The following is a 72089-nucleotide window of genomic DNA, read 5'->3' as shown; positions in this document are numbered from 1 at the left end:
AGAGTTTTAGTTTACTGTATCTTGACAGATTTTGAAAATATTTTAAGATACTATGAGTACCAATCTATCAAGATTCAAAAATGTTTGACTTTTTTTTCTATTTTCTTGGAAATAATTGAAAAATTACAACTTCAGCATGGAAATGTACAGCTGCATAGTCATTCCAGTCTTTTAATCTCTATGTCATATAAATCTTTACTGTATTAAATTACATTTTTTGCTGAAATTTATTATAAGGGGAAAATGACTCCTTGAGTCACTTAACTAACTTGATGTTTTAAAGAAAGTGATTAGACTTTCATCCTCGATTATTGTAGTACAGTAAATGCAGGAGAGCAGGCAGAAAACATTGATGATGTCCCAGAAAGAAAAAATGTTAGTTTGGAAACCTTTCAAGTTACAAATGAAGGGGAAAATAGTTACATGAATACATTGAAAAAAATGAAGTAGCGTGTTGCAACAGGGCATCTTCCATGCTCCATGCAAAGGAAGTGTATGGGATTCCTTCAAAACATTCACAACATAGGGTAAGCAATACCTTGTTATCTTTATAGCTTGATACCATGTAAATGTGAATGTAATGTTCATGATTTTAGTTGGTTTTTTTCTCTGATTTAATGCTGTTGTTTATTCCATACATGGTATGAGGTTTTACAGAAATAACCTTTTAATGCCAAATTATATGTGAAAACATTAGATACATTTAAAATCGGATTCATCCTTTAGAAAATTGTCAATTTTCTGAGGCCTCAGACACTGCTGACAGCCTGCAGCCATTATTGTCTGCATTTTGCTTCACTAACGTGGATGCATAAATTACAAGGTGGCCTCAAAATCAGTCTGCCCAGCATTGTAAATTTGTATTTTTTGTGTCTACCAGATATACTGTTGCTTCAAAGCATTTACTGTTCGTACGTAACATGTGAAGGCTTTTAGAAATGTCTGTACCTGGGATTATCTAATTTACTATTCATTTGCAACATGTAAGAGGTTAAGAGATATAATAAAATAAAAGTTGGACAGCCATTGACTTATTTGTCAATGAGTTCAATATAAGAATCATATGCCAAAATTTTCTAGTTAAAATCCACTTCTGAAATTAGATTGAAATTAATGTTCACACTCATTAAGTATTTTAAAATGCATATTTATCCTTATGATGGGTTTTCAAAGGGATGTCGAAGTGGTTCACTAAATATTCTTTTCTAAAGGTCTATGAGAAATCTGAATCTGATCACTGGTTTTGTGTACCTCATACTTAAATGGGGTTTTCTTTGTACATCCCAGAGTTTGCCCTACAGTGAAATCCAGGAATGATTTTAAGTCTTGCACTTGATGTTGCTGAAATAGGCTCTATCTTCCTCACCCCTGAAATTGGGTAAGATGTTAGGGTGAGGTGACAAGTTATGGATTGGTCGATGACTGAATTGCTAGAATTTGTTTAAAATTATGTTTTTAATAGTATTATAAATAAAAGTACAGATTTATAATAACTAAAATAAGTTATATCTACCCTATCCAGGCTGAAAGAACTTACTTATCAGATAAGCATGAGAAGTTTTATTATAGTATAACCATTTGAATGTGAATTTTTGTGAGACATAGTAATTTATTTTAAGTCTCCATATTGATATATAAGGTAATTCTCATGTGTGCTTCTTTTCTAGTACTAAGCAGAAACTCATAGGCAAGTCACAGCAAAGAGGTAAACCACAATCACTTCACAGACGATTTTGTTTACTGATAGAGTATAGAGTATGATCATAACAGATATGCCTCCAGTTACAACAGCAGATGGAGATTTTCAAAAGGTGATTTCCACTTACAGTGCTGTAACCACTTCCCATCTGGAACACATTTCTTAAAATGATTGAAAAAAAACACAAAGAAACTAAAAACAGTTCAAGTAAAACACAGATAAACTAGGATCATTGCATTTACCACAACTGGCATTTTCACTGAAACCTTATTGACTGTGTCAGGATAATATCTTTATTACCATGAGTAGCATATTTGTGACTCAGAGTAACCAACAACAACAACAACATTTATTTATATAGCACATTTTCATACAAAAAGCAGCTCAAAGTGCTTTACATAATGAAGAATAGAAAAATAAAAGACGCAATAAGAAAATAAAATAAGTCAACATTAATTAACATAGAATAAGAGTAAGGTCCAATGGCCAGGGTGGACAGAAAAACAAAAAACTCCAGACGGCTGGAGAAAAAAATAAAATCTGTAGGGATTCCAGACCATTAGACTGCCCAGTCCCCTCTGGGCATTCTACCTAACATAAATGAAACTGTCCTCTTTGGATTTAGGGTTCTCACGGAAGGACTTGATGATGATGGTCACGTAGACTTCTGGCTTTTGATCCATCCATAATTGTTGGAACATCATGATGCGTTGAGTAGGTGGTGGTGGCCTGCGAGAGAAACCAGAAAAAGAAACAGAAGAGAGAGTAGGGGTCAGTACAGATTTTAGAGCCACCATGAATAGTTATTATGATGAATTGAACATACAGAGTATCAGGATTAAGTTAAAGTGAAGTGAAACACCATCTTAACTTTAATCCAGAACAGTATTAAAGTTCATGTACTGATGCATGCTTTTAAATCATTTGAATTCACTGTGCTGTTCTTAAGTGGAGAGCAATGCATTACTATTTGACATTTCCTGCACTAGTCAAATGAGTTCAGAACATGGTGCAGAATGCAGAGTTCCCTTCATTCCAGGTTGCCTCAAAGAGACAGATTACAAAAAGACAGGAAGGAGTACAACTACAAAGTTGAAGCCAATAGTATTTTCATTGGTGCTGCACTGGATCTTAATCTAGAAAATTAAGTTGTTGACTGTAGCATAATGAGACAATTAAAAATGCTTTGTCTAGTAATTACCTTAAGATGAACTTGCATGTCCAGAGGAGCGTGTCCTATCCTCTTCCTACAGATTTCTTGACTGAAGTTTCAGCATGACCACCTTGTGAAGGAAAACTGTTACATTTTTAGGAATCACACCCTTCTATTATGAGGGAGATTAAATGATTGCTGCTTTTCTACACTTGCATGCTGAGTAAAGTCTTTCAACAAAATCTTCACCAATGAACCACTTTTTTTTTTTTGCTTTGGCCTTGAGCAAACTTAGGGCTTAAGTTTATTGATATGTTTATTTCATGGAGCATATGTATAGTTTTGTTTTTGCATATATGTGCTGCAAAAGACGAGATGGCAATGTGTTGTGGTTTACATTTCAATAAAGTATTTTTGAATCAGATGTTTAACTGTTTTTTTTTTTTTTTTGGTTCAATTAAATAAGTTGTCAGCATATTCAGCAGCATACTCATAAGTTGTGATAGGGAACAGTCAATGGTTTCAATCTTAAAATTGCATTATGGATAAAATGTTATCATCCATAGTGTACAAAAAGTCCTGTAAATGTGTATTGTATATTAATTAGCCTCATCAACATACTTTTCTACTTGTATAATTCCTATTTCAAGTATAGACTATGTTAACTGAGCAAGTGAAGGTGCATCTTTAATGAGTAAGTATAAAATGCAACAAACATACACTTTTTACTGATAAACTGAAATGTAATTGCTGATTTTAACTGACTTGATATCTTTTTCATTGTTACTTGTATATTTTATTTATTTAATTAGAGGTACCAGATTACTAAAATTACTTTTTAAAATGGCATAATTAAATGAATTCACCTGATATAGTATTACATTTCACATATATTACATATACTTTTTAAATTTTAATAAGGGATAAATACTGGTATGTGGTTGTATTAAATATCATAATAGTTAAAAATTTGGATAATTTCAAAAGAAAGAAAAGATGTTCTAAAAAAATTATACTTCACATTGATATACCTGTATATGGTTTTTAAGTGTTTTTGTTTATACAATGAAGTGTACAAAAACTAAGCAGACATTGTAAAGTTTAGTTCTTTTTATTTGGCTAGATGACTAGACTGGTAGATTTAATAGAGGAAGTGTTGTTTTATGCATTAACCTTTGGATCAAATTACACATTTGTTTAAGGTACAACAATAGATGAGCAATTCTAAATTAATTGATTGCAGATTAACTGCATTGGCATGTATTTTCAGCAAGTCCAGTCAACTGAGAGCTGTACGGAGCAAAAATCCATAGTTCAAATTATACAAAGTTATAGTTACACCAAATGAAATGAAAGACAAGTACTTTCTTATGGGTTTTTTTGGTAAAGTGCTGAAAATTGTAAATATTCTTGAAATACTGTAAGAAATTTTGAGAGCGCTAGATTTACTGTTTAATGTGGTGTTGGTTAGTGTTGGGGAAGCAAAATGTTCTAGAATGTCAACGTTTTATTCTAATATACTGAAATTGTTATTTACACTTTTTCTGAAAGAAATGTAATATTCAAAAGAATACACATATAGAAAAGAAATACAGCATAGAACAAAGTACAGGTGTTCTTAAAATAGTATGTAGATCAAAAGTAAGTTATTTGACTTCTGTTAATGAATAACAGCCTGATATTTATTTGCCCCAACTTATAGTTGCATGTTTTGCTTATAGACTTCTCTTTTTATTAACAGTAGAACAATCTAGATGATAACAGGCCACTCAGCCCAGCAAAGATCATTAGTTCTATCCACTTAATTCTTCTAAAAAAATCTAGTTTTGAAAATCCCTAAAGGCTTGCTGTCTACCATGCTACTTGGTAGCATATTCCAAGTGCCTATGGTTATTTCAAATGTCCATGCTGCTCTGTACTTTAATGCTATTGTACCTTCTACTGGGCTGTAAAGATAAAACAAGAACAGTTTGCAGTAGGCTTGGTTATACAGTTCAGACTTTTATTACAGCAGAAAAAATCTCTGTATTTAGTAAGTCAGAGCCTTTCTTTTTTTATTAAAGACTAGGGGGGTCCTCTCTCTGCTCAGCTTCGCTCGCCCACCCCTGGGTTTGGTTTACTGAATATACAATTTAAAGAGATTTTTATTTTCATGAGAATTGTTACATATGCATTATTTTCAGTTTTACTTTAATTTTTGTAAAAACAATATTTGGAATTAACCTTTCTTCAAGATCACATTGAATTTTGATTTCGTGTTTGGGCTTGCATCATGACAACGTAACGTATAACTGCCTGTGAGTAAATATCTTTTCTTTCTCTCTAATAATTAAAACAACTTTCTCGAATGTTTGTCCATGATCTTTCTTCTTCGCTTTGTCGTTGACGTGTCATCTAGAACGTATAAAATTATTGCCCTGATAAAATTTATAAGAGCTGAGAGCGCAGGAAGTGTGTCTGCCAAAAGCATTCACACGACTGAAGTTAGATGACCGTGGTCTTGTTTGAAAATAGTTGTAAGTAGGGCGTGACTTGAAAGAATCTCGCGGGACTTCATACCGTTTTAGTAGTAGTACTAGAACCAGTAGAGAATAAAGGATTCTTAGGAGTTGGACCACACCTAATTACACACCAGTAATTCTGTATTTGTTTGTTTCTTTCTCCAATTTCGATGTAGATACAGAAGAGCAAACTCATTTCTACCGTAAAATCCCATCTCGTGAAAAACAACATCCAAAGAAGTCAATAAAGAACATTCAGCGAGAAGACCCTGTCAGCAAAGTGAAAAACTGTGGTAAAGCCTTGCAGCAGAAGTCTGTACCTTCAGTTCCTTATGGAAATGCAGCCTTTTTATCACCTATAGGCTTGAGCAGCTTGGATACCTTTGGCAACTTGAATGGGTGGCATCAGTGTGATGACTGTGGAAAAGTGTTCACTCAGCTCGGCAACCTAAGGATCCATCGTCGTACTCATACCGGAGAAACTCCTTATCCCTGCAATGAGTGTGGTAAACGATTCAGCCAGTTAGGCAATCTGCGTCGACACCAGCGTATCCATACTGGTGAGCGGCCCTACTGCTGTACTATGTGTGGAAAAAGGTTCCGTCACTCTGGGGCCTGCAAGCGACACCAGCGAGTTCATGTGGGAGAACCCCTGCATCCATGCCAAGAGTGTGGAAAGTGTTTTAGCAAGTTGCGGCTCCAGAAGCACCAAAAAGTCCACATGAGAGAGAAACTGGTGAAGATTATGAATGGCATCTGAGAAAAATTGAATGAAATGATTAAAATAAAAAAGAACATTCTGTCAGAGGATTGTCATCTGTACCTTCAACTATGTGATGCATGACTTGAAATAGTCTCATTACATGAAAGCATTTTCAGAAAAACAACTATACTTAAGTGACAGCTACTGACTTTGTTAACAGTGTGCCATTTGTTCATTTATTAGTTTCATTCTGTCTTGTTACAGTAAAATATGGATTTTTTGACTTGGAAATAAGGTCATTCTTAAATCAAAAGTAATTAGTAATATTAGTACTTCAGACTCAACATTCAGAAATAAACATACTCTTTCATGTAATTGTCTATTCAGTATCTTTCATAGAATTGAATATTATTTCTAAATCTGAAAGTTTAAACAGTTTCCATATTATAGAAAACACAGTGCTGTACCTCACTCATAAATGTATCAAATATACTGATATCAGCAAGAAATGCCAGCAGTATGTTAAACAAATTGTGGTTCATTGACAGTAAAGATATAACTTAATGTTTGATAATTATACAGTGTAGCTAAATTCACTAAAATATGAATTTCTTTCACTTTAAAATTAGGCCTTCAAGTTAGATTAAGTAAGCTAGCACCTTGGATTATTTATTTTATTAACATCATTTATGGCATTGCAGCCTTATATGGCAATTGATTTTTGTAAGCTTTGTCATTTTCTATCCTAACCCAGCTAGCACAGGGTGCCATGCCAGTCTATCGCAGGGTGAACCCACACATTAGGGCCAATTTAGTGTTGCCAGTTCACTTAAACCTGCATGTCTTTGGACAGTGGGAGAAAATTCACACAGACACGAGGAGAACATGCATACTCCATGCAGGGAGGACCCGTGACGTGAATGCTGGTTTCATTACTGTAAGGCGCCACCCTGTATGCTTTATAGTCGTTTGAGTTTGAATTTTGCAATAACTCTAGTCAGAACCTGCCCAGATTTTTTACTTTAAATCATAACATTTAATCCAGTTCAGCACTGATTGAGACAAAGTGTCTATCCCTGGATGAGATGCAAATGTATTGCATGGCTCACTCATGTACACACCCAGACAGGGCCAGTTTTCAAACTGACAGTGAACCTAATGAGCATGTGTCTTTAGAATGTTTGAGGAAAACCCCTGAGTAAAATAGTCAAACTGCAGACAGAGAGCCATTGTAGGATGCAAACCTGCAGACATTTCATCCATAGGGTAGTAAAGCTTAGCACTGCAAAACCATTCAGTTTATACATATTGGAACCGACATAGAAAACAATACATTTTGAAGTATCGCCTTTCTCTCATAAAGTTCTGAATCTCTACTATGTACACTTCATTATAGTAACCTTTCAAAGACACACAAATATATGTCATACCCTGTTAATGGCTTTCTATGTTAAATGCAGATTCTTTCTTTTTACCTTTCATTTTCTTGTGGTTGCTTCAGTGATTACCAAGACTTTGAAAAGTGGCATAAATAGCCATCCAAAAGATAAACTTAAGTAATGGGCATTAAACGGGTAATGGTTGTGTTTATTTTTTGTAACAGCAAACCTGCTTAGTGTGTGTTTCTTACTGTTTATTATCCTTTAAATTAAACATTATGTACTTATATAGGGTTGCAAATGGTATATCACAATGTTTCATACTCACCAATTGTGTGTCTCCTCGTGTGTGAAAACACATCTTTTCAATGGTGACTACTGAAAACAAGAAATTATTTTTGTGCTGCAGCAATTGCTGTTGCCAATTTTACAATGTAGCAGAGTAAGTTAATTGATCAGCATTTCATAAATAGCCCAGTTTCCTATAAAATGTAAGAAAGGGTAATTTTCCAATCTGTACCTGTTTTTTCATTTTAGGTTCCATCTTGGCAAATATTAGAGTGTTCTTTATGCAAAGAATCATAAACACATGGAATAAATTAGAGTATTGTGGTGGAGAGTAGGACTTCAGGGGCCTTCAGATCTCGGCTTGATGTTATTTTAGACAATCTGGGTGAATCGGATGGATGAGCTTGTTGGGATAAATGACCTGTTTACAATTATTCTAATGTTCTTACTGGAGTTGTGTGCTTGCTACTATTTAGCTTACAGCTACTTTCATTTGGATGTGACTCTTCCCAATCTGTGAATTTACATAGGCAGTGTGATCAATGTAATTCACCTTAATAAAAGGGTAAGTGCCTTGGCACCCTTCTGGTTGATATGCCTCTTGTTTCAACAGATGGCAGATTACAAACTTTGTAATAATAAAATGCGTTGCAATTGTCATTCCAACTGATGGTGCATCACAAACATTAATACTGCTTTTACAAATTCCAAACCAAGTGGCATATAACAGTCACATATACACAGTGTTTTGTCACTCCAATAGATGGTGCATCACAACTTTTGTAGTAATGTATTTTATTACAAATATTTGTGATATTCCATCTGTTGGAATGACAAATGCAATGCGTTTTATTACTATGTGCATTACAAAAATACATTCCAATAGATGATGTTCTGCAAAAGTTAACAGTGAAGTCTGTGTTGATTACTTAGATTTCAGCCCATCTTAGATGGGCAGCACTGCTAGTCAGTGTTTGAAAGGTGATTACATGGATGGAAGAGGGTTCAGTTTTTCCAGTAGTCCACTTTTCTAGTGCCAGCAGTTTTTTTTCCCTTTCAAATAAAGGTGTATTTCTGTAACTTGACTGCAATGTAAAATTAAACAGGCCACATTCCTGAATGTTCATAGACTTGTATTTTCAACAACAACAACAACATTTATTTATATAGCACATTTTCATACAAAAAATGTAGCTCAAAGTGCTTTACAAAATGAAGAATAGAAAAATAAAAGATACAGTAAGAAAACAAAATAAGTCAACATTAATTAACATAGAATAAGTAAGGTCCGATGGCCAGGGTGGACAGAAAATAAATAAATAAAATCATCTTCGTTTCATTTATCTATAATTAGTTACACTGCCATAAAGGAAACACTCTAAAAATCTAATCTTAGCATGAGTTGCAATTTAACATTTGACATGTGGGTTTAAAATACAATTCAAGGAAACAATTTCATCCGTCTTTACATACTGTGTATTTTCTAACATGCTTTCCACTTTAGGGTTGCAGGAAGCTTGTGCCGTGACAGCATGTGGCTCAAGACGGGAACCCAGGACTGAAATGGGTGCCAATCTGTTGCAGGACAAGAATCCAAATCCATGCCTCTTTTTATTGTTAACTCAGCAGTGGGACGGCATCCACTATGAACCATACAGAAAACTCATAATTGGTTAGCATAAAATTATCCAAAAAGCGAATCCTACTACCGTCAGTCTAAAACGAGATGAATTTACAGTTGATTGAGAAAGGATTTCGGGCACTTCACTTTCTACATACTTTATTGTGTGTTATTTAATTTAAGTGGATACATTTGCAATTTTTGTCCATCACTCTACTCTCAAATACCCATAATGACAAACAACATGTTTTTAGAACAGTTTGGAAATGTATTAAAAATCAAATATTGAAATCTCTCATTAATGTAAGCATAAAGACCCTTTGATGAGGCATGAATTCTGCTCAGGTGCATCTTGTTTTTCTTGAACGTTCAACTGGAGTCCACCTGTGTTAGACTGAATGGACTGGACATCGTTTAAAAAGGCACATCTTGTACCCACGTACTGTATGTAAGGTCTCGAAATTCACACTACATGCCAGGACAAGTCTAAGGAACTCTATAAATTAAATTCTGCTGAGGAGCAGATCACAGCAAGAGTATAAAAATATTTCTAAAGCTTGGAGTGTACCTAGGCGCATAGTGGCTTCAATAATTGTTAAATTAAGGAGAAGTTTGGAACCACCAGGACTCTACCTAGAGTTAACTTACCCTTGTTAACTGAGTAACTGGGCAAGAAGGGCTTTGGTCAGGGAGGTGAGCAGGAACCCAATGGTCACTCTAACAGCTTCAGAAAAACTCCATTAACTAGGAATTTATAGTGGAAAATTCCTTCTTGGAGTTTATCAGATGGCATTTTAAGGACCCCGAAAGCATGAGAAAAACAATTATTTTGTCTGATGAGACAAAAATCAAACATTTTGAGCAGAAGTCCAAGGACTGGGTTTGGTCAAGACTGGGCACTACTCATTACCTGTCTAATAAATTCTTTATGGTGAAGCATGGTGGTGGCAACATCAGACCGGACAGAACTGAGAGAATGCAGTAAAATACTAAGAGATCCTTAAAGAAAACCTACTACAGAATGCACACAACCTTTGACTTTGGTGACAGTTCACCTTTCAGCATAACAAGGAACCAAAGTATACAGCCAAGACGATGCTGGAGTGGCTTTGGTAAAGTCTGTGATTGTCCTTGAAAGGCCCAGACAAACACCATAGAACATGTGTGGAGAGAGCTGAAGATGGCAGTTTACTGACACTTCCCATCCCATCTAACCAAGCTTGAGAGAATATGTCAGGAAGAATGAGATAAACTGCCCAAATCCAGGTGTGCAAAGCTTGCAGAGACTTACCTAAAATGAGTCAGAACCGTAACTTCTGCCAAAGGGCTTCTGCAAAGTACTGAATGCTTACACAATTGAGTGATTGCAGTTTAGGTTTTTTTTTTAAAATAAATTTTGCAAGCAATTTTGTAATCATTTTCACTTAGTCATTATGGGTTATTGATTGTAATTTGCTGGACAAAAATGGGAAATTTATCCATTTAAAATTAATCTACAGCTGAATGTGAAGGGATCTGAATACTTTCTGAATCCACTGTACATCAAGCACCATCATGTATTTATGGTGCAACACTCTGCACTAACATTTCACCAGTTTATATTGTTTATTTAATGTGAGAAATGTATGCAATTGTACTTCAAATGCTGTAAATTACTTTGGATAAAGTGTCAGCAAAATAAATAACTTTAAATGTAAATGAGAAGTAGCAGCACATACGTAAAGGCACTGAAAGAAAGCATGTAAGTGCTCTTTTAATACAAATAGATTTAAAATCAGAATATGTTAGTCAGTTTGTAATTTTCCATTCCCAGATCAGAGCTCAATTCAAATTATTAATCTGTTTTTTTTTTTTAAGAAGTCAAGGAATATGTTCATTTTTATGAAGATAAAAAGTCTCATCAGCCGTTCTTTTAGAATTACAGAAAACGGGAGAGAAGTTAATTGAAATATAGTGACAATCTACTGAAGGTAAGGGTCATACATACACTTTGTGATGTGGTGCAGTCTGCAGTGCTGTCCAGTAATTAAGAAACACAATTGGTAACCCAGTGTGTTAATGAGCAACATATCCCATCCTTAAACCTCTGAAACTCGCACCGAAACAGGCAATTGGGTGATTTACTGTGATTTATCCTGGTGGTACACATTTATCATAGAATATACTGTAGAATATACTGAGTTAATTTCAGGATTTACAACCAAGCAATTGGGACAGCTTTAATGGAGAGGAATGTCTTTATTTATTTTTTAACCTATCAAAATGATATTTGTTGAAGTTTTTGCTGTTTTATTTTACTTTTATCTTTCCTGAACGTAATTCAAATGTAAAGCAAAACATGTCACATACTTTATAGGTCCACCATGTAAATGACTGTGAAGATGAATAAAAGTGAAATAAATTGTTAAACTCATTTTCCACAACATTGTGTCTTCCTAACATTAAGCGCATTTGATTTTGAAAGTTATTTAAGAATGAAACAAAAAATACAGAAATAAGCATTCTATTGCTTATTTTATGCATTTCACTTTTTAAATAAATAATGCTGATTTTAAGGGTTGTGTTACAATGAGTAACTTACAGTTATCAGTTATCTGCACAGTACTACATCTTATTCAAATCAATTTCCGTTTGATTCAGTTCAGTTTATTTTTGCATAGCGGTCTTGGCTGAGTGCATGCACAGAGCTCTGTGACAATTTGACTTGTAAATAAACTTTAGAAATGACTAATCACATAATGAATGGTCAAAAAGACACAGATTTGGCTATCCAATTAGATACATATTATCATATTCATTTGTCATGTTAGGGTCAGGGGGTAACCCTGTTTCCATTTTATACTCTTTGTTATGTAGAACTTAAATAGAATGCCTCAAGTCCCATAGTCTTACCACACTGTCAGGTTCTATTGTTCAATACTCCCCTTTTTCTTCAGTCAGTCAGTCATTACCCAACCTGCTATATCCTAACACAGGGTCACAGCGGTCTGCTGGAGCCAATCCCAGTGAGCATAGGGTGCAAGGCAGGAACAAATCTTGGGCAGGGTGCCAGCCTGCCGTAGGGCACACACCCACACACCAAGCAGACAACAGGGATAATTTAGGATCGCCAATGCACCTAACCTGCATGTCTTTGTACATTGGGAGGAAACCCACGCAGACACGGGGAGAACATGCAAACTCCACGCAGGGAGGACCCGGGAATCAAACCCATGTCTCCTTACTGCGAGGCAGCAGTGCTACCACCATGCCGCCCCACCCCTTTTTCTTTTATATATTTATTTCCTTTTATATCTGTAACTACATAGAATACCAAAATAGGCAGAAGTAAAGCTACACATTCATGTATTATAGTTATTGTTTAAATCTTCAAGTATAATATCTAGTGCCATGAAAAAGAAAGTAAAATGTGTCTTTGCAAATCATATAACCTCATAGTGCTAGAACTGTAGTTTCAGGCAGCAGATAAACTTGGAGTTGCACTTGATTCTCTTCTTAGCCAGCTCATCATCTGCCTGGGGCCAGACAGACATATTTCTGCCAAGAGGGAATTAGGGCCAGGTTATACTTCATGCTCAGAATGCTTATGTGCACACATCATGGCTGGCACACATTCCCAGTGTTCTTTTGACCTGTCGTCTGAGCACGTCGTCAGAAATTCATGTGACACATGCATAAGTTGTAGTACCAGTAAATATTTGGGTGACGTGTGTGTTCAAGTTTTGGTACATGATGTCAGTATCGTTGTTTACTATCAACATGTGACGACTGGCTTGAAGTTCCAACAGGATCAATGTATGTGTTTCGATGTTTGATGAATGGTTCGATGCGGTGAAGCAAATCATCATACTTAAAGGTTGATACGTGAATGTTTTCATGGTGGTTTTCTTCATCCATTTCATGCATAGGCAATACAAGCATTACCTATTCTCCATCATAATTTATTTAATAGTCTCATGTATCATGTTCTGTGTCGCTGTTGCCCTCTTTTCATTTTTTTGTACCTTCACAACAGCATCAGAACGCAAATAATCTTTATCTTTAACATTTCTTCCCTCGACTTACAACACATTGAAACCAGGTTTTGTTTTCTCACTGTGATGATTCTCACTGCCACCTGGTGGAATCATCCAGATGTATGCATGCAAGTATAGTCAGTGCATTGCTTACATACCTGCACACGTTTCATAGTGTCAAATATACCTCTGGCCTAAGTTTCTCATCAGTGGATGGAAAATGGCAGGGAGACTGAGTTTCTTTCTTTGTCCAGCATCCTTGATGTACTTCTTGGACCAATTGGATAAATGATTCCTTATTTCATAATGCTTTCTTTTCAGCATGAGTCAACTCCATTCTGTCTCCAGCCAGAGTTCCCCTTCATCTCAGCCCACCCATATTCCCCCAGACTAGCTTACCATTCAGTTTCTTAGATTTTAGCATTACTGATTTTAACCTGTAATAAGTGCTAAAGTATTTTTCTCCGAAGTACATATTTTTATTATAATATTATAACACTGTTCTCATGACACATAAAGATAAGGATTTAATGTGAAGTAATTACTGAGAGATACTTATTTATCCAACGTCTGTCAGTAATGGTTCAGTATAAGTGGTGTTTTAGCCTTTTTCACAAAATCTGGAAGCAATGCATTGACAGATACACCTAATACCTGTTAGTTAGGCAAAAGTAGATTGTGTTTATTCCACCTCTGTCCTTTCACTTCAAAAAATATTTTTTGTATTGTTGATGAAAAGCACTACACCAGACACAAACATCACATGTGGACAAAAACTATACATTTTTCTGGAAATTTATAACTACTAGTGTACAACTTTCTTATGCCAGTGTGGTGGCACTTTCAGCTAACCAGTTTTTAATATTTACTGTTAGTCACTCTATTTCAACTGATGTTAGTAAATTATAATATGGAATAAGTTAGGTAAATTAAATTATAAATTAACACTTTACATAGTAACTATTTATCTTTGTATTGTTTAACAAATTAGTTAAATTTCTGCTAAGAAATAGACTAATATGCATCATTAAATGTAGTGTTACACTTACAATTCATATTGACAGTCAGAAACATAATGAATTTAATCTCATTGTAGTTATATTACGTTGTGTACCTGATCAATCAGTCAAATCAAATCAATCAAATCAAATTTTATTGGTCCCATACAAATTATACATCCAACGCAATATGTGGTGAAATGCTTAGTTGCTCAACTCCAATGACTGTGCCTTTAAGAAGAATATAAAAGGACAATAACAGTAATACATGACTTTATAAATATCAACAATGATTAATACAATTTTACATATATGATAAATAATACATAACAAAATAAATAATTTAACATATTCTAATAGAGTTAACAATAGGTCTTCTTGTAGGTCTAGACACTTTCCTCATTCAGCATGCAGATGGACTGTGGACAGTAGGTCCTGTTCAGTCTGTCTGAACTGGAGTTTAGGCAGCCATACAATTCACTTGACTGCAACACAGAAAATATGTCTTTGCTGGGATGACTGGTATCATTGATAATTTACTTTGTTCTGATCCAACATTGCTTGATGTAGATATCCTCAATGCTAGGAAGTGCACAGCCAATCATGTGTTCAGCTGACCACGCCACTCTCTTTGGAGACTTGCAGTCCTACTGCATACTGTTCCCAAACCAGCCATTGATAAGTCCTGTCATAATACCTTCAATGGTGAATGTGTAGCAGTTCTTTAGTAACTGGGACGACAGTCTGAAATCCCTGAGGCATCTGAGTTGTGTTGCCTTCTTCACCAAGGTGTTGGTGTGTTTGAATCAGGTTAGGTCCTCTGTGATATGGACACCAACGTTTTGAAACTGGTCACCTTCTCCACCTCAGTGCTGTTAATACTGAGGAGGTGGTAGTGCCTCTGCTGTTTTTCATCCAAAGTCCACAACCAGCTCTTTTGTTTTTGCTGACATTCAGGTGTAGACTTTTGCCTTAAACACAGTTTTACAGACTTTGCACTTCATCCAGGTTAGCCTACTCATTGTTGTTAGATGTCAGGCCTACCACAGCTGTTTCTTCAGCAAAGTTGACGATAATGTTAAGAGTCATGTGCAGCCATGTGGTCGATTATGTAGATGGAGTACAGCAGTGGACTCAGCACACAACCCTGTGGAAATTCTGTGTTGATGTTGAAGGATGATGATGTGTGGGCTGCCTGTAAGGAATTTAAAAATCTAGCTGTACAATAAAGTGCTTAGATGCAGATCCCTGAGTTTGGTAGTCACCAGGAGATTGTACCATTTAATTGTGCTTTTCCATCAGTGCAGGCTCCCATGCATTAATTCAGTTTGCCCTTTTAAAGGATGATTCCTGTCTCCGAACGAGTTGTCCCAGCTAAAATGTTTCACCACAGCATCAATCTTAAGGCAAGACATAAATGTTATACACTTATCTGATTTGAAGTGCTGACTAAAAACATACATAGTGCTATAGCGAACAACAAAATTTGACCCATAGTCTCTTTTGATGGCATCAATTCATTTCCATGGATGCGAAAAAAGGAAGAACCCACCATTGTCTCTGAAATAACATGAAACTGACAAAAGTAATTCGCACATCATTGTTTCTCCTCTGTTTCTCCTCTATTTAACAAAAACCAAACTTTGACTTGGATCTTTGATTCAATAGAATATTTGGAATACTGTAATAACAAATGAAAGTGGCATGGAGAAAAATGATGGGACCCTTAACTTAATATTTTGTTGCACAAGCTTTAGAGTTTGTAATTACTACAAATACATGATTCCTGGATCTCTCAATGAGACCTCTGGCTCCAGCTGTGTCAGGCCTGAAGGGGGTCTTCTCCAGACTGCATGTTTCAGTTCTTGCCATAGTTGCTCGATGGAACCAAATCAGGGCTTTTAGAAGGCCGCTTCAGAATAGTCCAATGTTTTGTTCTTATTTGTCAGCTGTGTGTTTTGAGTCATTATACTATTCAAGGATCCAAGAACTGTGACTGAGACAGAGCTTTCTCACAATGGGCAGTACGTTTCTCTCCAGAATGTCTTGATAGTCTTGAAATTTCATTGTACACTGTACTCAAGGCACTGTATGGCTTGACATTGTGGCCTGTAAACATGCATTTTAACAAATTCCAGTCTGGCTTTTTATGTTTGTCTTTTAAAAGTATTTCCATTGAGCCACTGTCACTGAAAGTGCGATCAGACATTGATGCACCTTGACCTTGGAGATCAGCTGGTGTCTCTTTGGAAGTTGTCTTTGGGGTTTTCTCTACCATTCTCACTGTCCTTCTGCCCATTCTGAGGTTGACTTTCCTCTTGCGGCCACATCCGGTTAGGTTGGCTACATTCCCTTCAACCTTAAACTTTTTAATAATATTTGCAACTATTGTCACAGGACTGTCAAGCTGCTTGGATATGGTCTTCTAGTCTTTGCCTTTCACATGCTTGTCTGTCATTTTCTTTCTGATCTCCCCAGACAACTCTCTCCTTTGCTTTTTCTGGTCCATGTGCAGTGTGGGACAAACAATGACACCAAACAGTAGAGTGATGACTTTTCTCCAGTTAAATAGGCTGAATGACTGATTGCACAATTGGAGACAAATGTCATATAAATAAAAAGTAGTATTTACATTTACCATATGAATGATGATTTAACAAAACTGTTAAAACTGTCACAATAACTGACATAGAGTTCAAATTCTTCAGGAATTTTAAAATGTGCAAGATTAGTTCATATCAGTCCTTGGTCAATGGTCAAGGTGAAATTACTAATTTGTAAATGTATGTGCCATGAGGCTCTACTCAGGGTGGGAGGCTTTCATGATTTTGAAACTAAATGGCCTGTATTTGATATAGCGCCTAACTAGAGTTCAAGAACCCCCCTAGGCGCTTCACAACACAACAGTCATTCACCCATTCACACACACATACATACGCTGGTGATGATAAGCTACACACAGCTGCCCTGGGGCACACTGACAGAAGTGAGGCTGCCGAACACTGGCACCACCAATCCTTCCGGCCACCACCAGCAGGCAAGGTAGGTTAAGTGTCTTGCCCAAGGACACAACAGCTGCATTCTCATGCCGGGAGCCAGGATCGAACCTGCGACCCTCCGATTGCTGGACCACCCGCTCTACCGACTGAGCTACTGCTGCCCTAAACTAAAGTAAAAACTTTACTAAACTAAAAACTAGAAACTAAAGTAATTGGAAAACATTTCTTTTTTGCAGATGGCCAAAAAACAATAGGATTTTTTCTTTTCTTTTTTTGTGAGTTCAGGCTATAATTAACCTGGGAATGGAAAATCTTCAGGTTTTGAACTGCAGGTTGATTACATCCATCCATTTTCCAACCCGCTGAATCCGAACACAGGTTCACGGGGGTCTGCTGGAGCCACTCCCAGCTAACACAGGGCACAAGGCAGGAACCAATCCCGGGCAGGGTGCCAACCCACCGCAGGTTGATTACATTAAGTTTTAATTATTTTGCTCAAATGAACCAAGATGGTCTTTAATTACAGGCACTGCAAGTGTCATTTCTTGTACATTCTTCCTGTGTTGTACTAGCCCATGTTCATTTGTTTACAACTTAATGGTGGAAAGAAAAGAAATTAAGTACATGCCACAGATTCTGTTAAATTAGTTTATAATCTGGAAATGGATGAACACTGTAGTTATAGAAATTATAGAATTAGTTTATAGCCTGAAAAAGGAAGAAGTAAGGAGGTAAACAATATTCAGAGTCTTTCGTCATAAGAACAAGATAGCCAACCAAATGTGTGCAATGTCACATATCCCAAAACCCCATGTATACATTTTAACATAAATATGGCTTCTCCGAGGGACCAAAGATGACAACGACAGAGAAAGCAACATCAGAGATCAGGACATATGTGACCATTTCATCTGGATGTTGGAAAACGTAACTCATGAAGAACATTGATTGCTAAGTCAGTAGCCGTCCTAAACATCCACCCTTAAAATTTCTGATTTTAGTAAGCCTTTCCAAGACTGTTTATATCCAAACTTTGCTATCTATTTTATTTCCTTCTATTTAGTATTGTTATATGTTAATAAATACCACGTTACTATTTATATTTTCTATACTTTGTCTTTTATTTAGAGTGATTAAAATAAGAGGACACCAAGTGTAAGTTAGATAGCTTCTATCATATATACAAGATTTATGAAGGCTATTGCGTTTGGTTCCCAATAATAAGGACAACAGTGGTAAAAGCAAGACATAGCATATATCCAAAACAGCTGCACTTTTATGTGTGCGTATCCAGCAGTGGGCTAGCTCCCTGGGAATGAGTTCTTTTGTAATTGTGGCATGTTACATAACCTGAATCTACATAGATATAACATTAAAAAGGCAATACCCTTCCCTTAGTGATACAGCGGTAAGAAATCACATAGGAGAAATAACTTATTTGTAAGCTTTGTTTAATGATGGCTTACGCTGCATAACAGACGAAGGACTCCAATGGCAAGAACCAAGTGGCCCGATGTGTAGAGTCTGCCATTTTCGCTATGCAGTGGAAGAATTTTCAGGATCGGATGACGTTATCTCCCATCCATCCTTTGGCTTCAAAGGTGCTTGGCTGCTTTCCAAGGCATTATACTGTTTCTTTCACGTGCAAGCCCCCACTTAGGCAAATAATACAATTCCAAACAAAGCAAAGAGGATACAGTTTCAAGCTGACTGTGACAGACAAAAAATAGTATACAACTGTTCTCAGTCTGACTGCCCATTTCACAGTTGTGTCTATCTGTCTTATAATGCTTGCCTAGCAATTTTATATGGTGAACCCCTGTGCTAAATCTGGCTCTGTGTCAACTGTGCATATGAGTAGGAAAAGGCAGATTTATAAAATATATTTGCACAGAGTACAGTGACATATTAAACATATGCTTATTACATTGTGTCACGAAAGACACTCACATGTTTGTTAGTGCTCGTCATAGTGAAACCCTATTTAGAGAATCCTATGTGGAATATTGTGGAGTGACTGGCAATTGGCCCCATTCTAGATGTTGTCTGGATAGGATTGCTATGTGTGTGTGTTTGTGTTAAACTTCAAGGGCAGTAGTAGATGGGCAGAGGGAGTGAAACCTGCTGAAATTAACCAATGGATGTCAGCTCAGTATGAAAGTAAAAACAGCATGACTCAATGAAAAGTTAATCAATAGGTAGAAAGGCTTAAAGTGGGAAGAACAAGTATAACTGACAAGGCTTGATCTGGTCGAGCATTAACATCGCTTACATAAGCCCCCATCGACATGAAGAATGCCTTCAACAGAGAAGGTCGACAGATTATTTTGTCCCATATTGTGCTATGCTTAGAGAGAAACTGAAACCTGCAATTCGCAGCAAAAGAAGACGAATGCTGTCAAAAACATTTATTTATTTGGCTGACTCCTTTATCCAAAGTGTCTCACAACATTTGAGATACAACTGGTTACATTTCTTGTGGTTTTCCATTTGGAGCACAGGTAGGGTGAATTGACTTATTCAGAGTCACACAGTGTCAGTGGCAGAATTTGAACCCACAAACTCAGGGTTGTGGGTCAAAATCCTTAACTACTGTGCCATGCTGCTTGCCAGTCTTGCTGCTTAACAATGCACATCCTGATTCATTGGCCTTAGCGGTGAAGGCAATGCAACAGCTGTGGTTTGAACGTATTCTACATCACCTGATCTAGTACCATGCATCTATCAAATATCTGGTCCACTTAAAGAGGCTCCATGCAATCGCAATTCACTTCTGACGATGACGTTAAGAAAGCGGCGCAGACCTGGATTGGAAAGCAGCTGAAAAGCTCCTTCTCAAAAAGAATGAAGAAGTTAGTGGAATGATATATGAAGTGCATTGACCTGCAAGGGGATTATGTGGCACAGTGATCCAACTGTTATGTTAATCTGCTCTCAGGATATTAAAAGGTACATTACCTTTACTTTTTGATTCTCCCTCATAAATAAATATTAACATTCTCATCCTGACTTAATCTACTCCAGGATTATAAGTGGGATTGTGGAGAGCTGCAGCCTATCCCAGCATCATCAGCAGGCACAGCAAGAATAAATACTGAAAAAGAATCAGTTTGTTGTCACCAAGCCCAGTCACATAAACATTCACATTGGGCTAATCTGAAATTGACATTTAAAGTATCAGAATATAAAGGAGAAACTTGCACACATGCCGGGAGAAAGTGCAAACTCTAAACGCCACACAAAACGGCAACCAATAAAAATATTCAGTTTTATTTTTAACATGAAAAATGTCATAATCGGGCATTACATCATGGCAAAATGTTGATCACAGTTAGTGAGACAAAGACATCACAGGAAACCACTTTACTGTACACATAAATAGTAACCTAACACAACATAACATTCTTAAACCTTCTTAATGCCATTCAGGGTCACATGTAGCTTATCCTGGCAGCATCAGGTGACAGGCTGCCATAGACAGATCTTTATTCAGTCACAGGTCTCACTTGCACACACACACACACACACATGACCTAATTTACAGTTGGAGTTACCTAACCTGCTTTATCTTTGGAGATGTGGAAGGAAAATCCACACAGACATGGGCATAACATAATTAGTTAACACTGACAATGACCATTTATGAGATTCAAACCCAGGCTGCTGGAATCCTGAAGTAGTAAAATGAACCTACTATACCACCTACTTAAGATTAAGTAAATCACTGGCACTAGAATAAACTCAACTTCATTAAGCGGCTTTGACAATGCAATGGATTTCAAGTTCAGGCCTTGGGGGCCATTGTGGCTACAGGTTTTTTGTTTCAACTAATTTCATGATTAGTGATTAATTTTGTAATAAAAACTAAATGTGTACAGTATGCAGTAGCCTCCTTAGCGTTACGTGTACCCCCCAGAAAAAGTAGACAAGAAGAAGTGTTATTATGTGTTAAAGAAACATGAAAAATACCAAAATGTCAACATGAATACAGTAGGGATGAGCTGCTTAGCGTCCACTGTTGTACTAATGCAGATTTATTACACGTCCTTCATGTTACATGTTTTAAAACAATCATCAACACACAGCCTAATGTTACAAGCGTGACATTAAGCACATTTTTCTTAAAATATTTATTCTGTTGTTTGTGCATTAGAGGGTAGAATGTCAATGCCTGATCCACATGCCCCTTGTGTTATTGTAGGCTGCCATAGCACAAGGCTTAGAGACTTACTGCATTGTAAACAGTGCTTAGGGGTCACTTTACCTTTTTGTTATGCATCTTCTTGCACCAAGGTAAACCTTCAGGTGACCAAATTCACCAGGCATATCACTGTGGTTCGTTTGTACAGTGCCATATGTGTCAGTTTCAAAGTCTGATGACGAATGTATATTGTCATCACCATCACTTGATTCAGCTAATGGTTCAGTTTCAGTTTGTTGTAAAACTAGCCTTACAGCTTCTCATTTACATGCCATTGTGTTTTGTTTGAAGGCTCCTCCCCACTCATGAATATTGATGAGTTACCATAGAGTGGCAAAATGCATAGAAATATTCAAGATGTTTTTTTCAGCATAATGTTATTTTAGCTACTAGGTAGAAACAGAATACTGTTCCAAAAGTCATTCAGGCTTAATGGTGTAAATTGGATCATAACAGCTTATTCCGAGAGACATTCTGGTTTAATCGTTCTTTTATAGATTTCTGAGCCTAACAGATGCTCGGGAAAAATGCCAAGGAGGTTAAACAGGGTGTGTTGCATGTGTATGTATTTGTATGTGTTTGCTTGCATCTGTGCTGTCATTTTTTTATTTTCCTCTTTCAATATAAATGAAGGGTTAATGTGATGGCAGTCCACTGAACATTTGAGGGAGCTGTACTGTAGGAATGTGATACAGGAAGAGACACTTAAAGTGGAAATGCCACTGTCTGTTTGTTTGTTTGTTTGTTTTTTTTGGTGGATAGAAGATAACACCAAAGTGCACCTGGTAGAGTGGCAGTCCATTTATTTCCATTGGATATAAGCATTAATGAGGAATTATCCACATAGACACTGAGGAAAATCACTTCATAAAGTAAATTTAGGAACATCCCAAATAGGACTTTATAAGGTAAATTTAGGAACATCACGAAGAGGACTTTATAAAATAAATTTAGGAACATCTCGAAGAGAACTTCATAAAGTAAATTTAGGAACATCACAAAGACCCACTTCCTAACAGACTGTGAACCCAAGTTAATGCTTAGTGGTGAGATTGCAGCAGTGCCTGGAATATTTTTTTTTGGTTTTGAGCTTTGGATACATTTTTGTTTCCCTCTTTACTGGATTGTTTGGAGGAGTGACTCTTTAAAATTGTGATGGCATCTTGTGTTGCTTGTGTGTAGATTGTTTGTTTTCTTGTTTTTATTTTCTATTAATTTAACACATCATATGGAATGTAAAGGACAAACCGTACCGGAGCACATTATTTCTGCAATAGAGCCAAAGTTATACAATGTAAAGTCAGCTCCTTATCTTTTCTTATTGACTATAAACTCCATTTTGGAGTTCTTTTTATGCAGCGATTGGGTGTACGGGATAGGCTCAAAAATGTAACCTCCAACAGATCTTATTGTTAAATGAGATGATCTTTATTTTTAGTATTCTGTATTAAGAAATACTACATATACAAGAAATCAATAGTTGTTTTTATTTTTGCTATAGCTTTATATACTTACATCTCATTAGTTGTTTTTCTATTAATTTACCTTTTACTGTGGACTTTGCTCCCTTAACTGTATCCAAGATAATGATAATTAATAACGAAAGCAGAGCAGACAAAAACACAACCGGCCCCAAATGCTGAAAGGCTGCAGCTACTTTAGTGTCAGACACGGCACTGAGCTCCTTAGTAAATAACAGCTCATATAGCCAAAATGATAATGAAAACCTTAAAGTCACACACAAAAAATAGGAGATTTGCCCATGTAACATGCATAAGTACTTCTTTTATTCCAATAAAAATGCATCCAGTTCCATTGTGTAATTTCTGTATTGACATCAAAACATTAAAACTGGGAAATAACAGCAAGGAATCCAAGTAAAATCAGAAATTGTGACAAACTGCAACCACAGGGAACCCTTAGGACTGAACTTGAGAAGCACAGCTTTAACAGTTACAGATCCTAAAAAAGTACTCATCCCCCTTGGATCTTTTCCCACTTTAATGTTATTAAACATTGATACTACTTGCAGAGATCTGGTTTCACTTTGATGTTAAAGAGTCTTTTTCTGTTAATCAGTGTCAAAAAAGCCAAATTAAATCCATTGTGATTCAATGTCGTATAACAATAAAATGGGAAAATTTCCAAAGGGGTAAATACTTTTTATAAGCATGGTAACATGCGATGGTTCACATGACCATGACCAGTTAGGATGAAACTTCTTGTATCAATCCTGGAAGGCAGCTATCAAACACTTTACCACAGAGTAAAAAAACAGTAATGTAATTAGTGAATCATTTTTTTAAACATGGGAGTGTTTCTTATTTAAACACAGTCTTATAATATAAAAGTGCCCGAGTCCCATTGTCAGACACCCCAAGTCACAATTTATTCTCTCCATGCATCTGGTAATGCTTTTTAAGGTGGCCAAGTTGACTGAAATTCTTTCCACAGATCATGCAGTGATAGGGTCTCTCACCAGTATGAATCCTCTGGTGCTTGTTAAGATTTCCTGAATGCCTGAAGGTCTTCCCACAGTATGTACAAGTGTACGGCTTCTCTCCCGTGTGAATCCGCTTGTGTGTCCGAAGGTCTCCAGAATAGCGGAAATTCCTGCCACATTCAGTGCAGCAATAGGGAGTTTCTCCGGTGTGAATACGCTGATGCAGTTTATGAGCTTTTGCGTGACGGAAGCTTTTACCACATTCCTTGCAGAAGTACCGCTTTTCATTTGCTAAAACTGGCACATCCCTTTGCAGAATTCCAAAGGAACTGAACCTCTGTGGATGGCCAGACAAGTGATGAGCAATTGGTATGGAATCGCCAGCATAAAATTCATGCCAACTAGGCTTTGGAAACTGGAAAAACAGACTTTCTTCTGCATCTGTAAGAATAAAAGACAGGACACCAATAAATATTTCTAATAAAGGTATTCAAGATGTTGTTCATTGAATACAATCAGTAATACACAGAGTGCCAAAGGCCAAAGGGATCTTGTTGCTTCAGTAACGATGTGGTAACAACAAGCGACATGTCTGGGGACATTGAAAAGGATTTGGTAAAGTGTAAGAAAATCCCTCAACAAAATAACAGATTTGTATGGTACCTATAAAAAGTATTCAGCCACTTGGAAGTTTTCCCATTTTATTGTTATACAATATTGAATCCCAATCAATTTAATTTGGCTTTTTAGACACCGATCAACAGAAAAAGACTTTAATGTCAAAATGAAAACAGATCTCTACTAAGTGGTCTAAATGAATTATAAAAAGACTGATTGCATAAGTATTCAGCTTCTTCAAGTCAAGTCAAGTGAAGTTGGGGAGCATGCACTGGTGCAGTGCGTTGCCGCACTCACTACACAATGAAACAGCTCGGGATCCCGGTTGGAAACCCCCCAGGCAGACACGCGGTCCAGTCCCACCCTCCAGAAATGACCCTCTATCTGCCGCAGCCAGGTGTTACGTGGGCAACCCCTTGGCCTGGTCCAACCACTCGGGTCCCCAACATTGAGGATCTTATGAGCTGGATCACCCATAGGGAAATGCGCCACATGGCCGTAGTGCCGAAACTGACGTTCCCTCACAATGCAGGTAATGTTCCTCATTCCGGACTCCATGAGCAACTGCTCATTCGACACAAAGTTAAATCAACGGTACCCAAGGATTTTCCGGAGAGACACAATACAAAAGGAGCCCAGTCTTCGTCTCAGGTCACTGGAAGGCGCCCATGTCTCGCAACTATATAGCAAGACAGGAAGCACCAGGACTCTAAACACTTGGACCTTCATCCTTTTGCATAGATATCGGGAACGCCACACACCCCTTTCCAGCGACCTCATGACCCCCCATGCTCTCCCAATCTGTCTACTGATTTCATAGAAAGAGTCAATAGAGACATGAATGTCACTGCCGAGGTAAGTAAACCTCTTGACAAGGTCGACACTCTCTCCGCAAGCAGACACACTGCTGATGGCTGTGCCGAAGAGGTCATTAAAGGCCTGGATGTTGTTTTTTATCCAGGACACTCGCAAGCACAGACACTCAGACTCCTCACTCAGTCTCTCGAGTGCCCTGATCAGAGCCTCCATTGACTCTGCAAAGATCACAGTATCGTCAGCAAAGTCAAGACCTGTGAGTCTTTCTTCAACCAACAGATGCCCCACAGCTGCTGGACCCCACGACCTTGCCCAACACTCAGTCCATACAAGCATTGAACAGAGTAGGAGCAAAAACAGACCCCTGGCAAACCCCAGAATCAACTGGGAAAAATGCAGAGGTTCTGCCTCCACTCTGTACAGCACTCACTGTACCAGTGTACAGGCCGGCCATGATATCCAGCAACCTTGAGGAGATTCCATGAACCCTCAGGATGTCCCACTGGGCAGCTTGATCAACGATCGATTTACGAAAATCGAGAAAGGCTGCAAAGAAACTCTTCTGATATTTGCGTTTGTGCTCCAGGAGAACCCTCAGTGCTAGGATGCAGTCAATGGTAGACTTCTTAGGTGTAAAACCAGACTGTTCCGGTCGCTGGTAGGTGAGCAAGTGATCACGAATTCTATTGAGGACCACACTAGCAAGGACCTTACACGGCACCGAGAGCAGTGTTATCACCCTGTAGTTGCTGCAATCCAGATAGGGATGTCAAGTCCCGTTTTCCAGTCAGTTGGGATTATGCCAGTCTCCCAAATAGAAGCAAAGATTGCTTGCAATGCCAGGAGGACAGCCTTACCACCTGCCTGGAGAAGTTCAGCCTGGATACCACAGATCCCTGCAGCCTTTCCTCCCCTCAGCTGGTTCACAGCTAATTGGAGGATCAGCCTCAAGGACTGTGGACCCAGAGATAGCCAACGTCCTAGCCGGAGGATCAGCTTTGAGCAACTGCTCAAAGTAGCCAGCCCAGCAGGTCACAACTGCAGTGTCATCTGTAAGGACAGTTCCATCAGCAGCCCTGACTGCAACTTTCCGAGGAACAGTTTCAGTTGTGCGTAATGCATTCGATTCCTCTGTAAGCAGGACATCGCTTTTTTTCAAGTCAGTATTGTTTAATAAATGTGTCCATTAGTCAGTACAGCTATACTATGTTAAATTATCTCTCTATATTTTGTCTGCAAAAGTATCGCAGCTCTTACTGCCTCAATGTTTTTGTCAGTCTGAATGCAAGAAATGTAGCACTAAAGATCTTTGGTAGCTACAACTGGGGAAAAGTAATCAACAGCAAAGGATCAATTGACTGGAATAGGTCAGGCCTATTGATTTTTGTGTTTATTGACAAGTGACAAGACCATTATGAAAAGAGGCAGTTTAAAATGAATAGTGCATTACAACGGACATACAAGAAAGTTGTATTTTTAAATACAAACGTTTAAAAATTTTTTTTAAATTAAACCTGCAATTATTAGGGTGACTACATTATTAAACCAAAATAAAATAATTTCATTCTATTCTATTCTATTGTGAAAAAGTAAGGCATATATTGCTGGAATGTACTGTATATGAGGTGAAAAGAAAATATCTTTTTGAAAAATCTAAATCTTCGGGACAGGAGGTAATTACCATACACATATATTGGGCCGAGCGGTGCGGTGACGCAGTGGGTAGCGCTGCTGCCTCGCAGTTAGGAGACCCGGGTTCGCTTCCCAGGTTCTCCCTGCGTGGAGTTTGCATGTTCTCCCCGTGTCTGTGTGGGTTTCCTTTGAGTGCTCCAGTTTCCTCCCACAGTCCAAAGACGTGCAGATTAGGTGCATTGGTGATCCTAAATTGTCCCCAATGTGTGTGCACACCCTGCGGTGGACTGGCACCCTGCCCGGAGTTTGTTTTCTGCCTTGTGCCCTATGTTGGCTGGGATTGGTTCCAGCAGACCCCTGTGACCCTGTAGTTAGGATATAGCGGGTTGGATAATGGATGGATGGATGGATATATTGGGCCAATGTTGGCAACACTGATGTATCAAAATGTTTATTTTTTTAGTCCTCCTACCCCCTGCAAGTTAGGGTATGCTTCCTGAGTTTCTGCTTCACACTCCAGTTCAGCACGTGGTGGTAATGCACCTTTAACTTGGTCTGCCAATTACCAGGAAAACTCAGAAGAAGAAGGATGGTGAAGCCGTGCTTACTCCCAGTGGGAGAATTCAGAGTATCCAGTAGCACTGCTAAATAATACAGTACACAGATAATGACCATACAACCGATAAAGTTGCTTTTGACTTCATTATACTGCCTTTTTGATTAATTGTAGCATTTGCTTTGATTTTTCCATTACTACATCTTTTCCATTTTTTATCTTTTTGATGTTGAGGGTCTGTGGTAGCACCTGACCTGTCATCATATGAATACACTATCACACATGATGGACCTGTTTTCACACATCTTGTAAGTGAAATTATCATCATTTTTTTAAGGAATAATTATAACACTAATGACCTCTGACTGTTGATGTTTGGACTAAAAACTATCCATTACATATGTGTATAGATATATACAGGTATTAAGTAAACTTCTAAAACCCCATTTTTTTAAAATATGGCTTTCCAGTATTCAAAGAATTAAACAGTGATCTGATGATAGATTTAACTCTTTGATGTATAACTAATTAACCGGAATTAATGCATTATTTATTTATTTATTTATTTTTTTTATATCTGTACTCCTGTGTGGTGGTGCTGCGTGCCACCACAACTTCTCAAAAAAATTAAATGAACACTTTTTAACCAGAGTATAGCATCAAATCAATGAAACGTCTGGGCTATTGATCTGGTCAGTTAAGTAGCAGAGGGGGTTGTTAATCAGTTTCAGCTGCTGTGGTGTTAATGAAATTAACAACAGGTGCACTAGAGGGGCAACAATGAGATGACCCCCAAAACAGGAATGGTTTAACAGGTGGAGGCCACTGACATTTTTCCCTCCTCATCTTTTCTGACTGGTTTCTTCACTAGTTTTGCATTTGGCTACAGTCAGTGTCACTACTGGTAGCATGAGGCGATACCTGGAGCCTACAGAGGTTGCACAGGTAGTCCAGCTTCTCCAGGATTGCACATCAATATGTGCCATTGCCAGAAGATTTGCTGTGTCTCCCAGCACAGTCTCAGGGGAATGAAGGAGATTCCAGGAGACAAGCAGTTACTCTAGGAGAGCTGGACAGGGTCACAGAAGGTCCTTAACCCATCAGCAGGATCGGTATCTGCTCCTTTGGGGAAGGAGGAACAGGATTAGCACTGCCAGAGCCTACAAAATGACCTCCAGCAGGCCACTGGTGTGAATGTCTCTGACAAAACAATCAGAAACAGACTTCATGAGGGTGGCCTCAGGGCCCAACGTCCTCTAGTGGGCCCTGTGCTCACTGCCCAGCACCGTGGAGCTCGATTGGCATTTGCCACAGAATACCAAGAATTTGCAGGTCCACCACTGGCACCCTGTGCTTTTCACAGATGAGAGCAGGTTCAACCAGAGCACATTTGACAGAAGTGAAAGGGTCTGGAGAAGCCATGGAGAACATTATGCTACCTGTAACATCGCTCAGCATGACCGCTTTATTGCAGGGTCAGTGATTGTCTAGGGAGGCTTATCCATGGTGGGACGCACAGACCTCTACAGGCTAGACAACAGCACCTTGACTGCCATCAGGTATCGGGATGAAATCTTTGGTCCTATTGTCAGACCCTATGCTGATGCAGTAGGTCGTGGGTTCCTCCTGGTGCACGACAATGCCTGGCATCATGTGGCGAGAGTATGCAGGCAGTTCCTGGAGGATGAAGGAATTGTTACCATTGACTGGCCCCCACCCTCACTTGACCTAAATCCAATAGAACACCTCTGGGACATTATGTTTTGGTCCATCTGACGCCACCAGGTTGCACCTCAGACTGTCCAGGAGCTCAGTAATACCCTGGTCCAGATCTGGGAGGAGATCCCCAGGACACCATCCGTCATCTCATTAGGAGTATGCACCCGTCCCACACATACATTGTCAGACATGCATACAAGCACGTGGGGGCCATACAAAATATTGAGTACAATTTCAAGTTGCTGCAATGAAATTTTGGCAAAATTGACTAGCCTGCCAGATCATTTTTTCCTTTTGATATTTGGGGTGTCTTTGAATTCAGCCGTCTCTAAGTTGATCATTTTCATTTCCCTCAAACAATGTGGCATCCTTTCGTTCCTAACACATTACCCAGTCCATATCAATATAGATATCCAGTATGATTTTTTTCCCATTGACATCTAATGTGTTTTCAAAATGTTCCTTTAATTAATCAATGCTAATTAATCCAGCAAAATATGGGGAAATCCTGGAGTAATATCTTCTGCAGTCTGTGAGAGAACTGCAACTTGAGAGATTTACCCAGAAGACAACAAACCATACTTAGAGCCAAAACCCTACAAGAAACAACAGTGTGAATGTCCTGGAGTGGCAGAGTCAAAGTCCAGGTCTCAAGTCAACTGAGAATTTGTGGCTGGACTTGAAAAAGGCTGTCCTCACACAATCCCCACGCAACCTGTCAGAACCTGAGCAGTTTTGCTAAGAAGGATGGTGAAAAATTATACAGATGTGCAAATCTGATAGGAAGAAAGAGACCTGTGCACACATGGACTCAAAGGCTGCCATGGCTGCCAACGTTGCATATAGTAAATACTGACATTAAGGGGGTTTAAACTTACACAATCAAATATTGTTTAATAATTTGAATATAAAAGGTCTGACAATTAAGTTTGCAAACTTATCACCGTGCGCTTACATTGGCAGTACTGTACAAACAGCTCATTAAGTTTTCATAACTTTGGTATATCAGTGTCTCACAGCTGTGTCCATGTCGACGTTTGGCAGTGTCTTGCGGAGTGGTGTTTATTATTGTTGTTATGTGTTCTCGTGTGCCACTGCAATAATGTCAGAGCTTGCATTAGAGCAACAAACACCTGCTCAAACAGCACTATCTCTGAGGGAGTTTTTAGCCAGTAAATAAATAACTGTATTGGAACACCCTCCCTAATCACCTTCTCTGGCCCCCAATGACTTTTTTCTTTACCCGAAGATAAAGAAAATATTGCAAGGAAGACATTTTGATGACATTCAGGACACCAAGTATAATACGACAACAGCTCTGATGGCCATTCCAGAATTGCTTTGAATGGTGGACTAGGTGCTGGCATTGATGCTTTGCTTCCCAAGGGAAGTACTTTACAGGTGACCGTAGTGATATTCAGCAATGAGGTATTTAGCAATTTTTCTAGGATGAGTTTAGGAACTTAATTGTCAGACCTCATATGCAGATTATTCTAGATCAATTTAGATTTGTTTTCATTTCAAAATTTAAAGCTTTAAGAGTCTTAATTTGATGACCCGGTGTCAACCAACTGATTTCAGTGTTATAAAACATTATAATGGATAAAGGTTCAAGGGGGAGAATACTCTCTGCAGGCCCTGTATATAAAATGAATTCCCTTTGTGAGAATAAAAGTAGATCATGTCCATTTCAATTTCACTTAACTCTAGTACTACAGTATATCCCATTCTATACTATATTCTAAGATTATATTATATCTTATATATTATATAAAAAGCTATATTCTGGAGCCTGCAAAAGACACAGTGCTTGGTGATTCAGATTACACTACACAATAATCTTTTTGCAAAAGTCTTCCTGAAAAGTTTTTGCTGATTGTGACAGGTACCTACTAGGTATGCACAAAAATAGTTTTGGTTAGCATCACGTAGGAACTCTGAGAAACAGACATTTATATGTTTACTGACAATAATGTATTTACAGTAATCCCTCGCTATATTGCGCTTCGACTTTCGCGTCTTCACTCTATCGCGGATTTTAAATGTAAGCACATCTAAATATATATCACGGATTTTTCGCTGGTTTGCGGCTTTCTGTGGACAATGGGTCTTTTAATTTATGGTACATGCTTCCTCAGTTTGTTTGCCCAGTTGATTTCATACAAGGGACGCTATTGGCGGATGGCTTAGAAGCTACCCAATCAGAGCATGTATTACATATTAACTAAAACTCCTCAATGATATAAGATATGCTTCCCACGCCGTGCTTGATTGTTTGCTTCTCTCTATCTCTCTCATTCTCTCTGCCTGACGGAGGGGGTGTGAGCAGAGGGGCTGTTTGCACAGAGGCTGTTTGCCTAGAAGATACGGACGCTCCTCTACAAAATGCCGCTTTATCTCGGTGCTTTTGTGTACTTAAAAGCACATACTGATTTTTTGATTGTTTGCTTTTCTTAGCGAGCGCTCTCTGTGACATTCTCTGCTCCTGAAGGTGCTCCTTTGAAGAGAAGATATGTTTGCATTCTTTTAATTGTGAGAAAAAACTGCCATCTCAGTCTTGTCATGGAGCACAGTTTAAAATTTTGACTAATGGGTGTTAGTTCATGTCTAGAGGGCTCTAATAATGTTAACAGTGTGGGAGAGTTTATAAGGGCTTAAAATATATAAAAATAACCATACAAACATATGGTTTCTACTTTGCGGATTTTCACCTATCGCGGGGGGGTCTGGAACGCAACCCCCGTGATCGAGAAGGGATTACCGTAGTCACGTTTATGTTTCACATAAGCTATTAAATTCAACAGAATTAAAAGTGTTTTGCTCCTGATTTTCTTTTGTATTCAATGTCTGGTGCATCACGTTGCAGTATCCAACAGTAGTCAGCAAGCACTGACGGATTCCAGTTGCCCTGTTATCATTTCTCCATGGTAGCAATATCCTGGTGAAACTTTTCACCATGTTCATCACTGACAGCACCAAGATTTGCGGGGAAGAAGTCCAAGTGTGAGTGGAGGAAATTAATCTTGATTGAAATGTTGCACTTCATTGTCTTGTATGCTTTGAGAAGTTTGTCTACCAGCTGAATGTAGTTTGGGACTGTGTAATTGCCCAGAAAATTGTCACCAACGTCTTTGAAGGCTTTCCAGGCAATTTTTTCCGGCTGAACTAAGAGATCTTCAAAACACTTGTCACTCATAACATGTCTGATCTGGGGACCAACAAAAATGTCCTCTTTGATCTTGGCGTCAGTTATTATTGGGAACATCTGTCTTAAATAATGAAAACCTTCGCCTTCCTTGTTTAGTGCTTTCACGAAATTCTTCATGATTCCCAGTTTTATGTGAAGATGAGGCAAATCTATCTTTGTTGGGTCGACAAGCGATTCATGTGCCACATTTTTCTGTCCTGGAACAGTTTACGGAGTGGCCAGTTCTGTCGAGAATAGTGTGACTCTTTGGCATGGCTGTCCCATTCACAGATGAAACAACAGAACTTTGTATAGCCGAGCTGCAGTCCTAGTAACAGAGAAACGACTTTAAGTTCTCCACAGATATTCCAGTTGTACCTGCTATACTGGACGTGCTTCAGTACCAGTTACATATTCTCATACGTTTCTTTCATGTGTGCTGCATAGCCAACAGGTACTGAAAGATAAATGTTACCATTGTGTAGCAGAACAGCTGTCAGGCTTAACATTTATGAATCAATGAAGAGACACCACTTTTCTGGGTTGTGATCACAACCCAAGGCTGAGAACAATCCTTCAATGTCACAACAGAAACAGAGACTGTTGACTTGTGCAAAAAAATTGGTTCTATCATGATGTCGGCCTCAAAACACAGAAATTTTTGTACCTGGTGACACCAAACACCATTCCTGCAGTCTCGAACCCAGCAACTCGGCTTTTGCTTTTGACAAACCCAAATTGTTCAATTCGGACTGTGTTATCAGATGTGGATCACCTGATGAGCATGGTTCAAAATCCGGGTCAATGTCACTACCCTGCATTGCAGTTTCTTCATTTGATTCGTCTATTGTCCAATCCTCTGGTGGTTTCGGAATTGGAAGACTGTCCTCATGTGGCACAGGTCTCATTGCTTAAGGCAGGTTAGGATATTCAATTGACTTCTTGTTTTTGGCAGAGAAACCAGACACATTAGTCAAACACAAGTAACAGTCCATCACATGGTCTTTCTGTTCTCGCCATATCATCAAAACAGCAAATGGCATCATCTTTCGAGTGCCTCTGAGCCAGGCTCTCAGACTGACAGCACATGCCGCACACCAAATGTGAGGCACCCATTCCTTGTCTTGATCACCAACTTTGCAGCCGAAATACAGATGATAAGCTTACTTCACAAGAGCAGTCAACCAACAACTCTGAGGCATTCTGTGTATATTCGCCACAGATCTAGCAGAATGTATCACGGCTGTTATGACATTGACGAAACATATCACCTGACACCAAAACATCTATAACATCAAGCTTACTTACTGTTATATTGCTACAGATACTATACCTTACTATACTGATACTATACATAAACACTGACTATCTATATAAACCAAATGAGCAGGGGCGGTGTGTGCAAGCCACCTTTATAGCATGCTAAGACAGCGTCAAGCTCGTTCAGACCTGCTCAGACTGCACAAACTGTTGTTAACAAGTCACTTACGAGAGAAAAAATGTTTGGATACAAATAGAAGAAAAAATCATGACAAAAATGAAGATTTCTCTGAAACGGTACGTGATGTAAATTTTGATGTGATATTCGTGATCAGCACTCAGCACTCTATAAGAAACACCAAACAGTGTTCAAGAAGCAAAAACTTTGTTGTGCAGTGTTATTAATTTAGTGACCTAAAAAACTGAACATCCACTACCCTGAAATTACATGTCTAAAAATAGTCAGTACCTGACATACAACAAGATAATACAAAAATAAATTTGTATTGTTTTTTTTTTTTTTAATTCACATTCAGTTAACTTCATAAATACACCAAATACAGATACTAGCATCATCTTTATAATCATGATATAAAACTTTAAAAAATTACTTCTCCACTGAAAAGCATACAAATAAATATTTTTCTACCCATAATGCATACATTCCTCAGCTCTACACCTCTATTGAAACTGTAAATCTTTGACTTCGCTTTAACTGGTGGGGGGTTGACATCTCCCAGTTTTTCTAGGTGTTACCCAAAGAAAAGTTCCAAGAAAATCAAGTTTTCCCACACATAGTATATAAGATAGAATTACAAGAATGACTTCAAAAGTTCTGAAACATGTTAGTCCAGTGAAAATTGCCAGTAAAATAGTGTAGACAAATCCCTTCCATTTACTTATTTACTGCTTTAACAAAAAGTTTTCTTGAGACTTGTTAACCATGAGCTTTGACATTCCATTAATACACAAGTCATCAGTGATGCCAAGATACAGTTGAGGCCAAAATTATTAGCCCCCCTGGAATCATGGAACATTTTCCTAAACTTCTTCCAAAAGTTTGCAACATTGATGAAACTTGATATAATCAAACATCCACCAGTGCTATTTACTAGCTTTTGATACATTTTGTAATATAAAATATATTTTAAGTCTTGCTTTATATCAAATATAGTAAAAAATGGGGTGGTCAAAAATATTAGCCCCATGTTAATGTCTGCTTTCAAAACACACCTACACTAATTAACCAATCAGCTTTAAAACCACACCTGTTCAATCAATTGGCTTCCTAACAACACTCAATCAGCATAAAAAGACTCCCAAGGAACAGGGCTCTTGAACACATGAGAGGGACTACTGTTACTGACCATGCCAAAGACAAAGGAAATCAGTCTGAAGCTCAGAAAGAAGATAGTAGAGGCTCATGATAAGGGGCAAGGCTACACTGCCATTTCCAAGCGATTCACAGTGTCTAGAACTGCTGTACGTTGCATCATTGCCAAGTACAAGAAGACAAATTCTGTTAGAAACAAACCTGGCTGTGGCCGTAAGCGCAAGATTTCAAGAACTCTGGAGAGAAAAATAGTCAGAGATGTCAGCAAGGAACCCCGGACATCTGCCAAGATAATTGTTGCTGACCTGGCCTTCTGGAGTTGATGTTTCAAGGAACACAGTTGTGAGGGCTCTTTACCGTGGTGGGCTTCACGGCCATCGTCCCAGAAGAGCCCCTTTACTCAAAGAGCGGCACATCACAGCCCGACTGAGGTTTGCCTGTGAACATTTGAAATGTAAAGATGATTTTTGGAAGTCTGTGCTTTGGTCTGATGAGACTAAACTGGAACTGTTTGGGTACATGGATGTTGCTTATGTTTGGCGAAGAAAGGGACAGGCCTTCAACCCTAGGAACACAGTTGCCACAGTTAAACATGGTGGTGGGAGCATCATGCTCTAGGGCTGTTTTGTAGCCTCAGGCACAGGGAGCCTTGTTCAGGTGCATGGCATCATGAAAAAAGAAAATTATGTTGACATTCTGAGGGAGAATATGCAGAAATCTGATCGTAGTCTAGGCTTAGGTCGTCGCTGGGTTTTCCAACAAGACAATGACCCAAAGCATACATCAAAATTAGTTCAACAGTTTTTCAAGGATACCAAAACCAAGATCTTGGAGTGGCCCGCACAGAGCCCAGACCTCAATCCCATTGAGAATCTGTGGCGAGTGCTCAAAGTGAATGTCCATGCTCGGAAACCATGCAATTTGGATCAGCTAGAACAATTTGCAATGGAGGCATGGACCAAAATCCCTCAGGAGACCTGTGCTAATCTAGTAAAGACCTACTCTAATAGATTGTTGTCAGTTGTGGCTCAAAAAGGGTACAGTATTGACTATTAATGGGCATGGGGCTAATAATTTTGGATGTCTCATTTTTGCCCTTTCTTGTTTCCACTCAGTGGGTCAATAAAATATCCAAACTACAATTAGTGGACCTTGTTATTTTGGACACAGATACGCTTTAAAAAACAAACATTTGTTGTTAATGGTCATTTTCATATTGGAATCAGGAGTGTTGCCTAATTTCATAAGGGGGCCTAATAATTTTGGCCACAACTGTCAGTCTGACAAACTTCATGTCTCAGTGGCCTGGATTAACCCATGATTCACTTATTTTCTGGCAAAGTAGCTTTGGCAGACATAATCGCGCCATATGTGGCGGCTGGTTTGTTAGTAAGGTAACTGGCTGAACCCTCAGTTTTTCGTATGTTCTGTACTATTCATTGTATTTGCAATCATGTCATCACATGTGCCAGATAATAGAATGCTAACTGTCCCTGTCCAGATACTGGCACCTTATGCCTTTCTCTGACCCCCAGAACACAGAGGAGAGGCACTATATGCCATGTATGATCTTGTGCACTAAGTTGCAGAGCGCAGCCATATACTCTTGAATGCAGGTGGCAGTGTCTAGAGTGTCGGGTGGAAGGCTGCTCAACCAGCCAATGATGTTCTGGTGCCTCGTTATTGCATATGTATAAGGTTGATTAGCATGCTCCACATATGGTGTGGCGGACGCCTGGTGGGACCGGGAGAGGAGCAATACCTTCCCCGGGCCACGAGAAAGAAGCCGCCCTGGTCGGCGAGGGGATCACGGGAGCTGAGCTTGGAAGCTCATCCCTTCAGGGGCCCATGATCACTGCCAGGGGGCACTGGGACAATTATGGAGCCCTGGAAGGTAGCTTTTCTGCCACACCAGGAAGTGCTGTAACAGAAGATCAGGAAGCACCTGGAGCACATCCGGGTGACGTACAAGAGAGGCCGCCTCACTCCATTCGGGGAGCCGGAGTCGGGTGGAAGAGGATGGAGCTTGCGAGTGAGGAGTTCGAGGCAGCAGAGAGAAGAAGAAGGAAGTCTAAAGGACTGTTATTAGTGATTGATGCACTGTTGTTGTGTTGTGTAGGCGCAGAGAGGAATAAAAAGTGTGTATTTTGGGACATTCTGTGTCTGCCTGTTTGTGTCTGGGTCCGAATAGTCCACAATGGATATTTTAGGGTGGCATTCAAGGTGCATTTACGTACGTACATTTACAAGGTGATTATGATTTGTAAACAGTACATTGCAGGAACTCCAAGTTTTATAAGTCTTATTATTTTTTTTGTTTTTTGGTGTGCACATATTTTCACGCTCAAATCCTCATAAAGTTTTAAAAATGAGGTCCCTGAAAATTGCAGTTTAGAGACGCTTCCTATCAAATCTAATGGAGCTTAAAAGATCAACAAGGAAGAATGAGATAAACTGCCTAAATTTTGGCGTACAAAGCTTGAAAAGGCCTGCCAAAGATAACTTGAAGCTGTAATTGCTGCCAAGGGTGAATCTGCAAAGTAATGAATTGAACACTTATATGAATGAGAGATTTCAACTTCTGATTTTAATACATTTTCAAACTTTTTTGAAAACATTTTTCTCTTTGTCCTTATGGGCTACTGAGTGTTGACTGGTTGGAAAAAAAATCACTAATTTATCAATAAAAAATTAAATCTACAAAATAATAAAATATACAAAAAGTGAAGTAGTCTGAATACTTTCTGAATCCACTGTACATGTAGACATACAGTATACAGTAGATATACAGTGAATTGAGGTTAAAGGATGAAGAAATGCTCACTGCGAGAGCATCGAACATCTCAATGTGAAGATGGATGACTATGCCTTTCTGGATTTCAGACATATTCCATAACTTCAGTAAGTAAAGTCTCCTTTTTTATTTATGTCTTGCCACTTTGCTGATAAGCCTAAATCATCTGAACTGTGGCAGACATAGTCACACATACAAATAGACTGACAAAGTATTGTCTGCAATGTTGTATGTGAAGAGTATAATGTGCTTCCTCTTAGAGAGTTCTGGATATGATGGAACATGGAAGTAAAATCTTCATTTTCAGCAGACATATTTCCAAGGAAGAATGCAAGCTGCAGAGGGGCACATTGGTTAGTGGTGCACGTGGCTCCATTACAAGGTGAACAAGTTTTATGCAAGTTGCAAAATACGGGAAGTCCCAAGGGGTCAGGAACAGCCTAATTAATCCTTTAGATTTCTGAGAAAGTATGTTGGTTTTATTCTCAGTGATGGTGAAGACTAGGATAGTGGATAGCAGGAAGTGACAGAGGTTGGTGATACCAACAGTGTTCATAGGAGAAGACTTCTTTACCTTCAAAGTGACCTGCCCTCACCTTCCAGGATCCTAACTAACTAGAGTTGTGACAATGCTGTGTGGCAGTGAATTAGCACACAGTTGCTTTAACCCACATTAGGAAGTGGCCAATTTAGCACATACACCACTTAAGTATGTGACTGTGATGAAAAGTATTTTTTTCTGCATTATACTAATCATAACTAAAGGGTGCATGGTTTTATCTGCAGACTTCATATTCATGTATGGTGTGTTCATCTACATGCTGGATTTAAGGGTGCCTAGATGAAAGAAAAGAATGCTAGTTAAAAGAAAAATCACAAAGCATATATAATGTACACCCAATTATAACTGTTTTGTGAACTATCCACTTTCAAATGACAAGTCAAAAAATGCACGCATGTCTTAACATTCTGGTGCATTCAGGGACTTAACTGTTTTAAAATTAGAAATGTATTTATTCATCAAAAATAGAGATAGTTTTGCATATTTTGTAACAAATCATATTCAAAAATAAGTTGTAATCATATGCATTAGCGGGTTACATAAAATACATAGTTATCACATAGTTAAAAACCGAGCCTAGACTGGATTGTTGTGGCTGAAACTGCAGTCACAGACACAACTCGACTGATGTAAAAACTGCATCAATTGATGAACTATTTTTAGTTCTTTCTTGGTTGTTATGGAGGATCTGTGACTAATGAAATTAATATTTCCTAATATTAATATTTTTTTGGAAGAAGCACTTCATGAACAGTTAAAATCTATGCTGAACTGCACAATGCAAATCTGCTGGCAATTCAATAAACCTGTGTTGGGGATTCACTGTGCCATTAAGAGCACTTATGGGACGTGTATAAGAGGAAAATAAGTCAAATTTTACAAGTAAATTACTAAGCTATTGAAACTGCACCAAATTTTTCTGTTTTAAAAACAATTTTGAATAATTTACCAATGCACCTTGAGTTTCAAAATTTTTACAGTGCACTCTATTGTAGACAGCTTAATGAAAAACTGAACTTTGTAAGCAAATTTCCTTGAAGTATAACAACAACATTTATTTATATAGCGCATTTTCATACAAAAAAATGTAGCTCAAAGTGCTTTACAAAATGAAGAATAGAAATACATGCACCAGATTTAAAAAAAAAAAACGTTTAATGCAGATAGGATGAACGAGGACAATATAGTACATACTTTCATGTTTTAGGCTAATGCACATAATGTTTAATTTTAAGCTTTACTTTTTGTAAATTGTTGCCATACAGAATTTGGTATATCTGGTTATAAAGGATACTTACTGGATTGAAATGTTAAGAAATTATTCAGAGGTAAGTAAAACACTATTTTATGGTTGGGACCAAAGTGTCAAGATCCTAAACTAAATTAAAGTCATTATTTTATTGAGCTCTGTAATACTCCTGTCGCCATTAGCTAACATGAAGTGGTTAGAAATAACGAACCATACTACTCCACTGGGCCCTTAAGCAATGCCTTTAACTTAAATATCGCTGTACAATGGTTGACTCTGTGCCCTGATCCACAAAGGTTATGCGAAAAGAAAATTTCCCCTTGAGGATCAATAAACTACTGTATATCCAAAAAAAAACCTAACCTGCATGCCCTTTGGAGAGCAAAACAGTTAATAAATAGTAGAATGACACTTAAAATTGGTTGTATAGATGCAAGGCAAAAACAACACTAACCACCATTCCAACTTCACTGAAATAAATACTGAAATAACAGAAGAATAAGGAATATTCATATCTGAAGCAAAGTGCAATCCTGAAAATACATTTTCCATATAATTCTAATTTTATAACTTTTAAATATTTGTCAACACAAAATGTTAATACATATGAGCCTAATATGCACACTTTTAAGATATTCTAGGAAATCTGAAGTACCTGAAAATAAACACACAGACGGGGAAGATGTAAATTCCACACAGTTAATGTCTGGATCAGGATTCAGACTCATAACTTTGAAATGGTGAAACAACCATGCTAACCATTACTTAAATTACAAAGCAAAATAAGATAATGTCCTTAACTATTTATTTCCAGTGATCACAACACTATTAAAAAACATTTTTATCTGTTTCTTCAAATCTATTCTTTGCTTTAATGCTTTTTTCTTCTTAATTTACATTGTTTTTTTCTGTTTAAAACAGCTGAGCTTCACCTATTGTACATAACTCTAAGTGTTCTTTCGCACTTCGGTGTTGAAAATTTCCAGCATTTGTTTGGCATTTTGCAAGCCTTTAAACAACATTTTTGAGATGTCTTGTTGCCATTTCACAGTTGATTTTCATTTCTTTTTTCCAAGCATTTTCAAAACACCGTTTTGCAAGGAAAATACATTTGACATAATTTTCTTTTATCAGTTTATGGGTTAAGAGTTGTGTCTTCAATGACGTTTGTGCTTTTAATTATGGTAATCACAGTACTAGACAGGAGGTGCTGCTGGCATTGAGATCGCCGATATTGCAGCTATTGGAGTCTAGATGACAATTCTGGACTGTATGATAAACTCTGGCAGCAGCCAGAAAAATTCTACATTTACACACGAGTGTCAATAAGCATGTGATGTGTGATAATGATATTTATGAAAGCTTATTCCCACCACTCAGGGGGGATCATTGTGTTATTTTGCATAAAAATTGCTGTCTGCTGTTGGTGTAACATTATTCATACATGTGAACGGATCATCTACTGACATTTAGTGAGAAAGAGTAAGCACATGCATAGCATGTTATGAAGACAATAATTGAAAAGACGCTATATTTCATTATATATATTCATTTATGTGGGTGAGGGGCACATTACATCAGCCCAGTTTAGGGTAACAAGGAGCCAGTGATTATCCCAGCAGCACTGGGTGTAAAGCAAGATAGAAATGTACTGGACTCTCCACCAGTCCTTTGCAGGGCTCAATCGCAAAGCCAATCAGAAAAGTATGTGCCGCAAGTCATCCAGTAACAGAGACCTATTGGCCTAGTTTTAATTCTGTTTATATATATACACAGTATATACTAGCAAAATACCCGCGCTTCGCAGCGGAGAAGTAGTGTGTTAAAGAAGTAAAGAAAAAGAAAAGGAAACATTCTGAAAATAACGTAACATGATTGTCAATGTAATTGTTTTGTGTATTTGGCGGCAGCGTCACAAAGTTGTTTTCGTCTAGCTGCATCAGAAAATGTACCACAACGTCTGACACGTCTCCTTTTACTGTTTTCTCACAGCTTGGATTGCTGCTGTCATAATGGGTTTGAGTCTACATATTATATATATATATATATATATATATATATATATACATATATATATATATATATATATATATATATATATATATATATATATACACACATATATACATATCTATATATACATATATCTATATATATATACACATATATACATATATATCTATATATCTATACTGCTCAAAAAAAATTAAAGGAACACTTTTTAATCAGAGTATAGCATCAAGTCAATGAAACTTCTGGGATATTGATTTGGTCAGTTAAGTAGCACAGGGGGTTGTTAATCAGTTTCAGCTGCTTTGCTGTTAATGAAATTAACAACAGGTGCACTAGAGGGGCTACAATGAGATGACCCCAAAACAGGAATGGTTTAACAGGTGGAAGCCACTGACATTTTTCCCTCCTCATCTTTTCTGACTGTTTTTTTACTAGTTTTGCATTTCGCTATGGTCAGTGTAACTACTGGTAGCATGAGGCGAAACCTGGACCCTACAGAGGTTGCACAGGAAATCCAACTTCTCCAGGATGGCACATCAATGTGTGTCATTGCCAGAAGGTTTGCAGTGTCTCCCAGCACTGTCTCAAGGGCATGGAGGAGATTCCAGGAGACAGGCAGTTAGAGCTAGACAGGACCATAGAAGGTCCTTAACCCATCAGCAGGACTGGTATCTGCTCCTTTGGACAAGGACAAACAGGATGAGCATTTCCAGAGCTCTACAAAATGACCTCCAGCAGGCCACTGGTGTGAATGTCTCTGACCAAACAATCAGAAACAGACTTCTTGAGGGTGGTCTGAGGGCCCAACGTCCTCTAGTGGGCCCTTTGCTCACAACCCAGCGCAGTGAAGCTCGATCGGCATTTACCATAGAATACCAGAATTGTCAGGTCCACCAATGGCACCCTGTGTTTTTCACAGATGAGAGCAGGTTCTCCCTGAGCACATGTGACAGATGTTGAAGGGTCTGCAGAAGCCATGGAGAAGGTTATGCTGTCTGTAACATCATTCGGCATGACCAGTTTGGTGGTGGGTCAGTGATGGTCTGGGGAGGCATATCCATGGAGGGACGCACAGACTTCTACAAGCTAGACAAAGACACCTTGACTGCCATTAGGTATCAGGATGAAATCCTTGGACCCATTGTCAGACCCTACGCTGGTGCAGTAGGTCCTGGTTTCCTCCTAATGCACGACAATGCCCGGCCTCATGTGGCAAGAGTATGCAGGCAGTACCTGGAGGATGAAGGAATTGAAACAATTGAATGGCCTTCACGATCCCCTGACTTAAACCCAATAGAACATCTGTGGGACATTATGGTTCGGTCCATTAGGCGCCGCCAGGTTGCTCCTCAGACTGTACAACAGCTCAGGGATGCCCTCATACAGATCTGGGAGGAAATGCCACAAGACACCATCCGTCGTCTCATTAGGAGCATGCCCCGACGTTGTCAAGCATGCATACAAGCTCGTGGGGCCATACAAGATACTGAAAAGCATTTTGAGTAGCAGAAATTAAGTTTTTGAAAAAATGGACTAGCCTGCCACATCTTCATTTCACTCTGATTTTAGGGTGTCTACACAATTGAGCCCTCTGTAGGCAGAAAACTTTTATTTCCATTGGCATCCTTTTGTTCCTAAGACATTGCCCTGTCGTTATTTGTATAGATATCCAACTTCATATTGAGATCTGATGTATCTAATGTGTTTCTTTAAAGTGTTCCTTTAATTTTTGTGAGCAGTGTATACATATATATCTACATATATATCTATATATATATCTACATATATATATATATATATCTCTATATCTACATATACAGTATATATATATATATATATATATATATATATATATATATATATATATATATATACCTGTAAACGCCACTTTTTGCAGACACGTTCACGTGATCAAAAGTCTCCGCACTCTTTGGAGGTCATTCATATATTATATATATAACTGATCACGTATTGGCCTCGCTCACTGAGTGCAAGGGAAAAAAATAAAATGTAGCCTAGAAGTTATTAAACAGTAAAACATTAACGTTTTAAGAAGTAAATATACATTGAGCACCACTGGAGTGGTTTCGGGTAAGCTACATTTTAAAGACTGTGTAACACAACAGATAAGTAGTACTAACAGCAGCTAAAATGTATATGGATCATCTCTTGGTAGTTGATCCCTTTTGAAAGGCGCTACATGACGGCTGTGGTATAGAAGTTACATTTTCTATGTGAACGTCCAAATTTCTGCCTGTGGTAATGTGCCTTACCAGCATTACCAGCAATTTAAAGAAAATTAGTTTTGTGTCCTCTGCAGTGTTAAGAGAGAAAGGCTTTGGTTTGGGATAAAAGGAAAAAAGGTGTAAAGAAAGGAAACTTGCCTTTTTCTTTTATATAGTGTAGAGAGAGGCCTTCGCTGATGATATGAGCGTCGTGGTGGATCTCGTGTAGACTGGAGAGACGGCCCTGCCATTTACTTCTCTGGGATGGCACTGTCGGTCCTCCACTCCTGTGCGTGTCTTCATAATCCGACCTGACGACCTCATAATCGTATACGTGTAAAAGAAAGTGCGAAGCGCCTTAATATTAGTTTGCCGCGGTCTAGAAATGGGATCCCGTGTTTACAGTTGTCTGGGCTATAGCTCATGGGAAGGAGGAAAAAAATTTGAAGTGTTTACTTTCACTTAAGGCAGAAGCGCAGTCAGCGTCTCAAAGGCCGGCACAGCTACGCATGCATGCGCCGGCTGCCCGACTTTTGTAGTATTTTTGCAGTGCAGGAAACACCATTTTCTGCAGACACGTTCACGTGATCAAAGGTCTCCGCGCTCTTTAGAGGTCTTGCTTTCTCTATGTACTGCGTTCATAGTCAGTTCACGTGAGCCGCTCGGAGTGCATGAATCGAAGCTTCTGAGCTGTGGCTGTGCTATCTTGTGTGATCTCGCGATGTCCACGGCTTTATTTAATGTTAGCTAAGACCCGGCACTTAAAGGTTTCTTGCTACAGCAATTTTAACTCTGTTACAAAGTGATCCAACGTCTCGTTTATACCTCGTGTCTTCTCATTAAACTTGTATCTCGCGAATAAAGTATTCAGCGTTTTTCTTCAGCGCTCTTTGGGAGCTCTTCCTTCTTTTCTACGTACTGCGGTCACAGTCAGTTCACGTGATTACGTGGGAGGCGTGATGATGTCACACGCAGCTCCGTCCCCCACGGCCATCGAGCTAACGTCCAATTACAGTATATGGAGAAAAGTAGGTTCCAGTTATGACCGTTACGCGTAGATTTTCGAAATGAAACCTGCCCAACTTTTGTAAGTAAGCTGTAAGGAATTAGCCTGCCAAATTTCCGCCTTCTACCTACACGGGAAGTTGGAGAATTAGTGATGAGTGAGTCAGTCAGTGAGTGAGTCAGTGAGGGCTTTGCCTTTTATTTGTATAGATGGCATTTTGAAACAGTGATCTGATGGCACAGCTGTCAGTTTTCATACACAGAAGTTCAGTTTGAGGATGAAAAAAAGGGGATGAATGTTATTTCCCAGCACATCAAGCTCCAAATATGTTAGTAATACTTCTCAATTAAGAACATTTATTTCTAGTATTCAGTGTTAAAAAAGGGAGTCGTACGCACTTAAGCACACTCATTAATATCGATTAATCCAGATATGCACTCTGCCAATGTGTTAAAACATCTGTAATAAACTTGCTAAACTTTAACCTGAATAAAAATAAACGTATACTGTACTTATAATGGTTATTCAGTGCTTGTCACTGTTACTGCACAACTGAAGCGTCAATGTACAAAACACCAGCAGCATTTTTTTTTTCTAGTTGTGATGAGATGCTTCACTCCTGGTCCAACCAGAAAGAGGTACTGACCACCTGTAAAAACCCTGGAAAAATGTATTTATTTATCTTTTTTAAACTAGTATTTTTACAAGAATTACCACTGATTTCAATTCAGCAAATTTCCTGAACTGCTAAAGTGCTTATGTGTGAACAGTGTTATTGAAAATGACTGCAAATAATTTTCACAAGCAGGGTGGCACTGCAGTTAGGAGACCAGGGTTCACATCCTGGGTCATCCCTGTGTGGAGTTTGCATGTTCTCCCCATGACTGGTTGGGCTTCCTCCCGGTGCTCCAGTTTCCTCCCACAGTCCAAAGACATGCAGGTTAATTAGACAGATTAGTTAGGTAGGCAGAGTGGTGGCTCTGAGGCTAGGGATCTGCACATCGGAAGGTTACCGGTTCGAATCCCGCAAATGCCAAAAGGGACTCTGCTCTGTTTAACCCTTGAGCGACGCCCTTAACATGCAACTGCTGAGCGTTTTGAGTAGTGAGTAAAGCGCTATATAAATGCAAAGAATTATTAAAAGAATTATTGATACTAAATTGGCCCTCGTTTGTGGTTGGGGTCTCTGTGTGTTCGCCCGGTGATGGACTGGTGCATTTTCCAGGGTTTGTTCCTGCCTTGTGCCCTATGCTGGTTGGGATAGGTTCCAGCACCCCCAACACAACCCTGTTCCAAGACAAAGTAGGTTGGAAAATGACTGACTTTACAAGCTGTTTCGGAAGGTACGAGTCTCGAACTAAAATGCTACAATAACACTTTATGAGTGAATGGGCCTTAAATGGTGACCAATTTGATGTCATTTAACCACTTACCAATATCTATGAATTCACACAATGCAATATGTTCAAATCTCTTTACAGCATTAAAAAATATGTTCTAGCAACCCATTTTGCACGGTGTACCGAAGATGCGGCTCCTTTTCCATTGTCATAGTGTTACTTCTGAAAACATAGCTAAAATCTATGGGAACGCAAACATCCACAAATTTCAAAATTAGCACCTCATATTTTAGGGAAAATGTACCTATTTGAGAATGCTAGTTTTTGGGTGGGCAGCACAGTGGTACTGTAGTGAGCATTGCTGTCTTTTAGATCTGAGAAGTAGCTCAGCCATGTTTAAGTGGAGTTTGTACAGTATATTCTCTTAGTGTCTGCATATGTCTTCTACCGATACTCCTAGCTGCTGCCAGGTCCCAAGTATGACCATGATTGCTAAACTATAAACTGTAAATTAACTTGCTATGAATAACCACTAATGTATTACATGCAAAGAAGTGGCGGTCCAATCCACTGTTGGCTCCAGCCTTGTACGCAGCACTGCCGAAATAGGCTCAGGTTTGAGGTTTGAATCTTGTACTGGAATAAAAGACAGTAGCAAAATGTAAATGGCATTAGAGACAGAACATTATTATTTTTTTTTTTTTGCACAGCTCTTTTCTGTTACTCAAACAGTTGTGTTATAAAGTAATGGGAAATGATCAAAAGAGAAATGTGTTTATGAACGTAACCAAACTCAAAAAAGCATTTTAAGACCTACTTCTGAAGACCATGTCATATACTAATTAATTCAACTCAATAAATTAAGAACGCCCTCTGAAATTATAATAGACTTGTTTCAAATAATTTGTAAGTCTGCACATAATTATATACGTTTACACGTTTATTTAGGAAACATCTAGTGAATGGAGCTCCACCTGTAATAAACCAGTGCCTCCAGGTTACAACAAGGTTTAGCACTCAAAGAGGCATTCACCAAGTTATCTAGTAAACATACTGTAAATAACTTCTTTGTTCAAGCCATCTAAGTACATAGCCTTTACACTGAATATGCAATAAAGCCGGTTAAATTATATGAAATAAATGATCACAGCCAAAGTGTCAGACCACATTAAAATTATTAAAATTAATTTAAAACTCCTATTCACATCAGTGTACATGTGAAAAAACATAATAACACACCTACATTGAAAACACAAAACAAATATCAAAACCAAATCAACACAAGTTCTTTTTACAAACTACAGGCTTTCAGTTTCTTAACTACTGCCCTGTATTTGTGGTAGCGCTTAAAGCTGCAGTGGTTTTATTTTAGTAAGAGTTTGCCACAGTCTGAAACATAACATTTTCCCCACTGTGAGTCCTCTGATGTACAGCCAAAGCTCCAGGGCTCCTAAATCCTGTTCCACACTCCATGCAGAAATAAGGCATTTCTCCTGTATGGATCCGCAGGTGTCTTTTATACGTTCCAGAATCACGGAACATTTTCCCACAGGTGGTGCAGCTGTAAGGAGTTTCTCCTGTGTGAATTCGCTGGTGTCGTTTGCAAGTCCCTGAGTGACGGAAGTATTTCCCACAATCAGAGCACCGAAATGGTTTTTCGCCAGTATGAATACGCTGGTGTTGTTTAAAAGTTCCAGAGTGGGAAAAAGTTTTTCCACATTCTAGACAACAGTAAAGTTTTTCATCTGAATGCATTCGTTGGTTGGGTTTCCCTGTGGAAAGAAGATGAAAATCTCTTCCAATATCTGCATTTAGCTGTAAGTCATTCAGACTTGCAGGTACTTCCGAACTGTTAACGTATGGTACATGTGCATTTGATGAGGTCATAAAGGAAAGCGGCACTTTCATGGCGGATTGGAATGGGCTGTTGATATCTGCTGACCGAGTTTTCAATTTCCTCACAAAATGCTCCTGACCATTCTTCAGACACACCTTCCTACGTCGTTCAATTCTGGAAGAGGCATTGTAAAAAGATGTGGTATTCTGGATGTCCTTCTCTTCACAGGTCACTTCAGGCGAAAGTAAAAGAAAAATAAAAAAGGAAAAAAAAAAGACAGACAGAGACAGAAAGAAAGAGAATGTTACTGGAAAGTAAATTACTTAAACAATTCTGCTGTTTTAGGGCTGCTATCTTCAGATCAGAAACAATCCAAAGTTGTATTGCAAATCGTGCAGCAATAAACAAACTTCGTGTGCAGTGATCCTCAAGGCAGAATTTTGCTTAACAGTTTAACTCTTTGCCAGCTGCACAGTAAATTTCCCCATGGGATTAATAAAAGTTCTGTTTATTAAATGTGCATCACCATAGCATTATCCAATGGATTAAAAGTTTATTTTGTTCTTTGAAGGATCCCAGCTGATAATCAAAAGCTCAATCAAAAACCCATAAAAACAGAAGACTGGGGATTAATACTATGTGGTGAGTTTTAAGAATAAAGAAGGTAGTAAGGTATTACAGCTGAAGCACATTTGTCAAAAGTCTCCTGCGCATTCAGCAGAATGTAACTGGTTAAGTTTCACTTCAAAGTATTCATACTGCATATTTAAAATTCTACTTATTTGTTCTCAACAAACCCTAAAACTTAAATAATTTCAGACCAGTGGCTCTGACATGACTGGTTATGAAATCATTACAAAAACTTATAAAGAGGATGCTGACAGGGAAGCTCAAGGTTTGTTGGATCAATTTCAACTTGCCTACTAGTATAATAGAGGAACAAAGGATGCCATTGTCACTTTGCTTCATCTATTGCATAAACACTTGGAGGGCATCAAGACTCGTATGAAGCCCCTACCTGTAGACTTTTCATCAGCTTTTAATACTAACCAACCCCCACTGTCATGCAGAGACACGTGTAAAAGATTTTAATTTGGACTTCATTTTGGTAGAGTAGCGGAATTACTTTTTAGCAGACAAGCCTCAAAGAGTGAAAGTCAATGGCTGCTTATCTGACATGCTGTCTTCATCCAGGGCTGTGCTCCTTTACCTATTCCGTACATTTTCTACAATAATTGTTGTTGTAGCAAACTTGAAAATAGGCTTCTCTTAAAAAAAAAAACTGCTAATAAATTAGTGATTTTAAACCTACTTAATAAAAATTAAACTAGTCCTGGTCCAGTTGTAAATAACTTTGTAAATTGGTGTGAGGAATCTTTTCTACAATTTAATATTACAAAAACCGAGAAAATAATACTCAATTTTAGAAGAAACACCATTCACCCACAAGAAACAATCATCAAAGCCCAAGCAGGGGAGATCGTTAAAAGTTACAAATACCTGGGGAACAATCAAACTCAAAACTGACTTTTAATGAAACACATATGCCGTCTGTAAAAAAAGCAGTCTTCTTAATGCAAGTCCCATCATTATGCCACTCTTTTAGAAATCTTGTATTGAGTATGTCTTTTAAGTATGCTCTGCTGGCCTGATTTCAAGTGTCAATGCTAGTAAAAAAAAAAAAAATAGAACAAATCAATTGAAAAATGGAGCAGTAAAATAACAAGGTGTCAACAGTCTAATCTCACAAAGCTGTGTAATAAGCAAATATTACAGCAAGCAAAATGTATTCTTTCAGACAGCACTCATCCACTACATTTTCAAATTCAGTCATTGGCATCAATTTACAGGTTCCTCCCTGTTTAAATATTCCTTTATCACAACTGCCTTCAATCTTCAAAATAAGTTCATCATTATTATGGGGTGTACTGATAACACAGGAGAGAAGGCAGGAGGTGAATTTTGTTGTAAGAAAATTAATCTGCATCTTAACATCAGCAAAACCAAAGAACCTCTATGTCTAATCACTATACAAGGAGTGAATGTTGATGTGGTCCACTACTACAAGTACTTGGAGGTACACATTAATGACAGGTTGGAATGGTCTTGGAACACAGAGGAACTTTATAAGAAAGGGCAGAGCAGACTCTTCTACCTTAGGATACTGGGTTCATTTAATGTGGGAAGTGACATCCTTCACATATTCTACAACTCTATGACGGTCAGTGCAATTTTCTATGCTGTGTTGTGTTGTGCTGGACTGGTACCACCACTGAATCAACATGCTATAATTAAAAGGGGAAAGCTCTGTTCTAGGATGCACTCTGGACCGCTTGGAAGTACAGTAGTAGCAAAGGAGAGAATAAAAACAAAACTGAAATTACGAACAATTCTGTACATCCTCTCTGTGACAGGCTAACACTAAGGATTTTCGGCCAACAAATTATTCAGCAAAAAGTGTCTCAAGAAATGCTTCTGGGGTGCCTTTATACCAAGAGCAATATGCCTGTATAACGCCTCACTGTGACCGAGACAGCCAGGTCAGAATTTTTCTTTCTTTTTAATTTTTGTGCTTTTTAGTCATTCAGGTGTTTGTGGGTGTGTATATTTATTTGTATTATTATTTGTTTAAAGAGCTTCTTTAAAAAGCCAAATTTCCCCCCTTGGAACTAATACAGTTCTATCTTTCTAAACATCCGTAGGCGTAAATCACTGGACGAACAAGTAGCATTTGCATCAATCATTAGCAAAGTATAAATGTTAGTCTTTTTTATGTGTAATATGCAGAATCTGATGTTATACCATAAGTATAATATTTACCGTTATATTTTAAATATTTGTAAAAAGTTTATGTTTGATGACTATGTTTTTGAGATGTGCTTTTAATGTTTTGTCGTTGTCTCCCTGTAAAACCAATTGACTAACCAAATTCCCTCTTGGGACAGCAAAATTGGTCATATTGAATTGACATGTTGATTGACAAGCAGAAATTCAGGCTTTACTTTCAACACTTACTCAAAACAAACTGTTAACAATATGTTGCCATTCCCTGTATATAATATACCACAATTATTTAACATTGATGGGGAAAAAAACTTGGCTCCAGTAGAAACAAAACAGTACATTTTTACCTCTTTAGAACAGCCACTCGATTTACAAAATAAACCAGGACACTACAAACATATGCTTTTTTGAAAGATTTGCTCATTCTGTAAAAGCATTAGAAACTGAAAATCAGATATTAATGAGTGATCATCATAACAGATGAAGAACCAAACATCAACAACAGCCCATAAGACTGAATTACTTCAGAAAGGAGACTGACATGTAAGTAAGTAAAATGATAATTACAGTAACTTTAAGATGAGGTGTAAAAATAGTACCCATTATCTTTAGAGATTTTAGTTATGGAGTTGTGACAACATGAAAAGTAACTTTACTAATAATGTAATAAATGTCCTTGCCTGTTATGTCAGCATTATTTTAGTAATGCTGTATTTCTGCACATTTTATTGAATTATCACAATGTCAGAACCTGTAACCTTTGATGGAGAATAACCTTTTTCATTTAGAAATAGGCAGCGTATGGCAACATTATTAGATTTAAATTTAAAAAAACATTCCAGACAACCAGCCCATGATGAATAAACTCCAAATAATATGTCAAACACAATTAGCAAGTACTGACAACCTCCGCATTATTACTTCAAACCACACACATCATCATAAAATGCAGTAAAAACTTTAGCAGCAGAAAAACAAACAGATGAATTAGACTGTTCAGTAACCAAGATTATTCATTTTAGTTCAGCTTATTTAAAAGAAAAATATATATGTGATTAATTAGGGATATATTTTGTCATTTTACTTTGGGTTTATTGTCATTTTGCAGGTACCACAAATGCAACAGCACAGTTGGTCAGACAGTTTCCTTTTTTGTGTTAGCATTGACTTTAGGCTATAGAGTTCAAAAACATATATGGTAACTTGTGATGTGAGAACCCGGTTCAATTTATTTCACCTCAAGTTTGGCTAAACTGAGGAAATGTTCAGGAATTTCGGTACATTCAGTGAAATTTATTGAGGTCAACAGGGAAGGAAAAACTGAATGTTTAATTATAATAGTGTAATGGTCCTTTAAGTGTCCCTGAGGATTAGGGAAGTGTCTGACAACTATACTGGACCAATTACTGTGGACAAAAAAATGACTTGGGCCGTAAGGTAGCACTGTCTGCCTCTGTACCACCTTGTCTCTCATAAATAAAACTGTACTCTGAGCCCACTAGGAGTTCTTTACCTCTCCCTGTGTCTCCAAGGCTCCTATCACTACGACTAACACCTACAGGGCCTGTGACTCATGGGATCAGCGTTATGTGCTTTGAGCGACTGTCTCTGTCACTCTGTGCTACATGACAATGAAAATTATATGCCAAATTTAGGCAATAAAGACACAACATACAATGACTCTAAACAGAACAACAAAGTATTTTCATAATATTTTCATTATGGTCAGTCAATGTACCACCAAAAATAAACAGTGCAAGCTTGTTTTTGTAATGCATGCCAATAGGGTAATAACATCACGTATGCATGTATATGACATAAATTATTCACCTGTGCATGAAGCAAATTGGGCAGCACTGTAAAGTGTGGGGCACAGTACACCTACACTATACATGCATGAAAAATTCTGCACACATGTAATGCAAATTGGACATGTAGCACAGATCAAGTAGTGACATCCCCAACCAACATTTAATGCTACAACTCTGTGATGTCATATTGGCCTCACAAACTATCATGGAATGCTGGGAAAAACCCTGGCTGTGTGGTGAATTTTCAGGAGGAAAAAAAGTGGGTAAACCCAGAAATTTAGCTCCGAATTACGCAAATGTTGCCACTCAACACTAATGTTGACAGAGAGAATAACCAGTATTTCCTGATTGTGGCAGTGATTTATGGAAATGATAATATGAAATCTATACTAATAAAAGGCAAAGCACTGACTGACTGACTGACTCACTAATTCTCCAACTTCCCGTGTAGGAGGAAGGCTGAAATTTGGCAGGCTCATTCCTTACAGCTTACTTACAAAAGTTAGGCAGGTTTCATTTCGAAATTCTACGCATAACGGTCATAACTGGAACCTACTTTTGTCCATATATACGGCCATAGCCTGCAACTCGGTTGCCGTGTGAGGCGGAGTTGCATCCCGCATCATCACGCCTTCCACGTAATTGAGTGCCTGCCCATATAAGGTAAATATTCGTGGGTGAAGGACTGTGCTTATGCAAATGAAGATGAGATGGTGACACGATGCCGCTACATATTCGCGGGTGAAGGACTGTGCTTAGCATATTCATAAGTGCAGCTACTGCGGAAACCCTCCGACGCTGAACAAGCCTTTGTACACATATCAATAGGAAAGCAAGGTGTAAAGCTTAAGTTTAAATTACGTTCATAGACACACTGCCGCTAAATATTCACAGGCAAATCCACAACTTAATACCGGGAATGCCTGTTAAACATCTTAGATTCACGAGTACCGATTTGGGTAATGAACACTTCGATGAATGAAACCTGTTGTCTTTACAATGGTTGACAAACACGGGAATATAACTTGAACACAACACATCCTCCAAATACGAACCTGATTGAAAGAAATAATGATAATCAAATCCTTGATGACAGCAATACTCATAACAGTGACAAAACAATTACATTGACAATCATGTTACGTTATTTCTAAAATGTTTCCTTTTCTTTTTCATAACTTCTTTAACACACTACTTCTCCGCTGCGAAGCACGGGTATTTTGCTAGTATATTAATTGCAGAGTCAGTCAGTCAGTGAGGTCTTTGCCTTTTATTAGTATAGATAAAGTACTTGTATAAAAATTGTAAACTAACTCACAAATAAACATGACTTTATCAGAGGAAGATCTTGCCAAGCATATTTGTTCCTTGTTTTATTTGGTCAGGCTACTAGGGTAATAGACATAAGGAAAGCATTTTTACTTTGATTTTCAAAAAAGTCTTTAATACAGTACCACCCCTAAGATTAATTTGGAAACTAGAAGCTAAAGGCATTAGAGGTAACCTGCAGGAAGCAAAACAAATCAAAAAGATCTGGGCAGACAGCTGGAAAATGCAGTTTAATATAGAAATGAGAACAATACTACATACAGGCAAAAGGAATGTTAATTATAAATGCAAGATGTGGGACACTGGGCCGGTTTCTTGATAACAAACAGAGGGGATGTTGTAGAGGTGGTACACTGCTACAAGTATTTGGGGGTGCACATCAGTGACAAGCTGGACTGGTCTTATAATACAGAGGAACTATATAAAAAAAATGGAAGAACAGGTTCTCTTTTCTTAGAAAATTGTGCTCCTTTTACATATTCTAGAACTCTGTGATGGCCCGTGTGATTTTCTACCCTATAGTGTGCTGTGGAGGATATCATCACTTCATGACAGGCCAACCAAACCAACAAGTTAAATAAAAAGGCAGGCTCAGTTACTGGATGCACTCTCAACCTGCAGGAGATAGTAGTGAAGGACAGAATGAATACAAAAATTACGTCCATGGTGAGCAAAATTGCATATCTTCTCTCTGATACACTAGCACTGAAGACTTTCAGTTAATGGATTATTCAGCAGAAGTGTGTAAAGAAATGCTATTGGGGTTCCATCATACCTATAGTAGTATATATCACTGTGACTGCTCTTTTAATCTTTAGCCAAGTCTGAATTTTTTTTTCTTTCTCGTCTTCCTTTCTTTTAGTTATTCAGGTGTGTTATCCAGAAGGAATGGTCCGAGCTACACAAAGATCAATACGCCCAGGTATGCAAATAATCACACTGCATGTCTCTTACATTTCAGACCACTATTAGCATCATTTTTTTATTATTCTCACATAAATGACAATAAAATAGATAACATTTGAATTACATATCAATTGTATTGATCACCAATATTCGGCAAAGTGTTTTTTTTACAGCGAATATGATGTATTTGCCGATAACCTTGTTCACTGAACATTTTCCTGTAAAATTTGCCTTGCAGGCAGCTTAGGCAGACAATTTATATATATATTAAAAAAAAGTTATATCTCTACACATATATAAAAAAAATCCAATGTCAGTCGGTATGTCAGTTCGCTTTTCATGAGAGAACTACTTAACGGATTTAAATCGGGTTTTTTTCTACAATTTGCTTATAGAAAATTTGCTAATTTTGCGACTTCTCTCAAAGGGCCAAGTATCATAGTTTGCCTGCAGGAGCAGTATGTTTGTGCTAATCTGAGACAGAGGCTGAGGGCAGGGAGACGTGTGACGTGAGGAATGGGGAGCCGGGTGGGCCCCTCCTCACTCACACGCCAGCCTCTGTTCGAATTGGTCTACTTTTGGGCACTTGCCTCCGCTTAGCTAGAGATACCTGTTGATTGATTTTAAAAGTTTGTCCTGTTTCACTACTCTGCAGGCGGAGCCACGGGGGACAGCTAGCAAGTTATATTATAAGCCATCCAAAAAGTTCATATTGTTGAGGAGGCTAACAAATGTTGAGGTAGGAACCACACCACAAGTGAATTTTAATTGCTGCCTTATTGAAAGTATCCTGACTATATGCATTATGGTTTGGTTAGGGTACCTGACTTTCCATGATTAGAAGCTCATCCAAAGGACTGTCCATATAGCTTCTAAAGTAATTATGGCTGACATTCCACAGCTTCACACCATCCACTGTACTTGATATCTGAGGAGAGCTGAATAAATCATCTCTGATGGCAGCAATCCAGCTCATCCGGCCCATTTCAGTTCTGCTTTCTGGGAAGTGCTACCAGAGCCTCATCACTTGCTCCACCTACTTTACAGACAGCTTCTTCCGTCAGGCCATAAGGTCAATGAACTCCCAGTAACCTGATCCTGCTTGCCCTGCACTGTGTACTGTATCCACCTGCTGGTTTATGTATTATTGTACTGTATGTTACTTTTTTTTAACTTGTTATTTACATTATTGATTTATTTATATTATCTAACTATTGCTGCTCTTATTTACTGTATTTAGTTATAAATCACCACAACTGTGGCACATTAATTGCACAATGCTCTTGCAGTGTATGTGAAAATAAAGATCTCCAATCTAATCTCAAATCAAAATTAGTTCAGGTCCTCCTTCCCCTCTGACTTCAATGCATTTTGTGGAGTTTAGCAAAGTTCCTCAATATTTCTGTGATTTTGTCAAACTCACAGTGATGTGAAGCCCACATTACATAATAATTGATAAAGGGCTTGAGCTTGATACTATCCATATTATTAATTGATAATATGAATGTTACAAATTATGGAATGGTTTAAGTTATTCTAGTATTTTGTCTTATATGTTATGAGCAATAAAAACACAACTTGGATGGAACTGGAAAATATTTGGGGCACTTACATGTTCCACTGCTGGTTGATGGAATCATGTTGTCTATCATTAATGCACTTGATGGATCTTCCTCGGTTCTCTCTCTAATGTGATGATATGTACTTTCCATGCTAGGTGACCGCAGGCACGTAATAGTTGAATTTCCATTTTGGATTGCTGAGCTCATTCCTGTGAAAGGCGGCTCTAGATCCAAGAGTTCTTTTTTAATGTGGACAGTTTCAAGGTCACTTGCCTCCTCTTTAATGCACATTGACTCTAGTTTCTGTGGCTTTGTGTCAGAGGGAATGGATTCTGGATTCAAAAATTCTTTTTTAATGCGATTACATTCAGTTTCTTTACTTTGATTGGAATTCAGTTCATCGTCATAAGTGCTTAGCTCAGTAATTTGATTTAAATTCCGCTGACAGTGATGATCAGAAACATCTCCTGGAATGCACAATGATGACAAATTAAGTGTCTGTTGTGTGGGGGATCTGCCTCCTCCTCCAGTACCTGAAAAGTAAAAAAGTATTAGAATAATAATACATGTTTCAACCTTTATCAAAAGATGTCATTCAATTAACTATATATTGTGATTATTTATTGTATCTCATTTAGAAAAAAAAAACTAAACATAATCTCTAATCCACTTCAGGGGTTGTATGGGGCCAGAAATTAAACTTACAGTGCCAGATGCAAGGTAAAAAATTGTCCACTTATGCACACTTACATGGATACAGAGATTATTTGGAATCTCCAGTTTTCATCAAACATCTTTGAAAACTTGGGAGAAAAAACAATGCCCAGATGAAAACCATCACAAACAACAATAAAACATTCAGACTCCATATGTGCAGGGAACTGTATGAGATTACATTCACATCAATGACAAAGCTGTGATGAATCCAGATTTTGTCTGGTTGTGCACATTTGAAAGAGGCATCCGCTAACTGGTTACATTCATTATGTATAAGGCCCTACATCAGTAATCATGGTGTGGGGGGCAATCAGCTATAGTGATCATTCACTCTCAGGTTTTATGGAGAGATTATTAACCTGTGCCACAAATATTGGGAACACCAGTTGCCCAGTAAAATGGGAGATGCGTTCTTCTAGCAAGACAATACCACCCCACATTCTTCCCGTGCTACTCCACGTGCTCTAGAGGTCGTTTGTCAACTCACCTGGCCGATACACACACACTGGACTTTCTCCTAACTGAATCTGAATGTGACTGGACTGGATGCTGTTTCATGGACACAGATAAAGGTGCTGAACCTTGACCTGCTGCGTTTCCAGGATGAAAGGGCATGAACTGACTGTACAAGTGTGCATTCATCATTTGCTTGGTCATTTGCATGCCACTGCACCGTCCCATATTGCAGCACCCAATACTAAGGTAACACCCTGTGTACCAAATACGCCACATCAGCTTGCATAAGATCATGTTCTACACACACTCAGATGATTCTCCAGCCTGAGCCTTAGTTTGTGATGTGACACCTACAGGGTTTTGTTTTTTAACTTTTCACTAGTGTATACAGTATGATGCTGTTGTATTTATTGTGTCTTTCATTAGCATTGCATTATTGTCAGTATTCTAAAGAGATACACAAGCATGTCATTGTACAAGGGACACAGGACAGTAAATTTCTAACTTAAATGGAATGCACTAAATAGTGATTGTTACAAGTTATTTTTATATTACTATAAGGCATACTGTATTTCATAACAAAGACGATAAATACACCAAATGACTTCAAAATGTTACTTCACATTTATGAAATTTTAGTCCAAGAGCTCAAACTCTCATTACAACTTGGCTCGTTTGTCTTTTCTCAGTGTGCCTTGCCTTTAACACATTTTGGGGCACCGTCACCTTAATTAGCTTGCTTCCATCTCTGAGGAGTAGGAGTTCTGCTCTGAGGATTTCCTGCATTGCCAAGCTCTTCAGCATGTTTTTTTATTGTATGAAGAGATATCCTTGTTTATATGTACAGTAGTTGATTACTTTTTGTTTAACCTGCTACTGACAAAACAGGCACTGCACTAGTTATATGAAACCATTTACATTTTAACCTTGAAGTTAAGTAATAATTTAATAAGTAATAATTTCATTTATATAGTGATTTTTCTAATCTACTTACATTGAAAATATTACATTTATTTTTATTATAATTATCTGATGCTCCAACAATGATGGATGGATTAAAAGGCAGAAGTCTGCATGACCATCATCATCAAGCCCTTCCGTGAGAACCCTAAATCCAAAGAGGACTTTTCATTTATGTGAGGTAGAATTCCCAGAGGGGACTGGGCGGTCTCATGGTCTGGAATCCCTACAGATTTTATTTTTTTCTCCAGCCGTCTGGAGTTTTTTTGTTTTTCTGTCCCCCCTGGCCATTGAACCTTACTCTTATTCGATGTTAATTAATGTTGATTTATTTTGTTTTATAATTGTGTCTTTCATTTTTCTATTCTTTAATATGTAAAGCACTTTGAGCTACTGTTTGTATGAAAATGTGCTATATAAATAAATGTTGTTGTTGTTGTTACATTATGTACCAAAAATCTGGAACAATGTACAGTACTGATAAAGATATGCCAGGCTAATACCATGGAACATTTGAAAAAAAAAAAAAACTCTAAAAACCCACTTTTTCAATGTGTTTATTTCATAGCAGTATATTAATTGTACTTATAAAAATTATATATACACACCAACATCATATTCTTCATGAATCTTTAATCATTCTCCGATTTCTTTACTGAATTTCATCACCTGATCAAAGTACAAATTGTAATGTCGGAACTGCCGAAGAGACCCACTGATTCAAATGTCTCAGAATGAAGATTAGAAAACAATGAAAAATTACTTAAGAACATTTATGCAAGGTAGAATTGGCCATGGAACCTATACAGATTTTTTTTTTCTCCAGTATTGTTCCCATGAAGTTTTATTTTTGTGGTCTACCAACCATCTGACTATCAACAGAGATATGAAAATATAATCAAGAACTCGGCTTCATCTGTTTCTTGTAGATCTGTGTTATATGCTTATTCATTTACTCTTATTTACTTTATTGGGTATGCCATTTATTTTATTGATTTTATTACCTGTTTCTATTTTTTTTTTTTTATTCTTGAAAGTTTTTCCTTACACTTCTTGCAAAGCATTATGAGCTATACCCTTTGTATAAAAACATGCTCTAGAAATACAAATGTTGTTGTTGTAATGGGGAACCATTCTAATCACCACCAATGTGCATGTGTATGATGTGATGGCAGCCATTCTTGCACAGTACACTGGTGCTATTAGCTAACATTAGCTATTAGGGATGCCTAGAGAGGCAGAATGGAGAAGGATATGGTGGTCAATTTAGCTGGGACATCAAGACACATGCTACCCTTTTTTGAAAGATGCCCTGGGATCTCTTATGTTCACAGAGTGTCAGGACCTAAATTTTACATCTCATGTGAAGTACAGCTCAAATTTTTACTCACAGTGTTCCCGTCACTGCAATGGAGCACTGGGATCCACACACTAACAAGGTAAAGCACTCCTAGCTGGCCTCACCAACACCTCTTCTAGTAGCAACCCAAGTTTTTCCTAGATTGTCTCCTATCCAAGTATTGACTGGGTCCAAACATGCTTAGCTAGGTGTATGGCTGCTGGAAGTAAAGCCACCTTTCTGATAATGCATAGTTTAAGAGGGGCGATATGACATAAATCATTACATTGCATTGTAACATCTACTTAATCCAATAAAGAGTCATTGGTTGCAGGAGCCCATCTCACTTGCAGTAGGGGTAAAGCAAGACAGTGTGCCATCCCATCAAAGCAGTGTGGCTTGTCATAGATGTGTTTGCGATGGGTCACAGCGACTATGTAGTAAAATGGCCTGAGTTAGTCCAAATGCAAATTCTGTTGCAAGCGATTCACTGCCTACTATTTACTACTATTGACTGCAGTAGTGTATGCATCCCAAAAACGCCATTGACACCTCATAGAGAGCTTTCATTTCTATAGTAAGAAAATAATAAATGTTCCTCATGACACCAACAAAATGAAATGATTAACAGTGAACACAATTACAAGAAAGGAGGAAAGAGAAGACAATTACAGACAAGCTTGTGAAGTGAAGGGACCACAGCACTAGTATGAAATGTCAGAATGTAAAGAACTGCAGAGGCTCAACGATATGATGATTTTTGGGTGTGTGTGTGTGTGTGTATATATATTCTGTTTCAGTGGTCATGTACAACTACACAGTGCCACATTGCAACTTGATGTTATGGCATACTGTACATTGAATCCAAACTGTAACCGAGGGAGCAAAGAACATTTGTATTAAGCTTAATGCACTTCAGTAAGGACAAATTCCTTTTCTTAACACTATTTTAAAGTAATTAGATAAATGTCAGTCTATTGGTAGTGTGCAGAATGTGTTTGTCAAACCGTTGAAAACTATAAGAACACCAGGAACTATCAAAAATGTCACACAGGCTGTAAAGCTGACTTTGGCATTCAGCACAGTTATCACAGTACAACACTAAACATTTAAGAATGGCCTGAATTGTTCAGAAAGATTTATCCTACCAGCTACATAAAACACAAATAGCTAAATTATTCCTAAAAATCTGTGCACTATGTGACTCAACCTTTTGTACTTAGTTTTTTGAATTGTTAAATGAAAACTAGGATATAGTGAATGATTTGTGAATTAATTTAGAAAATGAACTAGCTGTGCTACGTGTCTTAGACGGGTTGAACTCTAAGTAAGCAACATAGAATCTCAGTGTACTCACCAAGAACGTTTGCAGTGCACCATTTACTGGAATGTATTTTGTAATGCAAGCTGTAATAACATGCATTGCATTTTTAACTCCAACAGATAGCACATCATAAACATTAGCACCGCTTTTACGAATTTCACACCAAATTCACCTTAATAAATGGACAAGTGTCTGTGTAACAGTCCAATTGTAGTGTCTGTTATATGCCACTTGGTGCGCTGCCCATTTAAGATAGTTTGAAACCCAAGTATTCAACATAGACCTCAGTGTATCTTTTGTAGTGCACCATCTATTGGAATGTATTTTGCAATGCACAGTATGTAGTAAAAAATTAACATGTCATTCCAACAGATGGTACATCCCAAATACTTGTAGTATTAAAATGCATTACTACAGATACTTATGATACACCATCTGTTGGAATGATAAATGCAATGCAAATGTTTCTGTTATATGTCAGTTTGTATGAAATACAAGACACACAGACACTCATCCTTTTACTAAGGTGGAGGATTTGGTATGGAGTCCTCAAAAGCAGTGTGTTTGTGATGCGTCATCTGTTGCAACTGGACGGAGAGACAGACAATTATCCTTTTATTAAGGTGGAGGATTTGGTATGGGATTCCTAAAAATCAATGCTAATGCTTCTGATACACCATCTGTTAGAATGAAAAATGCAACACACTTTATTGCTATATGTATTACAAAATATTCAAATGGTGCACTACCAACATTAACACTAAATACCCTGACGTATAATTTGATGATTTAGATTTAAACTCTTCTTAGATGGATAGCGCAGTCGCATATAACAGACACACAGATATACAGACACTTGTCTTTTTATTAGGGTGGAATGATGGTGGAACACATTTGGAAAAACGCAGAGATGTTATTTAAGATTAGGTACATAAATGGTTTTGATTCATTATTTTGACTACAGTACCATTCATACTGCCCTTTCAAAAATCATCATAACCTTGTGCTGCTCCATTACGAAGAAAATTCTTTCAGCTTAAACTTTACACTAAGCATTTACACTGGCGCTAATATACTGTACATCACAATTCTATTCACTGTTTTGAATAACGTTTTTTTTATTAACAGTATGTTGGCTTTCTGCTTTTCTGTTTTAGTAATATTTAAGTGAGAAACATGCTTGAATGGAGACAAAAACGTTTATCATTTTTTAATATATAACCATTATGCCATTTTTATTTTTATCGGTCTATTGTCATTAGGGGAATAATCATCTTCTTGGGTCCCAGTGCGGTACCGATATTCTTATTTGGGTAGTTAGAATTAAAAAGTTTAAGAACTCCTGCATCAGGGGCTCACTAAGCACACACCCACACGCAACCAAATCTGCACATCTTTTAGAACATGACCCCTTTTAAAAAAAAAATACAGTGTAGGAAAAAAAATGTTCAATAATCATTTCATGAAAAACATCAGCTCGCATAAAGAAACCATATACTGTACCTTTAATGGCTCTGCCCCATTCATCGATGCATGCTGCTACTATCTGCTCAGAGTCCTGCACTCTAATGTCCAGCTCCTGGTTGGAATCCGTAAGATCCTCAAAGTCACTCACTTTCCCCTCCTGGATTTCTTTTTCCGTGGATCTACCAAAACCTGAAGGACTGGACACCGGTGAATCCAGGCAGATGGTCTCGTCCACTCCGGCTGAGTCCGCGTCTACCTCGTCACTGAAAACAGACACTGTTGTTTCGGCAGGACTCAGTTTGGGGTTTTGCTCTGAAAAAGGCTGTAAAGGAAGGGCCCCATCTCTGCTGTTGCTACACCTCGAATTGTGGTTCCCAGGTGCCGACCTCTCCTTGTGCTGCCGTGCAGCCTTCAGTTCGTTCTCGGAGATCTCCAGTCGCAGTCTCAGGTTTTCGTTCTCCTGCTCCTTTTCTGCCAGCTGGATGCGAAAGTCGGCGAACTTTCCACCGACCAATTTGGTGATCTCCAAGACCACGATCTCCACGGCGCCCTTCACGGCGTGCTCGATAGTGGAGGCCAGCTCGTCTTTAAAGAACGACGCCGACAGGCTTATGTCCAGGCGCTGTTTCATTTCCCTTATGCCCTGTCAAAGCTGTTTTCAAAACGTCGCCTAATCTCCGCTCAGCTGAAACCCGCTATTTGCATTCATGCCAAACAAGCTGGTGCTGGGTTTGTGTTTGCAGCATTCAGCACTGAAGAAGTGTAGCCGACTACAAATGGAGCTGTGGAGTACGCTTTAGCTTCATGGGGATACACGCCCACGGGCCTTAAACACAATCAATCGTTCATTACAAAACGGTAAAATAATATCGGATTTTAAAACGCTTTGTTAATTGTCCTCTGTCACAAATCTCAACCACCACACGTAAATATCCGCAAACAACACGTTCCCTTCAAGACGAAGACAAAATTGCATCCACCAAACAAATTTGCTGCTATCTCCCTCTAGTGGAACCTCCGAAATCCTGCGTTTCAAATGTATAGTTAGCATGAGATACATCTCAAGAAAAATACGGTATAACAAGTTTCATCTTAGGGTACAGATAAGAAAACAGTACTCCACAACTGAGCACATCATTTTTAATGTTAGTTATGTAACTCATTGTAATTGTTCTTTAAGGTATTATATTTAGATATAGCGAATATATATGTAGGCTGATTCAAATCCAGGGCCTGCTATGACATTCCCAATTGACATTTGTTGCTTAGTGCCTGACAAACTTCATCATATGTTACAGATAAGAACACATCACTCCACACTGAGCACATCAGGTATGTGTCAAGCCCATTACTCTTTTTATTAAGGTCTTACATTTAGATATAGTGAATTCACCTGTAAGCAGATTTAAGTATTGGTCCCTACTATGGCCAAATTAACATTTAGAGATAAATGAAAATTAATTGTAAAATATCCTGAATTGCATTTTAAGATATTCTAAAATCACTTTTTTTTTTAAATATAGCACTCTTCACTGAGTACAGGTTTAGGGCACAATGACAAATGTTCTAAATATCTGATTATGTGTACAGTTTTTCGTATCTTAAAAGTATTTCAAATATTTTGAGTATCCACCTCTAACACCTCTAAATCATCACTGTTGCAGCCAATGGGTTATAGCAATCACAACATTAGTTAAATGGAGACCATCAGTCTGATGTTTCAGTTAATTGTAGTATAAATGATCCTGATAGCTTAAGGACCTGAAGCGAATTGCGAAAAGTCGTGCTAGTGGACAATGGCGGGTAGTAACCCCCCTCTGTAGAAAAGACAAAGTACCGCCACAATAATCCTACCTGGACACCTAAGAGAACAACACTTCCAGGTCCCTTTCTCTCCTCTGGTCCCCAAATGATGACGTCTACTACCCATCCACCACCGTGCCATCCCAGCATTCCACGTTCTTAATTTCCGGTCCGGCTCTTTAAAATGTCCGTCCATTTGATGATTTGTAACAATTATTTTGACCTTTTTGCTTTACAGTATACAGGGCTAAACACCCCTAATCTTTATGCGAGTTTGTCCTTATTCTACAATATATATACAGTATATAATAAAGCAACACATCCTCTCCAAGGCACACTAACACTGAGGACTTTCAGACAACAAATTATTCATCAGATGTGTGTCAAGGAACACTACTGGAGCTCCTTTATGCCAACAGCAATATGCTTGTATAATGCCTCACTGGGACTGGGACTGCCAAGTCAGAAGTTTTCTTTTCTTTCTTATAAAAATTTTCTTCTTTTTGGCCATTCTAGTGTGTGTTCAAACCATAGTATATACTGTGATGGAAACCAGGGCGCCAGTGAGCCCCAAATCCCAAACATGACCACACAAGCACACCCCCAGGTTCAAATAATGGATGGTTTATTTACTACAATATCTCTAAAAATAGCAAAAGCACAGGTTTTCTCTCTTCACAATCACCACACAATCCCTCTCCTTTCACCTTCCTCCCAGCTCCAACTCAACTAGACAAGGGAGTGCAGTCTATTTTCTTGAGGGAGAACCTGGGAGTACTTCCAGTGCCAGGGCTACTGCTGTATAGAATTACTTCTAGATCATACGAAAGTCCTGTATTCTGGGGAGCACATCTTCCTGCAGTGCCCCCTTGTTGTACCCACAGACCCCAGGAGGGCTGTGTTGCAGGAATACAACCACCGCCATTCCCTGCTGGTTCCTGAATAGGCGCCAATATGGAGGGCTGCTGCCATCTAGCTTCTGGAGAGATTAAACATTCCTCTGAGACATTCCTTCCCTGTCCTCTACTTTTGTCCCAGCCAGGGAGAGTCTTAACCACATGCCTGGTTAGGGCATCTGTCCATTTGCTTGCGGCTTCCCATTCAGGTAAGGAGTTGCCCCCTCTATTGTCCGGGATGTTCGTCCATCTACTTGGGTTGGGTAAGTCACCTTTCTCACTCTCAGTCGGGATGCCTGTCCTCCAGTTGTGGATCCCATGCAGGTAAGGAACTTTTCCTTTTTCCTGATAGAGATGCCCATCCATCCCATGTGGCACTCACTATATATATTCATATGCATTGTGGAGACTGGCCCAGACACAGACAGGCGAACACCTAGACACACGTTTATTCATATTTACAGTGCACGCAACCCAGTACCCCGTACCAAACACCCTCAGTCCAGGCCTCTCTCAATGCCTTTCTCTCTCTTCCTCTTCCACCTGACTCCAGCCATCAAATGGAGGGAGGCGACCCCTTTTATCTTCACCTGGACGTGCTCCAGGTGCCTCCCAGTGAACATCTGCCAGCACTCCCTGGTGTTGTGGAAATGTTGGCTGTGCACCTCGAAGCACTCCGGGTGTCCCTGGTCTTCGTCCCTCCAGCACTTCCGCCACACCCTGGCGGTGACCACGGGCTCCTTTAAGGTTGAGCTTCGATGCTCCTTTCCCGTGGTCCCCATAGCCACCAAGGCAGTCACCCTCTCGTGGTCCGGAGGAGGCAAAATTCCTCTTCTGGTCCTTCCAGGCATCCCAGCTGGGTACCACCACCAGCCGCTCGCCACAGTGCCCTATCACCAGCTGAGACCCACAGCATTTAGACACATATAAATTGTCAGGACAACATACTGAAGATCAAACTGAGCATCAGACAGAGGAAGAAAGTGCAAGAAAGGCTCGTCTGAGTATTTCGGAAACTGATGATCTACTGGGATTTTCATGCAAAACCATCTCTAGAGTTTACAGAGCATGGTCCAAGAATGCGAAAATATGCAGTGTCTGGTTGAAAATGCCTTGTTGTTGCCAGAGGTTAGAGGAAAATGGCCAGATTGCTTTGAGCTGATAGAAAGGTAATGTTAACTCAGATTACCACTCATTTCAACTAATATATGCAGAAGAGCATCTCTGAACCCACAACACAAGAACCTTGAAACAGATGGGCTACAGCATCAGGAAACCACACCGGGCACTACTCAACTGAGGCTATAATTTGCATGGGCTCACCAAAACTGAAGAATAGAAGACTGGAAAAACATTGCCTGGTCTGACAAGTCGCAATTTCTGCTGCAACATTTGGATGATGGGGTCAGAATTTGGCGTGAACATTGTGAAAGCATGGATCCATCCTGCCTTGTATGAACAGTTCAGGCTGATCTTGGTGGTGGGGATATTTTCTTGGAATGCTTTGGGCCTCTTAGTACCAACTGAGCATCGTTTAAATCCCACAGCCTACCTGAGTATTGTTGCTGAGCATGTCCATCGCTTTATGACCGCAATGTGCCCATCTTCTGATGGCTGCTTCTACCGGTAGCAGAAAAATGTGCTATGTCACAAAGCTCAGATCATCTCAGACTGGTTTCTTGAACATGACAATGAGTTCACTGTACTCAAAAGCCCACAGTCACCAAATCTCAATCCAAAAGAGTACCTTTGTCATGTGGTGGAACAAGAGATTGCATAATGGATGTGCAGCCAACAAAACTGCAGTAACTGCATGATGCTATCATGTCAATATGGACCATAATCCCTGAGGAATGTATCCAGCACCTTGTTGAATCTATGCCTCAAAGAATTATGGCAGTTCTAAGGCCTATGTCTATGTATGTATGTATGTATGTTTTTATTTATTTGAGAGCTTCTGTAAAAAGCCAAATTTCCCACTGGGGAAATAAAGTTCTGTCTATCTATCTGCAGTATTTTAAACTGAAGAGGTTCCAATCCTTCAATCCCTCCTCACAACTCATACTGTATGTCTCATTTCTGAATCAGCCTATTTGCTCTTCTCTGGGCTTTTTCTTTTCTTATTTGTAAATGGAGACCAAAACTGAACACAGTACTTCAGCTGAGGGCTCACCAGTGTGGTTTATAACTTAAGCATAACCTTCCTTAACTTGTACTCCACACATTGTGATATATATCCTAACATCCTATTAGCCTTTTTGATAGCTTCTGTGCGTTTTCTGAATGTATATAGTCATGAGTCCACTATGATTCCCAAGTCCTTCTCTTACGGTGTACTTTCAAGTTTCAGTACTCCCACTGTGTTTTCAAATCTAACAGTACTACTTCCCTACGTGTAATAAGTTACATTTACTTACATTATAAATTCCATCTGCCACTAATCTGCCCAAGTCTCTGTGCCATCCAAATTCATCTGTAACAATTTATCTGATTCTATATTATCTCCCCCCTTTCACCTACTTCAAGTTTATCTGCAAACTGAACTAATTTAATGATTATATCCTTTTCACGGTGGCGCAGTGGTAGCGCTGCTGCCTCGCAGTTAGGAGACCCGGGTTTGCTTCCCGGGTCCTCTCTGTGTGGAGTTTGCATGTTCTCCCCGTGTCTGCGTGGGTTTCCTCCGGGCGCTCCAGTTTCCTCCCACAGTCCAAAGACATGCAGGTTAGGTGCATTGGCAATCCTAAATTGTCCCTAGTATTTGCTTGGTGTGTGTGTGTGTGTGCCCTGTGGTGGGCTAGCGCCCTACCCGGGATTTGTTCCTGCCTTGTGCCCTGTGTTGGCTGGGATTGGCTCCAGCAGACCACCGTGACCCTGTGTTAGGATTTAGCGGGTTGGATAATGACTGACTGACTATCCTTTTCCAGATGATTTATTAAAAAGAGTGGTGGCCACAGCAATGATCCCTGCTGAATACATATATCATCTAATTCTGAAAAGGTTCCTCTCACCATAAACCTTTGCTACCTGTGTTTGAGCCAATTTTATTCCCACCCAAAGACTGTGTCATGAATTTCCACTTCTTTAAGTCTGATCACTAACTTTCATCTGGTATGTTATCAAAAGCCTTCTGAAAACCAAGATAAATATAATCATATATACTTCTTTTATTGTCTTATTTTGTTGCTTCCACATTAAATTCCACTATGTTAGTGAAACAACCCTCCCAAATCCCACACTGACTGTTTAATAAAATGTCTATTCTTGACATGTGCTGCTAACTCTTTTCTCAATATTTACTTAAATTAAGTCTAGTGGTGCAACGGATCAAAAACTCTCACGGTTCGGATCGGATCACGGTTTTAAGTCACGGATCGGATCAATTTTCATATCAGCAAAAAAAAAAGACAGGACAAATTTAACTCTCCATTTATTTAGTTAAGTATTTTTTGCCCATTAAAAAACATTCAACTCAAGACTCATTCCACTCAATTATATAAATACAAATTAAGGTGCAATATAGGGCATGATAACTATTTCCTTTAATGTGGACACAATCAAAAACTTTAAATACAATTTAAGGCATCATTGCTTCTTACTTTGAACATGGAGAGAGAAATAAAAACTAGCTTATGTCCACATCATCAAAAAAGAAGAAAGAAAGCAAAGCAGACCTGAGCTTATAATTTCATTTTTTTTTCAAAAACATGAGGATGTCTACATTTTCTGGGTAAAGTGTAGATCTCTTTGCTGTAACTATGTCCCCTGTTAGGCACTGAAGTGCCAGTACAGGGCTTCGTATCTCCCACTCCGCTGTGATGTAATGAGCGGTCACGGTCACATAGCTTTCTGTTGCCCTGGAGATCCACCCGTCTGTATTTAGGGCCACAGAAGATGCCTGGGACAGTTCAGCCATAACTTTTGACTTTTCCTGCTCATACATACTTGGGACGATATTGTCACTGAAGTGAGTGCGCGACGGATTATCATAGCGTGGCTCAAGCACGTGCATCATTGTTTAAACCCCTTGTTTTGCACAACGGAATATGTCCTCATGTCTGCAGCAACAAACACCCCAATAGCTTTTGTAATAGCTTTAGCCCGGTCTGATTGGGCAGCAAAGGGCTGCTTAAATGCCGCGGATATCTTTGGTTGTTGCGCTGCCATCGTCTTGGGTTCTGTCACATCAGGGTGTTGTCGTTTTAAATAAGTGGCCATGCTCGACGTGTTGCCAGTCTCACAGGACTATTATCCACCACCCTTTTCCCATCAACATATTTAAGAGGGAAGCCGAAATGCTCCCACACATGAGACTTATATGATGCCGGAGGTTTGCCGAGCTCCTCTGCTTGAACTGCTACCACTGGCCATGAGCACGCGTATAAAGCAGCAAACCGGACAAAAGTCGAGCGAAAATGCGCCAGAGAGGTTGAGTTAGTGCGCGAGAGAAGTTTAATTGCAGTTCAGTGCGCGAGAGCTACCGAGTTAGCGCAAGCGAGGTTGAGAGAGTGCGCACAATACAGTGGAACTTTTTTTTTCTCGGATCTTCGGATCACGTGCGTACCGAACCGTGGACAGGAATCGGTTCGATCACGGATCAATAGTGATCCGTTGCACCACTAATTAAGTCACCTGTGATACACTTTATGCTTGCTAGCCTAAAGCAAAACTCTTCTTGCTATATCCATCCATCCATTTGCCAACCCGCTGAATCCAAACACAGGGTCACGGGGGTCTGCTGGAGCCAATCCCAGCCAACACAGGGCACAAGGCAGGAACCAATCCTTGGCAGGGTGCCAACCCACCGCAGGACACACACAAACACACCCGCACACCAAGCACACACTAGGGCCAATTTAGAATCGCCAATCCACCTAACCTGCATGTCTTTGGACCGGAGCGCCCGGAGGAAACCCACGCAGACACGGGGAGAACATGCAGGTCTCCTAACTACGAGGCAGCAGCGCTACCACTGCGCCACCGTGCCGCCCCTTCTTCCTATAGAATTTTCTTTATAAAACAGTGGTAGTCTTAAACATTAAATTAGCTTGTTGATAATTTAAACATAATTTTTTTAAAAGATAATTTATGTAAGAACTTTTAAAAGTATAATTGCAACGTTTAGTGCATGGCTTGGTTTGGATGAAAATTATTTTATAAGCAGGTGGAACTAACGCAGCCAAAGGACAGTTGGAAAAACCAAACAAAGTCATTTCATGTTACTGACTGAGACAGGATCACAGGAACTTATTAAGCAAATTTTAATGCAGACTCTTCATTTTTTGCCTGAGGAGCATATCTCACTATGAAGAACTTTATAATTTGGAAAAAATAGTTCTTGGATACTTTAAATTAAGAGCAGAAGGTGTGAAGATAAGTCAGTATGAGAATCTTCCAGCACTTTTTGGGAATTCTTGAAATAATAGAGAAAACAAAGTGAAACAGTCTCAATAATTTCTAACTAAACTTTGGCGCAGCCTACCATGCCTGTTTCTTTTTTAATTAATTAATTGCAAACAACTGGATGAACAACGACAAGAATTAAGGAGGAACATTCCTCATTCTTTCAGCAAACAGCTACAATACACTGCCACCTAGTGACGAGATAAACCGTAACTGCTAAACTATATACAGTATGTTGAAGTTGTGGCATCAAGCAGGTGTTATCTTATTCCAATACCACTCACTCAACAATTATCCTTTATATCAGTCCCATTCTGGATCTTAGCTCAAGAAATATGTTCCCTTTGAGTAGCTTTGTCATAGCATCTGCAATCACTCTATCAGTCTCACAATATGAAAACAGGTACAATCGCTTTTCGTTGTAATAAATCATGAATGTAATGGTGCCTGACATCAATACACTTTGTCCTTGCATTGATCTCTTTACTGGTTGCAAGCTTAATGCATTCTTGATTGTCCTCATATAAGACTGCAGGATGGGACATCCTCTCTCCAAGATCTTCTAGTAACTGGCGCAGCCAAACAACGTCTTGACTGACATAGGCAGCTGAGATGTAATCTGCCTCTGCAGAAGACTAAAGCCACTGAAATTTGCTTGCTGCTGGACCAGGATATAAGACTTGCAAGTACTAGATCTGCGAGTGTTGAGGTCATCTGCCCACATAGGTGAGTCCAGATATCCTATGAGGTTGATATTACCAAATGCAGAGATTTTTTATCTCAGGTCTTTTGTTTGCTTGAGATATGTCATGACTCTCTTGATTGAGTTCCAGTCTCTTTGACGGGGTTTACTTGCGCGTCTGCAGTGTAGCGACAGTGTAGTTGCGATGTTTGGATGCCTGATGTTTGCAATATACAGAAGTACCCCCACTGCTTGTCTGTACTGTTCATTAGTACATTTAAGGGTTCCAATTTTTGATACACTGTGTGCATGGGTGTGCTGTCCTCTTCACGTTGTATGTTGATTCCTAAGTAATAAATCATGTCTCCAAGGTCTTTAATATCAAAGTGCTGGTTGAGTACTGCAGTTAACTTTGCACACCTTTTTGTGAGCTATAATTAAATCATCCACATTCTTCATCTATACATTTAGAGTATAAACATGAAGCAGCTTTGCTTCGTGTGAA

At 38.6% G+C, this 72089-nt stretch overlaps 2 protein-coding genes across 4 annotated transcripts in view; one reads left to right on the top strand and one right to left on the bottom strand.

Moving 5' to 3' along the window:
* LOC120524979 (zinc finger protein 480-like) overlaps nucleotides 1-6431 on the top strand; it is a 10328-nt gene extending 3897 nt beyond the window's left edge. Inside the window, exon 3 of the mRNA XM_039746892.1 lies at nucleotides 5530-6431. Within this exon, the coding sequence (XP_039602826.1) occupies nucleotides 5530-6113 (584 nt within the window). The 3' untranslated portion in view covers nucleotides 6114-6431. The remainder of the gene's footprint in view (nucleotides 1-5529) is intronic.
* A 16892-nt stretch (nucleotides 6432-23323) lies between these two features.
* Nucleotides 23324-63798, bottom strand: LOC120524977 (zinc finger protein with KRAB and SCAN domains 3-like). 3 transcript variants are annotated; one of them, XM_039746890.1, is made up of 3 exons: nucleotides 62840-63798; nucleotides 56591-57073; nucleotides 23324-24442 (listed from the first exon to the last, which is right to left on the bottom strand). In XM_039746890.1, exons 1-3 carry the CDS (start codon nucleotides 63432-63434, stop codon nucleotides 23940-23942), a joined length of 1581 nt encoding a protein of 526 aa, XP_039602824.1. In that variant the 5' UTR covers nucleotides 63435-63798; the 3' UTR covers nucleotides 23324-23939. The 3 variants fall into 3 exon arrangements, with proteins under 3 accessions (XP_039602824.1, XP_039602823.1, XP_039602825.1); XM_039746889.1 differs by lacking the exon at nucleotides 23324-24442 and adding an exon at nucleotides 45933-48380 and having other exon boundaries at nucleotides 62840-63793; XM_039746891.1 differs by lacking the exon at nucleotides 23324-24442 and adding an exon at nucleotides 48389-49815 and having other exon boundaries at nucleotides 62840-63794.
* Nucleotides 63799-72089: the final 8291 nt, after the last annotated feature.

This window comes from Polypterus senegalus, chromosome 3, assembly GCF_016835505.1.
Source record: "Polypterus senegalus isolate Bchr_013 chromosome 3, ASM1683550v1, whole genome shotgun sequence".
NCBI lineage: Eukaryota > Metazoa > Chordata > Cladistia > Polypteriformes > Polypteridae > Polypterus > Polypterus senegalus.
The sequence above is the reverse complement of the archived record's forward strand: the minus strand, read 5'-3'. Positions and strand labels throughout refer to the sequence as shown.

Excerpts from the sequence above, each read along its gene's own strand:
- LOC120524977 (XM_039746889.1), bottom strand. The coding sequence starts at position 63,434 with ATGAAACAGCGCCTGGACATAAGCCTGTCGGCGTCGTTCTTTAAAGAC. Across the intron at positions 57,074-62,839 it reads ATGGGGCAGAGCCATTAAAG|GTACTGGAGGAGGAGGCAGA; the intron begins GTACAGTATATG and ends TTTACTTTTCAG. Across the intron at positions 48,381-56,590 it reads ATCAACCAGCAGTGGAACAT|TGACCTGTGAAGAGAAGGAC; the intron begins GTAAGTGCCCCA and ends TTTCGCCTGAAG.